Raw genomic sequence first — 58,270 nt, 5'->3', positions numbered from 1 at the left:
CTGCTACAATGGGCCCAATACACTAAGTACTAGAAATTAAAAAGGCTGACTGATTCTAGAGTAAGTTGGTGTGTCATAGGCGTAAGTCGTCACCTACTTGTTGTCAGCAATCCCGTCATTTTCGATTCTACAACCCCATCAGGTGGATGGCGGTGGCCGCATGTACGAATCCTCCGCCTCCAGCCAATTACTGGAACAAATACAGATTAATTAGCTAGAGTAAAGCATGCGCAGGAGGAGGAGGAGTGGATGCGACCACGAGAGGGAGATCGAGCTCGAGAGAGAGAGAGAGAGGAGAGGAGAGATTGAGACACACGTGATTGATCAGTCGATGACAAGCAGCGAGGCGACAGCTTGGATTGATTTGCTCGCTCCGCTCCCGTCTCGTCTCATCTCACCACGCTCACTGCCTGCCTTGCATTTGCAATGCAGCGTCAATTAATTCATTTTTTATGAGTGCTGGCACGCGAAACACTAGGACGGGACGTAACAAATCTCCTGTCGGCGGGTGAGTACCGCGAGCGTGGATTCATGAAACTCCCGTTCAGAGATTCGGCCAGGGGCTGAACACGCTGATCTCCTTAGACAACGCGGATGGTGAGCGCAGAGAGATTTTATCCAGGTTCAGGCCTCCTGCTTGTCGTATATTTTGTAGTTGTATATAAACCAGAGAATACATGGAGAGGGAGCTCCTGCTTGAGCTCTGCCCCTCCCCCTCTCCTGCTCCAGGTCTCCTCTTTTATCATCTAAGAGGGATCATCATATTGGGCTGTATATAGAAAATAGGTGAGGTGTCCTCCCTGAGGTGATGTGCCCTTCATGCATGGGCTTCATTCTTTCAGGTGCACGTATCTACCACTTGCTGCATGCATGTACCACCCTTCACGCGCGCTTGCATGTGGCAGAAGCCCCCCACCTTGGAACCCGTGCATCAAGTGGGCAAGAGAGAGAGGGAGGTAGCTTTTTAATGCGCATGCACCCCGGGTGCATGGTGCATGCACACCCCGAGGTGCATGGTGCATTCCCACCCCCGGGGTGCATGGTGCCCAGGGTGCATGGTGCATGCACACCTCGGGATGCTTGCTCCATTGATATTGGCCGGTGGTCCTTGTCTTGGGACATGCGTGCATGCAAGTCAGGATAAAGTAGCAGGTGGTAGAGTTGCATACCCTTCCATCTTTATTGTGAGAGTTGGATGGTTCTACCAGCCTGCCATGCTGCGATGCACCACCCCATTAGCCATCGGTCTGGGGTTATTTAATAATGCTTGCTCGTACAACTGTCATAGTTTTCCTTCAGAGCAAAGGAAACTATTGCCTCCCGGGGTGCCGAGCTGCACCCCGAGGTCCTCTGGGGGTGTCAAGCTGCACCCCGGGACATGGGGGTTAGGTGGGCCCATCTCGCAGGCCACTCCCTTCGTACGTCGTGGTGGTCGAGCATCTCCATAAATCGTGTGCACAGGGGACCCCCATTCCCTGTCCGTCGACAGCACCAACGACACTGCCACTGCCAGCATAGCAGAGCAGAGAGATTCCCCTCCTAACCGCCTGCTCTTGGGTCCATTAAACTCCTTGTTACTAATCATCAACCCCCATTAGCTTATCCGCCAAGAAAGCGGTCCTAATACCCCTACTTTTTTCTTAGCCAAAAGTTGAGTATACATGTGTCAATATACACACACATAAGTTGTATGGATAATTTTATCCATTCATCTATTTTAGAGTTAAGCGTATAATTAGTACACAAATTTGACAATTGTGTACTCAGCATTCTCATCCCACCCAAGGACAAGGTAACTTGTGACCTCCACGAAGCAGCGAGGGATTTGAGCCCGCCACTGACAAGGTTGATGGGGGAGGCAGTGTGCCGGGAAGCTAGGTGAAGTGCATGTGATGTGATAGGGGAGTGAACACTTGCTATGGGACTCGTGCAATAGGACAAGTGCCTTAATGGCGAGATCAAGGGCCTTCCGATGGTTGTGCTTAGAACCGTGGAGTAACTTGTGGCCTCTAGGAACTAAGACCCATGGGCTTGGTTGTTGACGCCACATTAGAAGGAGGAAGACCCAAGGTTAGGGTTTTGTTGGAGAAGGGTAGAGACCTGATGATGAGGACACGACTCGTATGGATACAAACATAATAAGAACATATTTGGGGAGAGGAGCAGCAAGGGACGTCCAACCCAAGTTAGAGTCCTAAACAATATCAAATTCGAGTCCACCTCGGATTCCAGAACCTTACTTCACCAAAACTGACGCCCTGGCCACATACGGAGTCAGATTTGGACGTTCTATATATATTTGGAACTAGAATTTCATAGAGCTTCCAATGGCATTAGTCCCACCTCAAAATACCTTCTGAGTCGACGGGAATCGTCGATATAAGTGGGCATCCAGAATCTGACAGGGTGCTTTGTCACCGTCTTTTGGGCCGTTGGCCCGTGTACCGCGTTGAAGCCCGTTAGGGTTGCATCCAGGGAACTTGCACGCCCCTAACTCTCTTTTATTTAGTAGCCATTTCCATCTTAGGGTTTGGGTTTTTCTTAGATTCATTCTGTCATCAAACAGTGTCGCCGTTCATCGGTTTGTGAGACCCCATCTCGTAATCAAGTCTGTTTGATTGCATCTCCTGTTCTTGCTTGTGTTCTTGATTGCGCTTGCAGGGATAAGCCTTCGCGGTGAGGTCATTCGCGTGACACAGGTGATAACCAACGGAGCAGTGGTGTAGTGATTGCGGGGTTCTGTTCGTTCGGAGCCTTGGATCATCAATGTCGAGTTCTCCACCAATCAAGTTTACCGTACCTCTCGGAAGATGGGGACTCAACCTCCTATCACCTAAAATGTGAGACCGCGAGTAGGAAGATGTAGGTGGAATGCTCTGACAGTGTCACAGTAGTAAGTGGTAACTTAGTCCATTGAAGCGACCGAAGAGGAAGGAAATGGAAAAGAAAGAAGACATAAGCAATTTGGTCCAAAATTTTTTAGAAACAAATTAAAGTGGTAAGTAATGGCATACCTCGAATACTTGTAAAGTTGTGACAACATGATTGCAAATAGTTGAGTAGTAATGGTATATCTCAAATCGCAATGATACGTATCAAACTAACCATATGTTACATGGGGCCAAAATATGTAGTTTTTGACATACAACACAGTCCAACACTGACCTTGAGCCCCCTCCCAGGCTAGCCCATTGATAACCCACAAGGCTAGATGGGAACTGATTCCTCTACAGTCTATAGTACTGCAGTGGGACTCGGTGCCACTGACATGCAGGCCCCACTGTGCTGGGGCCACAGGTCAGTGGGACAAGTCTCCTGCAGTAATACAGAGGAGGCTCGTCCGGCCAAATGATCTAGATGATAGTTATGAGTAGGGACGAAAGTGGATACCAAATGGTGTTTTATGGATCAACTAAATAATTATGATGACATGCCATCCTTATTTATTTCTCTCCTATATTAATTACGCACAATGCTATTCTAATTCATTTATTAAGTTTTTAGGTCAATCCAATAACCCAAAATAAATATAACTTGCATCCCTAGTTACGAGACCTCATCTATTTCCGAATTCTCCACCATTGCAGCTAAAAAAGTTACACCCTATGTTATTCTTTGTCATCTGTACTTTGACCAATAGTATCTGCATATTGTGTATATTTTGTATTCTGTAGGAGGTACGAGACCATTTTGATGGCAATAATATACTACCGATAGACTAACTAAGCAAGTCTCTTGAGACAAATTCTCATTTAGAAATGCTACTGTGTGACTAGCAACATTGCAACAACTGGATAGTACTACCTCTGTCGATGGGTGAGTACCACAAGCAGGAATTCATGGGAACCTCGTTTAGAGATTCGGTTAGGGGTGTAACACGCAGTAGGATTCTAGCCGTGGGACGATTGGGAGACAAGGTGGTTTAGACAGGTTCGGGCCACCATGAACGTAACACCCTACATTCTGTGTGGAGCTGGTTTGTAACACCCTAGTGGTGTTTAAAATCCTAAGCAAGAAAATCTAAACATAGCATTATGCGTAATAATCTAGAATCATGGAAACAATGCATCTAATTATGTATGTGCATATGCATGTGTATGAATGTGCATGTGTATGTATGTGTATATGTGAGATTTTTTCTTTTTGTGTTTATAATCATTCATGCTCCATTTTTTATGACAAATGTAGTATAAAAAAACACACACTCATATTTTTAGTGCCTTACAAGTTTTTATGGAGTCCGAGTAAATCCACAAATTTCATATGCACAGAATTTATTCCACGTGGTAGAGTACTACTAATGCCAACACAGTCAATTTGTTGTGACCCTCTTGATGAATCCTACATGGTCGTGGTATTCAGCTGAATCTGAGTTCGGGTCGATTGGATTCCTCCTTTTACATATTGCCCATGCAGGAATTGAAATGACTTATTCTCCTATCTTCAGCCTTGAACAAAGCTAATGTCTATATAAGCTGCAGAAATTAAGCAAGTTAAATGCAGTATTACATCCCTGAATGCATGATATAAAGAATGGAAGGCCAATAATGAATATGAAATACCTTGTCTTGAAATGTAACCCCACTATGACTTCTACCCTCAATCCGAGTTACACATCCACAAAATTTGTTGACATTCTCTAGAATACCATTCCATCGATGCAAAAGTGAACTCTGCCTATGATCTGATGTGAATTCCTTATTTGAGTGGTAGTAGTCATAAACTCTTGTCCAAAATAATCCTTTAATTTGATTGGTGCCTTGTACTGGATCTGTACTAATGTTCAAACATGGTGAAACAAGCAATTGATCCTCCTGCTTATTAAACTTTTTTTCGACCTTTTCTGATTTGGCCTCGCTGATGGAGTACTTCTAATTACAGACGATTGCTATTCCTCAGGCGGGCTACCGAAGTCATCCAAAGGCAGGTCATCGTTGCCCTCCACCATGTTTGTCCAATATCCTTATCCTTCCATTGTCAATCAAATTGAATGTTAAAGCCTGAAAGCCATAATGAAATAGTAAACAAGAAAACTAACTGCACCATGTAGCTATCTCATAGGATTATCTTCCGGATAGATAGTTGACTACATAGTATAGCTGCGTTACCAAAATAGTAGGGGTGGTTTTATGGTACAGCGGTGCACCTTAAAGTGCCAAGTGAATTTGCAAGTTATATCAGTTGTTTTGGTTAATGTGATAGCATGGCCCATAAGCATGCAGTTCTCATTTTCCATATCTTGTTTTTGGTGGAACAAGTAAAATAATTTGAGGTAATAGAGAATAAATTGCTTTGATAGAAAGGATAATTATTTAGTTACATCAAGGATCCAGGATCAATTTTTCTACTACAACAATATATTGTTTTGCTACTTTACAGAACCTAGGAGATAGTACTACGTATACTCATAATATATTCTCTTCTTGTGCAGTAAGTGAAATATCTATTATAGAAAAATAAAAATATCTAGTAGAGCAAAATAAAATCATTTAGTTAGTGCATATCCGAGATTAACACCAACAAGAGATGCTTGACGGATTTGTTAAAACAATAGAAGTTCATGGGATGCAAATTAAAGCAAATCAACAAAGTTCAGTACATGGGGGACCTGAAGCTCAGTACCTGGATGCAAATCGAAGCACGGGAGGCAAATCCAGCTAAGCGTCGCTGAGCGGACGGGAGCCACTGCTGTCGATGGAGTGGATTCGGTGCCGGACGAATGGGAGAGCCTTGTTGGCTGAGGGGAGCCGTTGTTGTCGATGGAGTGGATCCGACGCCGGACCGACGAGAGCCTGCGCCGTCAATTCCGGAGATCCGCAACCTGGCCGGAGGGACAGAGGGGTGCGGGAAGGTTAGACAGATGGTTGGCGGCGCTGGTATCCCAACATGGCCTGGAAAATGGGATGGAGCGTGGCGGCCGCTGAATTGGCAGGATGATGGAGAAAAATGGCGTGACTGGGAGGGAAAATGCGCGGGGAGGCGCGTAGGAAGCAAGAAATGGCTGGCATTGGTGGTGGGCATCAGCGGATATCTAGTTCTGGAGAGCATTTGTTTGGGGCGAGCCAAAAATTTGGGCAGAAGATTGGGCCACTGTTGGAGCTTTGATTTTCAGTCTTTTACCCAAAAGTTATTATTAGGAGTGTTTTTTGGGCACTTTTGAAGATGCTCTAAAGTTTAGCCCTGTAGAACCAAATGTGATCTAAGTTAGTGTCGGTTGCAAAGAGAGCGAGGAATTTGTTAGACAATCGCAATGTAAATTTCATAAACAATTTAACTCACTAAACCATTAAATGACATACCACATAGATAAAAGTAATGATATGCATAGAATTTATAAGTAGAGATTGTATAGTTAGATTTTGTTAGGATGAAATTTAATCTACACTGTTATCAAAACTTTAAAACTGGAATAAAAGCTCCCACTGAGAGCAATTCATTTTATCTCCGGCAGGCTTTGCGCCTCCGGTCCGTCCTGCAGTAATGATTCGCGGAAATTCGCGTGGTTTCGTGACGGGCGTAGCGCAGCACCAAGCCACCAACCGTCCTGCAGTAAGGTTTACTGATGATGTTACGGTAACTGTGTGTGATCACAAGATTGTTTTTTCGAAGAACCGTGATCACAAGACGGTGGTTGGCCAAGCGGCATACTGTCTCTACCGAACGATGGGCTTGGGCCAAGTACTGTGTGGCCCGCGCAACCAGCCTGCCAGTCGGCACATGCGACGCACCGCGTCCATGGCCCGTATAGCTCGGTTCGACCTCAGCGGGCCTACCAACAATTGCCGCGGCCTTCTCGCTTCTGTGGGCGTCAGGGCGTGCAACGCGAGCTCGCTCCTTTACGTCACTGGACACACACACCTGACACCTGTCCGCGCGCCCAACGCCCCGCGCTCGCACCGGCCCCGCCTCCACGCGCACGCGCCCACCACGCACGGCACGACGCCGTGCCGAATCGTCGAGCGCCGGGGTTGGCCAGTGGCTGCTGGCTGGAGGAGCCGTCTCTCCCGTTCCTTTCACAATACATACACGCCGGTTCCTCCTAACTCGCATGCTCACTTGCTCCACTGTCGAGGTAGAGAAGTTTTTATGGTGTTTGCAAATCAAGAGGTTAGAGGTAGCACTGCCAAAAAAGCATCAGCCACTGAATCTGACCTGGACGCACGCCCCCACAAGTCTGGCAAGCTGCAAGCCACGTCTATCCTTTTTTTTTCCCATCACTCGTTTAACGGAAGGAATTGAGATAGGCAATTCGTTGCAAAAGCGAGCGAGGAATCCTTGCAGCTAGCTGGAGCGTAATTTCCTTCGCGCAAAGCGCACGCAGCTTCGGCGAAAGGCATCCGAGCAGAGAAAGCTCCGGCAGGCAGGCGGCAGCAAAGGATTCCGAGGAAATTCGCGCGGGCGCCGTGACGGGCGCAGCACCAACCGCGCGCACCCGCTGAGGGGATGCGCGCTACCCGGGCCTCCGGCGACCGCCTCGCTGTCTTTCCCAAAGGCCCTGCTCGACTGCTCCCATGATTGGTCCCCGCGGGCGCTGTCGCCGTTGATTGCCGTGGCCCTCTGAATCATCGCAACGGAGCTTACGTTTCACTAACCTGAGAGCACTCGAACCGCTTGGCGGTCGGTGTCGTTCGGCTTCGTGCCTTGACGTTGCAGGATGCTCTGCCGACGGCGAGTACGTGACTGGAGCTGCACAAAAACCGCGCCGCCGACTCACCGACCGACGGGACGGGTGGACGGCCGGTGCCCGGTGGCGGTGGAGCTCGGTGAGCCACAAGGGATGACGAGGTGGCGGTGACAGCCCGCAGGCCAGATGTGAATGAACTGAGCGATAGATGAGGATGACCGCGGAAAACGAGTCCGGAGAGTGAAACTGATTGCAAGTTTTCCGGCCCTGACTCTGATAATCCGATTGGACAGTGGACACTGGTTTTCAGACGGCCAACGTTGCAACCCACTGGAAGCTGCAGCTACTGCCTACTGCTGCTAGATCAAAATTAAACTGGATTTCCAGCGTAAAAGGTCTCCCACTTGACGGGCAACGGCCCAACCACCACTCCCTGTCTTCCTCCGCGTATTCGTCAAAGTGCTGTCCGCTTCTTGATGAGCACGAGAGCTGGCCGGACAACAGGGCAGACATGGGCTGAGAATGGAGGCGCACGGCTCTCACTTCTCAGCAGCGGCCTGGAGTCCGGACCATTCAGGCATGGCCAAACGGAATGGAACAGTTGAGGAGCAGCAAGCGCCATGATTGCCTGCGCCGAATCCAGTATCCATACTCCATAATCCACTCTTATCCTTGGTCACTCTGACCTGACCGAGCGACCCTGGGCTTGCACGTTTCAGTATATCACCCCCACCGACTGCCACCAACAACCGAAGCAAACAAGCCTCTCCAGAAAAATGGAAAGCAAGGCGGGCAAAAGTTCAGAGTAATAAAATATAAGATTATGAATGGAAGGCCTAACAAAGCATACCAAAGCGCTGCATATTTTCAAGTCGAGGATCAGCCCTGGTTAAGTAAAGAATCCCCCCACAGTTGTGTCCACGTCGTTCACGCATACTTGAGTTCGGTGGAAAGAGGGAAGAAAGCTTGAGATGGTTCCAGTCAATTCCAAGACAGGGAAACAAAGCAAAAAAGAAAGATTCTTGAAAAGAAGAATTCGAAACATAAAGCAAACCAGAACTATATTATAACACACACACAAAAACAGAACCAGTGATACATGCAGCTAATCGAGTATCACCCTCACTCTGTAATCTAGCCAGTTGCAGAATCCGTATTATATATGTACAGCATCGATGGAACAAGAAGTACAAGCGCAAACATGCGTGCGTATAAATAGGATCAGCGATCAGCCAAGCACGCAAGAAAAAGCATGAGAAATCGAGCGCTACAGGAGGCGGAGAGACCGAATCACGCGTACGTGTTCATCATCAGGACAGACGAGGCCGGATGGATTCGATCATGGCCGCCACATGTCCCGGATGGTCTCGTGGAAGCTGGCAAGCACGATGAGGAGCAGGACGAGCATGGCGACGCCCCAGGGCGAGCTTCCCTCAGCGGGGGCGCTCCCGTAGCCGGGCCTCCAGCGGCGCTCGCTGGGGTAGAATCCGAAGAAGTAGCCGTCGAAGGAGTCGACGGAGGAGATCCAGCGGATGAGGAGCACGAGCGCGATGGGCACGGCCAGCAGCGCCCAGCTGAACTGCTCCGCCGCCTCCTCGATGAAGTCCTCGTAGGTGAAGAACCACGAGACGCCCAGCAGGAGCGAGACCATGAGCAGGATCAGGATCACCGGGTACGGCAGCGGAGACAGCGTGAACGCCTCCACGATCGACGACTCCGGGCGCCGGTCGCCGTAGTACGACATGGCCGCTCACGCCCGCGCTGGCTTGGTTTGGGTCTGGGGCCGGGCTCCTCCGGTGATTCTTGCTCCGGAGGGAGGTCGGGAGGGGAAAGAGAGCGGGGGGAGAACGACGCGGGGGGCGGACGTGGTGGCGGAACCGGCGATGGGGATGAGGATATAGGCGGGCGGGCGCGGGCAACCAACCAACCACGGATCGTGTCGTGTGCGCGGCGCGGAGATGGGTGCGTGTAACTGCCCAAAGGGCTCACGCTAACGTGTACTAGAGATCGTGGGAGCAGAGCAGAGGACGCCCTCGCCCTGCTGACGAACGGGTGACTTGACACTCGGGAGGGAGCTCGCACAAATAATTCGAGTCCTCGTTTGTGATTTGGGGAGGATTCGCGGCATCCCAGCGCGCGACGTCTGGCGTGGTGTACGCGTGGAGACCGGCCGCGCGGTCGTGTGCTTTGTTTCCTTGTTTGTGGTGGGGATGACCGGGAGAGCGAAGGAAATCCGCGGCTTTTGCTCGGAAAATAGCGTGATCTCGCGGAAGGTTTCCGGCGATACACTGATACGTCCTGATATGCTTGCTGCTATAGTTTTCCATTTGGCCCAAGCCCAAGGTCCGTGGGCTGGCCCATAGCCCGGCTTTTTAGCCTAGCATGGGTATGGCCGGTACGAAGTTAATCAGGCTCGGGCCGGTGCGGCACGGGGCTTGTGCCATACTTGGGCCGACTCCTCGGCACGTGGGCTAGTCCGCCACGCCATATTTAAGCCGCAATCCGATGAGGCACATGGCCCAACCCGAGTATGGGAGGTCTCCCCTTCAGCCCTTTCCTTCCCTTTCTCACGTCTACTCCTTTCTTCGCACCGCGGTCGCCTCCTCGACCGCCTGCTCCCCTCCCCTCGCGATAGCGCGGCGGCCAGCGCCACCCACTCGTCCCTGCCCGCGCCACAACTAGCGTCGCCTGCGCTGCGCTGGCAGCCAGCAGCACCCCCTCCTCCCTCCCTGCGCTGCGGCTGAAGCTGGCCTTCCTCGCTACGCGGGTGGCCAGCACTGCCCCCTCCTTCCTTCACACGCCGCGGCTAGCGCCGGCGCCGGCCCCTCCTCTCCTCCTCGCGCCGTGGCCGGTGCCGCACCCTCCTCCCCTTCGCGTGCTGAGCCGGCGGCCGGCAGTGCCCCCTTCTCCTTTCCTGCTCCGTGTCGCTGCGCGGCACCTCCTTTCCCTGCGCGGTGGTGCGATCGGCAAAAGATAGGAGAGCACCCTTCTCCTGAAGTTACGGGGTCATTTTGCCAAGTTCCTCCACCACGCCACGGCCGCCTCGTCCCCTCCCCTCGTGGCCTTGCGGCGAGCAGCGCCGCTCCCTTCTCCCTCTTCACATCGCCACGCGACGGGGCGGGCGGCTCCGCCTGCTCCTCCCCTCCGCTCTGTCACCCGTCCCTTCCACGCTAAACGGGCTGATCGGGCCTGCTGCTGCCAAACGGGCTGATCGGGCCGGCTCGGTGTGGAAAATAGGCCTTTGTGCGGTGCCTAGGCCGAGACGTCAACACGTTGGTCAGCCTGGCACGGCCCGAATAAATAACCGGGCCAATCGGGCCCGGACCCTGCTGCGCCGGGCGGCCCCAATGGCCAACTATACTTGCTGCCTTGACTCCCAGCCCCTGGTTGGAGCTGTGACCGTAGTAGAATCATTTTGAGCGTAATTCTCTGGGTTCCTGGTTTGGATTTGGAATTTTGGATTATGATCCGCGTATGTGTCATTGGGGGAAGAACATGCTGTCGGATTCATGATGGAGCTTTTCTTGTCCAGTCAAGCATCAAGAACAAGAAGCGGCACTGTCTAATAATTGGATCGCAGTTGTGATTAGGACTTGTATGGTCCTCGATTTAGGCCTGAAGGCGAGGGAAAGCTAGACGGAACCGCCGGATCTTCTGCAGACGTATCTGCGCAGCGCAGCATCGGTACTGCTCCTGCCTACTGTATTTTGTATAGGAAATTGACGGACAGTTGCTCCCCTGAATCGTGGGCAGGAAAATTTTCTAGTAAAAAAGGTACCCTAGCTACTTGTGATGTTTGGCGTCCTTTTGTCTTCAAGTTTTCGTCATAGAAATTGTATTCCCCCCCCCCCCCCCCCAGAGGAATAATAAAGGAGAAGTTTCCTACTTCCTACACAAATTCGTAGATTTTTTTGAGAGGACATAAATGATATAGTTTCTTGAGAGAACATAGAGGATTTTTTTTTAAAACGGACATCGATGATTTTTTATTTAAGAGGAGAGAGCTTATAGATAGATAATAGAATCATAGATGATGGAAGGAAATCATAAAAGCATCTTTTGTTGTCCAGCCCACTACAGCCCAGGCAGCCTCCTTTTCGTCAGCCCAGATTCAAGGGCCCATCCACCCTCCTTTCCTGTTTTGCGCGTCCAGCCTTAAAATTTCACCCAGCGGCCCTCGGGTGCCGCGGTGCCTCCCCCGCAATAGCAGCCGCGAAAAGCCTCCACCGCAAACCCTCGCCGCGCCGCAGCGACATAGCGATGGCCGGAGAGGACGCCGCCACCGCCGGCACTGCAGCGGTAAAGAAGCTCCCGAAGGAGGAGGAGGAGGAAGATGATGACGAGTTGGACAACGTTCCGCTCGCTGTTTCTAGGGCCAAAAAGGCGGGAAATGCGAGCGCCTCCAAGGTCAAGAAGGAGGACGACGACGACGACGAGGAGGACAACCTTCCAATCTCGCATTCGCGGGCGAAGAAGGTTTGTTTGCCTTCGGTTCACCCAGATCTTATTCTTCGGCCTGTTTCGGGGCGGGCGGTGCAAGCAAATCTAGATTTTGAGAGATTTGCTTGATTGTTTGGAGATAATTCGATTGTTAGATTGCCTTCAGTCATCTCCTTTTATCAACTTCGTTTGTGAATTTGAGAATTTGTGAAATGCACAGCCCAAGCTTTGCCAAGGGTTGGACATGACCCCGCAATGTTATTTAACTGGATTTTTTTGGGGGTGGGGGTAGGGTTGTTAATTGCGAACCGCGTTTTTATTTTATGCACTGTTTTCGTTTTCAGTCTGAAAGTTTGTTCCAGTGACATGATATGGACCTAGTTCACTGAACTGTCTTAATCTTTTTTATGTTTTTAGAAAGCTAATATCGTTGCATTCTGTAGGGAAATGAGAAGCAGAAAGGCACCGTGAATAGCAACACGAAGACTTCTAAAGTTAAGAAACAAGAAGTTGAGTCTGACGACGATGATTTCATGGTTGCAATTTTAACGCCCCGTTTGTTCCCATCTATGTTTTCCTTGGTTCTCATTTTGAGATTAACAATTATGCACCGTTCAGCCAACTTCACAGAAGAAAAATGCATCTGCTGGTGCCAGTAATGCCAAGGCATCCAAGGTCAAGAAACTAAAAGATGAAGATTTGGAAGATCTTAAGGTATGCTATCACCTTGGTCTATACTGTGATGTTGTTTTTTTGCTTATTAGTTTGTTTACTTGGTGCAGGAGAACAAGAAAAGGAAGAAAAGAGTGGGTGTCAAAGAAGGGGCAAAGATGTCCGTTGTCAAGGGTGAGAAGGTGAAGAAAGAGAGGAAAGTGTATGAATTGCCAGGGCAGAAGCATGATCCTCCTACAGAAGTATGACTATTCTAACCTCCTCCAATCTGGTATTTCATTTGTAAAACAAACTAATTTATTTTTGCTGCAGAGGGATCCATTGAGGATTTTCTATGAATCGCTCTACGAGCAGATACCCACTAGTGACATGGCTGCAACCTGGTGAGCTACAACATATGTATAAGCTGAAAGATTTGTGTTACAAGCGAACTAGATATAGCTATAGTAGCCCACATCTTTTCTGGGATCAATACAGACCAATCTGGTGCCTGAGAACCAATGGTATAAAATATGTGCACATGTTGGATAAAATTCTTGCCGAATCTTTCACAACTTTTGGAGAATAATTCTTCACCAAAAAGTTTTTCAAGCGGTTATGACACACTTCAGCAAGAAAATCAGTGGTAATATGTAGCATTGAGCCAACCACACTCGTAGTATTTAACTGTGAGTGTACATGCAATCTTTTTTTTCATGGTAATTTTAACTCGATAAAGTTTCTGTGCTTATCCTATCATGTAGGTGGCCTGCACATCTTTATACCTGATAGTTGGCTGCACAGTTTTGGAACTCTAAACTTTACAATATTTAAAGCTGCTTTATGAAAAGACCAATCTGAATGCCATTTTCTCAAAATGGATGATCCTTTGTTGTCTAATATATGAGCCATGCCTTCTGTACATACTCAATTTGTCCTGTGGTACTTAATATCTCGTAGTGCTGAATTTAACGTGTGGCATTATGTTTTGTTTGATGTTTAGGATATACAAAATGTGGATAGACATAACTAAGATTAGTTACATTAACACCTTTCAATTTATGCCGTACCATCCTGATGTGAATTCCTTAAAAAGAATGCAATGCACAGTGTTAAATATAAAAGCTCAAGCAATAATTCTGCCAATAGTTAAATGGTTGCATGCTAGAGGCTGGAGATCTTACTTGGTCTGACTTTTCAAAAACAGGTCACTGCAGTTTCCTATTTAGAGTTGTCTAGTACTTAGAATGAGTTACTGTCAGTCATGAATGAAAAAAAATCCTCTGGCTACAGAAAAGGCCTTAGCTGCTTTGTCATGGTTTCAGTTAGTTTCCAGCAGTTCCTGACTGGATCATTCCCTTCCCTCGGCATAATATTACACCCATCCTGAGTGTACGGATAACATGCCGGAAGGCAGCATTAACTGGTGAAGTGTCAGCTCCCAACCAGAATAAACATGCTTGTGTGAATTCAAGCATGCATCAACATTCTTGTTAGTGCGACCTAATATGTTTGATTACTCTTTGGATGTGCATAGGTTGATGGAATGGGGTTTGCTCCCGTTGGATGTGGCTAGAAAAGTTTTTGAGAAGAAGCAGGGCCAGAAGTTGAAGTCACCTGTTAAAACAACTGTTTCCAAGAGAAAGCCTACTTCTCCAACCAAGACACCAGCTTCATCTGCCATGAAGTCTGTCTCAGCTAAGAATAGTGCTCGAAAACCCACTTCTCAAAAGAAGAGGAAGGCAAGTAGCGAGTCAGACGACGCCGATGATTTCGTCATGGCTCCTAAGGCGAAAACCAAAAGGCAAAAGGTCTCTAGTTAGGTTTTAGCATCTCATTCTTTTTGGAATGAGACATGTTCTTCAGGTACCGTAATATGCTAGATCAGGATAGCCTTGGAAAAACGATGAGAGAATTGTTTCTTCCGCCAGGATCAGGCATCTGGTGTGAAGTATGTCGGTCCAGTGTCTACAAGTACCATTGTTGTTGAACTCAATGTTTTATATCCAGAACACAGCCGACATGTTGCAACCTGTTACTTTGGTACCATTTCGCAGGAGTATCTAACATCTGAATGCTTGTGCGCATAGAAACCAAACATATTCCTCTGAACTCTGCATCTTCAACAGATATAAATTTGCAAAACAGTTGCATTTCCCATCGATCAATGTGTCTGGCTTTTCTTTTTTTCTTTTTTGATAAACAATGTGTCTGGCTTTAACACCTTATTCCAGTAAACATGAATCAGGTTAACAAACCTGACGAACTGCATCGTTGCACTTCGTCAGGTTGCAACCGAGCCAGCATAACATGCTGCTTGCTTCAGTGCCTGTGATCAGACAAAAAGCAACACCACAGGCACCGCTCAAATACTGACACTCCGTTCCCTCCATATAACTGTCGTGTATATAACTTTATTTATTCACTTGGCGATGATGACACGGGCGGCGGCGAGGAGAACAGGCCGGATGAACCGAACAATGGCTCGTGCACGACGGTGTTGGTGGAGACGAAGACGGGGTTGCTGTTCAGTTGCCGCATGACGGCCCCAAGTGTATCCGTGAGCAATTTCTTGAACCTGGCTTCGTCTACCGTCTCTCCATCGTCGGCGTTCGCCGTCTTGATGGCCTCGTCCACCACAGCATCCACCTGATCCATGGTTAAAAGCATCAAGATGTGCGTTCTGACTGAAAAAACCCTCTTTTGTTGGCGCCAAATTTGAGATGTGTTGTAGGATTTGAATGTGAGGGTGCTGTGCCATCTGGAGACGTTACCTGTTTAACAGCGCCATGATGTGGCAGGCTTGCAGCATCGGCCATCTTATCAAGTGCGGCTACGAGACATTCCTTGGATGCCTTGTTCTTATGTTCTCCTGGCACGCCTCTCCAAACAGAATCCAGCAGCTGGTGCACAGAAAACAAAGATTTCACAGAAAATCAGCACTGGCATTGCCCAGCAAACTGTCTGATGTTTGAGAAAAAAAACAAGTTTGAAATACCTTGTCCAGCTCGAATTTGTTGGCCAGCAGCCTCTTGACGCCACTCCCGTCGTAGGTGTTCTCGGTGTGCGCGACGATCACAGGCTGCTCCTGGAGCCGTTCGGCGACGGCGCCCAGCAGCTTCCTGAGCTGCCGGACGAAGCCATCTCGGGAGGCCGGCTGCTCAAGCTGATTGGCAGGAAGCTGCCGCAGTGCCGGCTCCACGATGTTCTCGACAACCCAGGCGTCCGAAGCCGGCGGCACTCCGTGGTCGACGGCCAGCTGCTGAAGGGCGGCCGACAGGCACCGGCGCAGGGGCGCGCCTTCAGAGCCGATCTGCGAGAAAATGGCGGCCGCCGACGGTTCGTATCTGCTGCTGGCGACGAAGTCCCGGAGGTCCTCGCCGTCCATGCGCAGTATGACGATGGGGTCCCTCTTGAGCCCCGCCGCCATGCCGAGGAGGATGTCGGAGAGGGCCTCCCGGAACTCGGCCTTGCTCACCTCGCCCTGGGACGTCCCATGAGTCAGCTCGCTCACCACCTGCACGCCAGCCAGCAGTCAGGTTGCGTAGTCTGCAGTGTGAGAGACCAGCACCGGTCTTGACTTGTTCAGAGAGAACAAGTCAGCCTGAAAATAGTCTGAATTTCTTCATGCCAGTGGTCGGCAGCAGATGCCTCCTGCCAGAGGATCATTCCAGAGGCATCGGCCGTGCCGTGACAAAGGACGAACTGTTTATTTATCTGTCGATGACATTTTTTTTTCGTCTTCATTTGGGAGCGCTAGATTTGTTGGCACCGAAGTCGAGTGATACGCCCAAATGTCAATGGTTCAGGATAAGACGTTGAAGTTTGGATTGTGATGTTTCAGGTTCTGGTCGGTCCAATGGGATGCCCTCGGGGCTATGGCATCTTGACATGGACCCGCGGGCGAACCGCGAGCCTGCATCGCGTTTTAGAATCTGCCTTTTGCTGATTATTAGGAACTCATGATTAACATTCCTATGGTCGATAATTCAGTTAGCAGACTCGAGGTGTCAGGTGTGCGTGGCATTTGTTGACAGGCGTAGGCTAGTAGTGGAGCAGATCAGAGAGCCCAATAAATCTCAGCTGCTACTAGTACAGTATCTTCATCATCTGATCGATAAACACACGGGCAATAGTTTTTGTGTCCTTATTCTGTTGTCCTATGTCCTATGCTAAATCGCTGCCATGTGAAAATAAACTTTGATTGTTAACTTATATTTGAACACGCTATCAATTGTTACAAGAACAATAAAGATATATGACATACGAATACAAATATACAACTTTTAGACACTAAGCATTAATCGATACTCAAAACTTACAAAGTTTGACCTTTTCAAATCCTAATACGTTCCAAAAGGAGGGAGTAGATCAGTGGCAAGTGCTCAAGTCGCATACACTTAAGGTTTCAACCGCACAAATTAAATGCAAATATATTGTTCGAGACGAACATACATACACATGCGGCCTGTGAGGCTGTGATTCGTTGATCCCGAACTAAGCAACATGTAAAACCTCCAAGAAACCAGGGAACAGGGGCATAATAAACCAATTTTGTGCATTCCTGATTCAATGGAGTGGGGCATAACCGTATGATGCTTGAAGCCACCAATGATCATCTCGGTCTCATGGTAGCTTGCGGAAGTAACCACACATCACCAGCAAAACCAGCAAGCTGCGGCGGCTGCGAGCATAATTCACGGCGAGCACGTACCTCCGAGCAGATATGGTCGGCGTTTGGCGACGCCCCCTCCGCGGGCAGCCCGAGCGCGGCGCCGATGTCGGCCACGGCGGGCCGCAGCTCCCGCACGGAGAGCCTGCCGTCCCCGTTGGCGTCGAGCTGCCGGAACGTGGTGTCCACGAGAATCCCGAACGCCTCCCGGTCCTCCACCAGCTCCCGGATCTCCGACCCGTCCACAACCACCTTGTGTTGATGGTCCTCCTCCCCGCCGGCGCCCCGCCCCTCCCGCGCCTTCTTCCTCCTCCACCTGAACCAGCCGCTGCTGCTCCTCTCCATAGCGCCCGCCTCCCTCCCCGCCTTTTATATATACTCGAGGAGCACGCAGCACGACTGCACGAGGGCGCTGACCGGCCAGCAGGCCGCGTGTGGAAAAGTTGCACCGGTGAGGTGAGCTCGCTCGGGCGGTGGGCGTGCCTCTCGCGACGCCCGCTCTTTTCCCCCTTTCCCACTAGCTAGTAGGCTAGTAGCTAGCTGTACAGCAGCGGCGGCAGGGCCGATCAAGCTCGCGCGGCCGGCCGGTCGCTTTGCTCGCGTCTCGACGTCCGATTTGTCCGCGGCGCGTGGCGAATGAAAAAACAGGCAGGGGAAGGAGACGGCCGGCCGGGGAAAAAAGGTTGGCTGGGCCGGGGGGTGTCGGCGCCCGGATAAGGCGCGGGGCGGGGGACACGTGTGGGGCGGCGCCCACTTGGTCGCCCACCATGCTGCTCCGGCGCCCACCCGAGCCCCGCCCCCGCGCGACCGCACGCGAGATCTCGGCCGTCGCAGCTCGCACGACGGGATCGCGCGGCGATCGTGACGACGGCGACTCTGCAACTGGTGCTGTTTCGGTTTGCGTCTCCGGCGGGAGAAGGCATATGTCATGGTCGGCGCGGGTCGCGTCGCGATGATTGGCAGCAGCTGGGGCGGATGGCCGGGCGGAAAGCGACGGCGGGATGGCCCGGCAGGCCGTGCAATGTCGTCCTGGCACAGCTGCGGCGATTCAAGCTTTTCTTGGATGCTGTAATGAAAGGGGTTGACGAGCAACAGGCTAGGCTCAACAAGAGGAGCATGTCCTCTCTGAAGATTAAGAGAGGCATCTTGAGTTCCGTACTTATCTTTATTTTTCTCGCAAAATAAACAACAAAAAAGAGTTGAAATGTACGGCCAGCAGGAGCTGAGAATTTGTGTGAACGCGGCTGGGCAGTGAAGTATTGGTATCTGATTAGGGTTGCTTCTTTTTGACGCTGCAGCTGATGGTATCAATGACTACGGTGCAAGTAAAATGAAAACCACCCCATGAGCACGCCTCGACCAAGTTGTTCTATTCCTGGCCAATATTTCCACAGGTGATCGTTGTAGTTGTAACCCAACGAGAGTGTACGCGTGGAGGATCCTGATGCCGCTCATTAGTTTTAGAAAAATACAAGCTGCTTGACCTAATTGAGGTGATCCCGTTTTGTCCCTGCCTCATATGCTTCGCTTGCTCCAGAAGCGTCTAAGTGTAGTTGGTGTCACGCACTTTTTGTCCTTTCCTGTGTGGTGCGTTGGAGCACTGGGCCACGACACCGGCACAAAAGACACGAAAGAAATAGGGAACCCAACGAGATAGTGTGGCACTACGCCGGTTTTCAGACACTTGTGCTCTCTCCATCTGGACAATCACAGGATACGACACACAAGAGAAGAAACAGAGGAAATATCCTGATTATATATAGCCCCTTCCAATATCTACCACTACCATGTACCAATGCGGAAAATCAAGGACACAAGTATATCTGTGACAGGCAATTGTTTCTGCAAAGAAGTTTTTACGGTCCACTTATGTTGAGATTCAACGGGGTGCCTTCCAGTGACGGTAAGAAAACTCTGCAAAAACTGACTGCAACACGCATCAGGGATTCAGAAAGTACAGGTGCATGGAATGGAACCTCTATCATAGAGGGGACGCAACTGCTTCTTGCCTGCCCCAGCAGATGAAAACTGTGCTAAACGAGACATCTCAAAAGTCAGTCAGGGAATGGCCAGATTGAAATGTTATAATGTTTCAAATACAGGCATTCCTTGCCCACGCCACCAATCTATATACACATGCTGGGAGACAAAAGCACATGAAAAAACACGAAGACAGCACAGAGTAACCAGGTGAACAACAACACATCGCCACTCCACCAGGCAACGGGACAACCTAAACCTCATAAAGGACAAATACAATGTGCAAGGAGAACAATGGCTTGCAGCTAATTCCCAGCAGGATCGATGCGCCTCCTTAGCTTGGCGCGCGTCACACGTATCGTCTCCTCCATCGGCGTCTCCTCGAGCGCAGGGTCCAGTTCTTCAGTGCCCTCTTCAGCGTCACCAACGGCCTCATCGATGGCCATCTTGTCCACCTCTTCAGCTTCAGGGAGTGATTTGGCACTAGGCTCAGATTTCGGTGAATCAACACTTGTGGCTGGAGTTGGCACCGGCTCAACGGCATGTTTCACCTCGCTTTTCTTTGGGCTCCCTCCAGGTTTTTGTGTGGATGCAGCTGCAACAGGCTTTGTGGATGCCACTGAACTAGATTTCGCTGATGCTTGACGCTTGATCTTTGGGGAAGACGGAACAGGTTTGGTCTCCTGAGATTGCTGTGCCATTGCTGCTTGCCGAGCAGCGATTGATGCTGCTCTGCGCATAACAGGTGCTGCTTGTTTTTGTGGTTGCTGCTGCTGCTGCTGTAGTTGTGGTTGCTGCTGTTGTGACTGCTGTGGTTCCTGAAGGAAATCAAAGCATCATTTAAACATGGGATAACACAGTAATACTATAAGATCAGATAAAGCTGAGCACACATTTCCATGACTTTCTTAAACTGACAGCATTCGAGGATACACCAAAATTACTGCTACTAACAACCATGCATCATGCAACCTTCTTTCTTGTGCACCCCTTTGTACAGCATGCAGATGGAATGCCTAGACGGAGCAAATTTCTGAATTTATCCTGAGCATAAGGGCATATATTTGTATCCACTATCCAGGGGATCAAGATTAGAGCAGTACCTCTCTCTCAGTTTTCGAATAAAAAATAAAATAAATGGGCTACTAGTCCGGATGGTTTACACTAACTAACTACATTAGCAAGTAAAAAAAAGGGAGACCAAAATGTACACACTTATTTACCACTTACTTGGTATTGTTTTTTTTTGGAATAATGATGCTTCTGATGCCATAATTACATAAAACTTCATGTCACGGATAGAAAAAAAATGCTTCAAATAGCAGACAGAGGCTCAAAAGGAGAGTTTCATGCTAAGCCTTGAGAAAATACTCATACACCGCTTTAGGTTATGATGAATAGAAATGTTTTTCAGTACACATTCATATGTCAAATGCTATATGTTCTTGCTTACTTGGGCAATGAGCATTGTAATTGTAAGACCAACAAATAAGCACATGACTCTTGTGTGTTTTTGCAATCTTCTAAATATAAGACGTACTACTTCAAACTCACTGATACTGGTCCAAAAAGACAAGTGGTTTACAAACTTCTACAAAAAACAAAATGCTCCTAATCCACAAATGCGCTTGGGGTGGCAAAACATTTGGGAGATAGCATTGTATTACTCATGGACAAAGACTTATATTCCTATCAATTGTTAGATATGAGTTTAATGCTAGAATATTTATGGTGATACACACAAATAACTGCTGTTTTTTATCAAGCAATTTAACAGAACAAAAAGGAGAAGGCATGGTAATTCATAGAGAAGTCCCAATTTCCAAGATTGTGACAGAAACCTATAATCTAGGCTGCAGACTAGCTTACTAAACAAGACTGAAGTGGCTTTTCAGAGATTATATGCTTGCAACTTTGAGGCAGGGCTGAGATCCAGTGTAGGAAGTACGAGCTGTTGCGTCGCTATTGCAATGAATTTGGCAACCATGACCTACAACGGAATCCATAGTTTGTGTTACTTTCCAGCTCTTCTGCTGCCGTGTGGGTTTTCTGCCGATTTGCCTTGAATTTACTGTATGAGTGTATGGTTTCCATGCCCAGTTTCACTTATAAACTGGGCCGCTTCTTTTCTCCTATATTGAACAGCAGGGAACTCCTTGCTGGGTTACCCTTTTTGAAGGTTCTTCGGAAAAAAAATTATACACTTGCATATTTTTTCAGTTGATTTACGTGATAAGCATATCAATTGCATATTTTTTCAGTTGATTTACATGATAAGCATATCAAGAGTATATGGTTCAAATGTTCATGCAACGGATGTCCAGCAGCCAGGAAGATATGAGTACACGCACAAAATTTCTAAGGTGTTTCATCTTCCATGTCATCAAAATCTGGGTCATGATGTGGAGCATACATCTTACTTTAGAATTTTTCAATTATAGCAAGGTCAGATTTTTTAAGAACCTAGTACAAAGCTATTTAATATTGATTCTTTCTCTGGAAAAGTAACTAGAGATTCTGAAAATACCTCTGCATATGATACTTAAATAATATCATTTGGCAGTAGTAGTGAATGTATCTTGACACTTTTACAAAGTAGCTAAGAAACTAGTATAACAGCATTGTCAAATTTGCCTCAGAGAAGAACAGATAAAAGATCTTTAGTATCTGAGGGAACATAACAATGTTTAACATCCTTAGGCTGAGAAAACACCTATTGATTCAATGGTCAAATTTGACAGAAGAGCGTTAATAGTGCATTCAATCCACACCTGATGAGGGCGCTGCCTTGATTTCTGAGAAGGTGACTGGGACGCGACATACTTCAAAACATCAAAGAAAGTATTCTGTCCTGCAGAAGCAGCCTTCTGGAAATAAAGGACAACCGTATCGGTGGCTCGAGCTCTCAACTCAAGCAGATTGCGATCAATTTCATTCTCATGCTGAGAAATATATGGCCTAAAGAAAGTCCCATAAATGTATGTAGTTCCCTGCAATGAAAGCGTATATAAATCCTACATACAAAAAACGTGTAAGATAGAAGGTGCAAGGGACAAACTAAGTACCTTTGTCTTTGGGTACCACAAGTATACAAAGAACATCAGCTTTGCTTCTGAGTAAAATGGTAGCCTTCAACATGAGGGCAAACAATGTTAGAGACTCATCAAAGAACTGAAGAAAATCGCAACCTTAAGCAGTCTCACCATGATATTGTAAGATCTCCAAATCTTTCCAGAACAGTCAACAGGGCAACTAAAATCCTAGACAGAGGAAACAAAACTGAATTTAGCAGATTGCTCATGGAAGCTAATGTTGTGACCACAGAAATGATTGAACCACCTTACCAATACTGACACCAAAATATGAGCTGCTCAATCTCCGGTTTGTTCAGTTCAACAGTCTTGTAGCACTCATAGGCAGGATAGGCATAGCCAAAGGCCAAACTACGAGAAATTGGCATATCAAACACCAGAAGGTAAATGAAATGTTAGTACTATATTTCTTCCGAACTCCACAGAGAAAATGCTAGTTATATTTTTATCAAGTTATTTAATAATTCCAGTAAAAATACTTATTCCACCTTTTTCACCTTTATTCCACAATAAACCACAAAAGGAGCAATTGTCAATTTAACGGTGCACGGATTTAGTATCTCAATATCTCCAACAAACAAATGAACGGGATAAAATCTAAGATAGCTTTTGATGAAGCAGATAAAAGAGCACAGTATTGGACATATCTTGACTCATATAGTAGTATTCTGCTATCTTAAGCATTTCAAGAAATATGGTTACAGACAATAACCTTAAAAAAGAATGAGCCGGACCTGAAGAATAAACGAACAGAACCTTTGACCGTTGTGCAATGCATTGAAAACTTGCTCCCATGCTCCTCGAGAACGATAAAATACTTTTGAATGCGTTGCGTGCTCTCAGCCAGATTTCCCGGCGAAGAAGAAGGTGGACAAATCGACACGAAGGAGAGCATCTCCCAGTTTTTTAAAAAACAAAACAATATACTAAAGACGCCACAAACCAAGAGAAAGACTGAACTCTCCGAATGGGAATGGCCACCAACAAGTTCTCATTTCATTTCAAGAAATCAAATTTAACCTCGAACACGCATGCGTCTAAGAAAGTTTCAAACTCAAAATGCCAATCCGCCAACAACACATTTTAAGATTCGGAGCAATAGAGCGCTTACAGGAGGACCCTGGAGAGGAACCCGCCCATCATCTTCTCCGGCCTTCCTGCGTACGACCAGATCCACCAAAGCGAACACAAATCAAAACGCCATCACCGCGCCGACACATTCCGAAGGGAAACCACGGAGAACCGAGCATACCGCAAAGAAACCTTTCAGGAGAGGGATCTGGACGGGAGGCGACCGGGGCGGTGGCTGGACGGAACAGACGGAGCCCGCCAGTGAGGAGAGAGGAACGGCCAGGAGCTCCGGTTTCCCCTCTCTCCACGCTACCTCTCTCTCCTGGCCGCGGCTAAAAATACCGGTAATGCGGTGGAATGGAATGCGGAGAGGGAGAGCCGGAGGAGAGGCGAGCACGTCCGCCGTCAGCTCAAACTCAACCAACCTGACTGCCCCTCCCTCTCCTCCTGTTCAACCATGGTAGTGCAAGAGAACATTTCTTTAACCAATTATAAATGTACCTGTCCCTATCGATCGACCTTGGGCAAGGAGGAAAATACTTTATTCAACGCTTTATTTTATACTGTGGTATACGCACTCTTCCCTTATCCAACTGTAGGCGGTCAGCCATGGAAATTGCTTTGCAAACTTTTAGCACAAGTGTGTTACCACCCCCCCTTGGTTCTCCGTTACTTATGTTTTAGGATTTGTACCTCTTATACTACTGATATGTTTAAGACTAACAAAATATAGTACATAAAAGTTATATTAATACTATCCTGAACAAGAGTGTAGAATACTGCCAGCATTTTTAAATAAATGATAATAGACTAATTAGCTTTCTTAAACGTCATATATTTGAAGATGAAGGGAGTAGTTTTTTGCGCTACCCAAATATAGGAACTTTAAATAGTAATTTACTAAACATTGACAAGAAATGAACTGATGGTACAAAAGTGTTTGATTTAGTATTTACTAAAGCAGTGCCATGAATTGCACTAAAAGTATATCTGCCTAATTTGGTAGATCGGAATATTCTTTGATAAATTTGGGCATTCCTGAATAGTTGTTCTCTATATCTAGCTATAATCAATTGTGTTTTGTCCATTACAATTGCTTCTATATATGTATACTTTTATCAACATATTCAAGTAGAACTGTAAAATTAGTGATCAAATGAATGTTATACTAAACTTGGAGCCAAGAGGCAATAAATGGAGTAAGGAATCCACTTGACTCGATCCTCTTGTGCTCCACGTAGCTTAACTGGTTGGCGCAAAGGAAACCTCCAATGGTGAAAAATCATGGTCCTTCATCCATGTTTAATGATTGTCTATGAATCATTTTTGGATCTTTGGGATGTGACCCTAACATTAATCATATCCGTGTCTCTAGTTGAGATCTGAATCATCATGATATCTAGCTTTCCTTTGGGCAATCATGCTATTTTATATCACATACTTTCATGTTGAAGTTTTTCTCTTGGGTTAGAACAACTAAAAGGCTACTGTTGGTACCTCTAACTTAGGAGAGTACACACTGGCATCCATGCATATTTCCCCGGTGCTCTACGGGTGCTGGGGATCAATGCAAAACCGTGAAGCATGCTCATCAACTCGTATGCCGACGGCTGATCGAGGTGCGTTTCCTGGTCCGCGTAGCAGCTCACCACGCGATCGAAGTGGCAAAGTAGTTAAAGTGGGTAGGGTGGTGTGAGACCAGAAATGCTACCCCTAGCTTTGAGAACGCACGGCTCAGATGACAGCAGCACGGAGCAGTGAGAGTGTGATGAGACGACCGAGAGGGATCGGAGGCGCAGAGGTTGGTGGATGCAGGATGCGAGGGGACGCAGGGCAATGGACCCATGTCCGCGCTCTGATCGGATCTGGCGTTCCGGCCTTCCTTTCTCTGTCGCGCACGTAAAAACCCTCTGGCCCGGCCGGCCGGGGACGTGACCACGGACGACGTGCGTCCAAATCGCAAGGTGGCGGACCTAGCTATGTGAATGTCACTATGGCCTAGCTGCTAGCTGCTCCCCGGCCCTGTGCGCGCATGTGCACGTTTCACCAATCGCCGAGCGACGCGACGACTTGTACGTGCACCAAACCTGTACCCAAATTTGGTTTCCCAAACTGTACTCTGTAGTCTATAGACGTGTTCATGTGTGAGTGAAATCACGAAAAAATACAGTGTAGTTCTGGCTGATAGCTTGATCTGTATTCTCCAGTGATGTAGTAGCTACTAGGTAGATGATGGATGCACTAGCCTGGAAGCTAAAGCCAAGGATTTGGTGCGGATGAGCGTGCACGTGAGCGCGTCTCAGCTTTAAGATGGCTTCACATGATTGCCATGCATGGGTGGAGGGTAGATTGATTCCTTCAAAGCTAAAGCTAGCTTACCTTTGGCTCTTTTCGTCTGGGAGCCTCGGTTTATTCCCGGCAAAATCACCACCATCTCAAATTAGGACCCAAGAGAGAGAAGAGAGCTAGCAAGGGCCACTAGTATCTTAGTAATACTTTTGAGTGCTATTTTTGTTATCTTGTTACATTTGTAAATGTAGATAAGATCATAATGTTACAAAAATAGAACTTTTGGAGAAGATATATATACAAACATAGTACCTTCTCTGTTATAAATAGATGACGTTTATGACAAACTAATTAGTTCTGAAGTTTATACATCCAAAACGACAGCTATGTGCGACCCAGTAAGTATGTGTATGTCTAGTAGACAAGCACAAAAATGATTAGCTCCTAAAAATTTTCTTTTAATTATTGGTGATGAACATCCGCCCTTTTATCTGTCAGGATATGGTACCCACATGTTCTCTCCAATACCATCATGTGACATGTATCATATATGACCATAATAGTACACGTACTCCTGCCTTCCTTTTTGTCTCATGTATAATTCGCAAGTTAATTGCTACTACTACTACAAGAATCTGGTTGTAACATTCCTGACCAGACCTACAACTACTGTGTACACTCCTTTGTACGGCATTTCATTTGCCATTAGCACAAGACTAGGAATTCTGCTGTGCTCTTCGTTTGCTAGATCTCTCTCTGTTCGTTTTCCTTGTTCTCTTCCCTGCTGTCTCGACACGGTTGACGCTCATCGATCTGCCTGTTAACATGGGTCTTTGGGACCATAATTCCATGGTAGGTGAGGGGACAGGTGGTTTAGTGACCAGTCACTAACGCCATAGGAAGCATCGCAATCGTCGTGTTTCATCAGCATTTAGATGCCTGGTCTGTTCTTATGTCACATAGCAACCGAACCTACTAGCGCATCTCACATATCATAATTGCGACTGTTATAGTTCTCCATCATGCAAACAAGCAACGATACTGTACGAGCTTAATCTGCAGATAGGATTGTGTAGTATGTAATATACAACTCTGCTGTCAAGCTATGTTGAGGTCAGAGGTAGATTTTACTGAAACCTGACAATTAGAATAGCAGAGTCTACAATCAGGCCGATGAGAACTCCACCCTTATCTTTTTTCAGTCCAAAACGAATAATCTTTGTGTTATAGTATATAATTTTTGTGGGATCATCTATGTTATCATGTATGGGACCCGCTACGTACGTATTCCACGCTTTGACAAACTCGGCGACGATAGTTATACAATCTCATCTAACTGACACCATCAATCGCATTGCAATTTATGCTCTTCTTACCCACCAAAGCATCGCTAATTCCACCAAAAGATAGCCTAACTCACCAAAACACTGATCAGATGCAAGCTGATGGACATGATCCTGAATCTGAACCTTCTGAACAACTTAAAGTAGCGCCTCGATTTCGTGTTGCAGGTTAGAACGTAGAACCAAGGACCGTACCCCGTTTTCAAACAGGCCCGAAACTTGCAACTCTGAAGTGTCTCACTATCAGATCAGCCGTAAAACAAATTGCCCGTGCGTAGACCAATGCGTGTTTCACAATGTCAAAACCTGTTGCCATGCGTCATAGCTTTGGTTTTTCAGACTATTAAATCCGAGCCAGAGACCAACTCCCACTGAGGCAGAGTCTGGCCCATGCCACAAGCAACCGGTTAAAGATGATGGCCCGATGGTTGCGACTCAAGGGAGATCCTAAAAGAGACACGTTCATCAGTTTCCTTTTTGCAAAGACAAAGTCGCTGCTTGAACTTTCCTTTTGGTGCAGAAAAGACCCACATCTTACGGCTAGGGAGGGCACTTTGCTGCTGCTCATGGATGCAATCAGCCTTGCGAGATAGGGCCTCAAACCAGCCTTATGCGATGGTATACATGTCAGATCAAGCTGCAGCGTGATGGTGTCCCACCTGAATTGCTTTGTTACCTTTTTAGAACGGATAGTGATACTTTAGCCTGAATATTATTTTGAAAGCAATGGGGAGCAGCCACCTAACGATAGCAACTTAACTACAGCTTAAAGATTGAATGCTAACTGAGACGATTGTTAAGAATATGCTTAACGGTAATCTGCAGGTGATGACGTTGTAGCCAGAGATACCATGGGCTCGAGGATGTGTATGTTTATGCCGATCCGTCCAGAGGGAACGTGTTGTGGTAGATTTCATTTCCTTCCAAAAGGGATAGATTAGTAAGCGACCAAAGGTTAAAACAAAATGTACTTGAATTGGGCTTGGGATAAGGGATCCAAGGGCCCAGATAAACTGGGTGAGCCCAGATCAACGTACGATAGAAGCCAAAAGACCAAAACAGCCCAGCCAACTAAGCTTCCCTTGTCATCATCGGACGCGTTTGTAAACCCAGCCAATATAATCCAGCTTGTTTGTAAACTCCAATTCAGACAAAAAAAAATGCTTCATTTTCCAACAGAAGTTAGAAGTAGAGATGAAACAGTCGTTGAAGATCATTCGCACCCCCTCCCCCCAGTTCGAGTTCACACTTCTCCACTGCATGTGGAGAACGTGCTTCTCGAGGGTAATACCCTGAACTTTGGCGTACATATACGTGCATACCAGTTTTAGACTTTTAGTAGCTAGCTAGTTTGGAAGTTAGGCGTACATTATATCCTTCCGTGCGTGCTTGAAAGTTGCTCTCCATTTCTTGAAAAGATGAAAGGTGCAGAGACCTTCACGTTCACAAACGAAAATAAGATGAAACATCAAGCATGCATGCAAGTGATTTCAGATTCCTTTTGACAATATAGAGGGCCAAAAGAAAAGGTTGCAGGTATCAACTCTAATCCCCCATTAGGCATATTGTTAATGTTGAGATCGCATAATAAATTTTGGCAGACATGTTTAATTACGAACAACAATAACAAGAAAAAGATGAATGAAACTTATATAATATCAAGCTGAGTTCTTAGAAAACCTTTATTATCTTGGAGCATGCTGCGCTCATGTCAGGCTACCCATGGTTTGCCATTGCATATATATCCCGGATAGCGGTCGTATTGGCTGATGAATTAGTGTCGTCTTCTCTTCAACTTCTCACCTGCTGAAGAATCGAAACCTATGGTATCGCAGTCTGTTCTTCTCGGGTTGTACTACGCTAGTTGTGAATTTGTGATGCGGTGATCGATGACGCAGCCGCTGAATGAAGAACGCATCAGTCGACCAGAACCAACTTGATCATCACAATGTCAAAGCGCTGATATGTGTTGTCTGTTGAGCGAAGGGAAATCCAAAATAATTTATGTTGCTTAGAATTTCCATTCTGTTTGGATTTGTCAGTTTACATTATTAGAATTGTGAGTCAATTATGCCCTTATACATGATCATTAACCAGTGGTATCCACCTCGGTCACAACTTTATTTGCATCCGCCAGAACAGGGACGCTAGCTTTTGATAGATACTCTGAAAGTTTTGATTGATTATACAATACACATGTGCATTTCGCACTATAGAAGATCGATTGCGCATGATCGGCAGCGTTCTGACAATTGCCACTTCAACAAGCTGTGATACTGCATCTGTCCGATATGATTGCATCTTGAACAAGAAGGAAACGAAAATCCTTGATAGTAATAAGCAGAGTTCCAGTGCATATGGTGTTTGATGAGCAGACGTACAACAACACAAACATGACGATAAACAGACCAATTCCAGTTTACCTGGTGTCACGCAAACACATGAGCCAGTGTCCACATGTAGACACATGAATAATGCATATGGCCCTAATAACTGGCAGCTTATTCATATAGTAGAACTACTATTACAGGGTAAATAGCCAAGCAACGCGCACATTCAAGTTGTGCGTGCGAGCATGTGCTGCACGCGTGCTTATAGAGTGATCTTGCCTCCGAAGCATTTGATCTTGGGCTCCATGCTGGAGCGACTGTGGTGGGGATTAGGGCCGCACACGCACAGTTGTACGGACGGGTGCAGGAGGCCGAGCTCCGCGAGGGTGGAGTCGAGGAGCACCATCAAGTTGGGCAGAAAAATCATCTCGACCTTGTCCACGAGCGCTCTAGCTGCCGTCTCGAAGGCCTGAATGTTGCTGAAGCCATTAGGGCACAGAGATTGGGACGGCGCCGGCGCCGGCGCGGGTGCCTGGGCATGAGCGGAAGCCGCGGGCATGAGCATCACCATGGCGAGGAGCAGGAGCGCAGGGGTTGCTATGAATTTGGAGGCCATTGCTAGCTAGCTAGAGATAGCTTTGGATGTGTGGATGTGCTCTCGACCGTGTGTGCCTTCAGGAGGATCGATGATGGCAGGTATTTATAGGCATCTCTGCAAGCGACCTCCGCGGCCGCGGGATCCACCCGTCGTCAATGCGATCGCGAATTTTCTTGATCATTTGCTTGCGTGTTTTGATTACCACTAGTACTGTACTTGCCCACCCCGTTGACACAGATTCAGTGTAAATTTCCAATGATGGAATTGGAACAATGTGCCCTGGTGGATATTCGGAGCTGCATCTCGTCCATGCGTGCTGACTTTACACAGGACGCACAGTCCGTTTTCTTGCTCCTAGCAGTCTAGTTTGAATTATTAATTACTCGCGCATTATCCTTACGTACATCCTTGAAACTTAGTGGTCTGCATTTGAAAAGACGCAAGCAGAGCAACCCGGCCTTCAAGTCCCCCAAGGTAACGGAAAAGGGAACAATAACGACATCGTTGTGGTGGCCTGTGCAGTGCGGCCACCGCCCAATAAACGCACGCGCGACCGCGCATCTGTGCGCTGGGCGTGCGGACGACGGCACGGCGCCTTAGCGTGCGCGGATCTGCGCTGCGCCTGGCACCGCTCGGCGCCCGCCATGGGCGCGGGGCACGGGTGGGGTTATACATCACTTGATGTGATGGTTCCGCAAACAATTACCTGAAGCGGATGAGAGGTTATAGTTCCTCACAATACAATTAAGCCGGCCCATTTAATTATTTAACTATTGCGGTGCCAGCTAAATAGAAGAGAGAATTTGTGCATACATGTACAAGTAGGTAACAATGATGATGTCACCCACATGCATGCAAATCCAAAATTAAAAGGCTTTTAAATATTAAACCGAGTATCCAAATTAAATTTGCATTGCACCATAGACAAGATCTTCAAAATAAAACCACACTTGGCTATGTTTGCACGATATTTTTAAAAAATATTTTTCATACTAAATAATTAGTTTCAACTGGGAACAAATATTTTAACAATATAAATAAATAATTATTTTTATAAATAAAAAATTAAACATAACGAACAAAGGACATTTGATTGTATAGGATAAATAATGAATATCACGGACAAATAAATCAACAAAGCGAACAAATAATTTGACATTGTGAATAAATTAGTTACACACAGATAAATAATTCTACATGAAGAATAAACACATCTACATCACAAAAACTATTCTTATAAGTTACACATGCTAACAAAAAGCTTATTTTTCGCTCCTGTCTATATGATTGCATAAGTATATAAAGAAAATAAATTATTAAATAACTCTACATGATACGTCCATTTACATAAATTAGTTAAACAAAATATGATAGAAAAAATAAAAAGAAGAAAGAAAATAAAAAATTACTACGCTGGGAAAATAAGAATAAAGAAATAAAGAAAAAAAGGCCAGAATTATAACATAAAAATTAAAAGAAATAATTATAACATAAAAATAAAAAGAAAAGAAAACGAAAGAACAGAAGGAATAGAAAAGAAAATAGGAAATAAAATAGAGAAAAAGAATTAGAATGGGCTGGCTAGCAGCTAAAACGGCTAACGTCAGTTTTGCGAAGCTACCGGCGTGATCGGCCAAAAATAGTCAGAACAATCACACGTACGCTAGATCTTATTCTGTCCGCTCCGATCGGTTGGTCCCTGCGCAGACCAAAATATTATTGGGATGAATTCAGCCTCACAGCGCAACCAAAATTCGTTCAGACGATGGATCCAGAATTATTTATAGCGTATGCGACGGATAGCCGCTCCGCGCGGGGCACCTCGCCTCCTTTCTCCATCACTCCATGGCTCCATCGATCGGTTCGCGTCGCTTCGTCGGCCGTGCACGGCTCGTTACAAGCTGCTACTGGACCTACTGGACCCGCGTATTGGCCCATATGCAACAAAAAGGAGCCGCCCGCCCATAATAGGAGGGACAGGGGACAGCCTGATCACGTATTGGCGGCCCATCACGGTAACGCCCATTTCCTTCGTCCTCCGATCCCTCGCACCGCTCCAGAAAACATTTTGGGCCGGCTAAAAGTGATTCTTAGGACCGGCTATAGCAGCAACCGGTGCTAAGCTATCGGTTCTAGAAATCCACATGGAGGGGGCGAGCAGCATAAAATTTGACACTTTAGAGTCACAGGCCATGGCTCAAATTGACCTTTGTGTCAATGAGACATGTACCCGCGTAAGGGCAAGGGTAGCACAAAGGTATATACCCCTCTTCCTACTCCCCAACAAAAAAAAAATAGTTAAGAGCAGTTAGATCTGAATTTGATGGCTACGATTGTATCTTCTTCTTCGGCGGTCCTCTATCTCTTGAACGGCGCCATGCTACTATGCCATGAGATGTTCTCTCCTGATTACGCAGCTCGCTCAGGCAATTTCGGTCACCTCACCATACCACTCCGTGCATCGTTCGTCCTTGCTCAAGGCCGCCTCTATAAGTCAGGCATCCACGGAAGTCTCAAATCCTAGAGGTAAAATTTACCATTCTGACGCGATCATGTGAAGTCGACTTCAAATTTTGGAGATTTCAAGCACTAGAACCGTACGTGAACAACTAGCTAGTAATTGATTAAACTGCATGTTAGTCTTTGATTAATCAGCACATCAGGTGCATGTACAAATTACTCCCCAGCGTCGCACTTATTCGTTCTGAATGTTGCTCCATTAATTACCATGCTTGCTAGACACCGTGACACATTGAACGATATACATTCACTGCAAGCACCTCTGCATGTGTAGCTAAGCCATCGTACGTGTAGGAGCGCGCGGATCACTCGGAGCTCGGAGGTGCAGGAGGAGGGAAGCTAGCGGCACCGCTGCCATGGCCTCCTGCAAACCCTTGCCCATCCTCGCCGAAGCTGCCGCTCTGATCGACATCCGCCGCCGCCCCCTGCTGCCAGGCCGGTTCCCAGGCGGGAACGTGCCAGGCCGGCATCATCGGCGCCGGCTGCCCCATCGGAGGGTAGTAGTACGGCATCCCGGCGGCCGGGGCGCCGCCCGCCGCGCCTCCCCCGACGGCGCCGGCCCCTGCCGCCGCCGCGAACCCCAGGGCGCTGCCGGGCTCCTCCTTGGCCTCCTCGCGCGGCACGATGTCGACGAGGAAGTCGAAGACGTCGGTGCGCGCGATGGCGGCGGCGACGTCGTTGCGCTGCAGGGTGCGGCGCTTGTTCTCCTCGGCGTGCAGCCAGGAGCGGATGGTGAGCTCGAGGATGAAGAGCTCGCAGGCCTTGGCGAACAGCACCGGCGCCTCCGCGGAGATCATGCGCACGTCCTCGTCGGCCTTCATGATCTTCTTGATCCGGGCCAGCGGCAGCTGGTGGTTCTTGAAGTCCGACGCCGACGCGCGCTCCGCCTCCTGCCGCTGGTACGCCCAGAACGCCTGCAGCTGGGCCTGCTGCTGCTGGAGCAGGTGGTGGTGCGGCACCGGCGGGGGCCCGACCGTGCCAGGCACGCCGGGCACCGGGGCCCCGCCGGTTGCCGGGGGCTGGCCGGTGGAGTAGGGCAGCGGCTGGTTGTCCATGGGCTGAATTGCTTGCTACCTTTGTGACCGTACCGATGCTAGCTTCTTCTCGCCTGCTCTAGCTGCTAGCTGCATGCATGGATGTAGAAATTTTAGGTTACGCACGTGTTGCAGATGAATGATGCGAACGTCTTCCACGTATGCAACAAATGGCTAACAGTTCACAATACATGCAACGTGCAGAGACGTATTTCTGCAGAGAAACGGGCTGATCAGTTAGTGTTGCAGTCTTGTAGATTGAGGAGGAAGCATTTTTGGAAGCTTATTAGCTCTCAGCAAGTGCAACGGATCAGGAGATGAGGAGAGCGGAAGCGCTATAGGTGGTGGAGTGCCGACATGGGGCCCTACTTATCTATTTGTCCTAATTGTATCACGTGTGCATGCTGCATATATATATATTGTTCTTGGGAGGAATTTCATATCTGTTGTGAAACTAATCATAGGAATTGGTCTAACAAATACTCTTTATTTAAGCATACAGATTAACAAATACGTGTCGCTGATAATTAGGTTCAAGCTCCCACTTGTCTCCTAACTAAATTAAATCGAATACATCCATATATATCCCGTGTAAGTACTCTTTGGCCATTTTTTTCTCGGTTATAGTCTTATATAGAAGTTTATTTCAATTCTACGATAATAAGTTGGAAGTCCTCAATTTATTTTGTGTATGTATGTAGGATGCTATATATTTCTATGAGAGTTCTCGAATCACCATAGGCTCCATTTTTTTCCATGTGTGTGTGGGTGGGTGGTTTGAAAAATTCCAGATTACATGTGATATTCAGTGATTTGGATCGAGTTGGGAGAAAAACTCATGTTTCCTTTCAGAAAGGAAAACCACATGCATTGACCAACTAATGAACAAGAAATTAAGTGATGAACTTATGCTATACTGACAAAGTACAAACCTAAACAATTTGCAAAAACTAAAAGATTAAAAGAAACCTAAACGATTTTCTTTTCTTGAAACGAGGAGAAAACCAAATCTCCACGAAGGAGAGGCAAGAAAATCCCTAAATTATTTATGCAAACCGGCGTATAAGTCTCATATTTGTGAAGAAAAGTTAAAGGAAAAAATAATCTGCTGCAAAGCGAGTAACGGATCTCAGAAAAACGCACACGATCAGATAGATAATGCTTGCAGCAGAGCGGAATCGAGCTTGAGCTTCAACCTGAAGGCAAATCAGACTAACCTGCTTTGCGCCTGAACTCAAGGTAGCTACTGCCGGCTAGATATATAGCAAGCTCGCTTACAGGAGTGAGCTCCTCCGGCACAGCAACCGTGCGCCGCCCGGCCAGACTCTCTTCTTCAGCATGGAGTTCGGGAGCAGGAGCGATGACCCCGCGCTCTCCAGGCTCTCCCTGCCGCCGCTGCCAAAGCCTGAGCAGATGGCAAGCTCCACTTTCTTATGAGCAGGGGCTGCTGGGCTGGCCCCATTGAGCTGAAATAATCGTGCAGCAGACGGAGACAGTGCATATCTGAACGCCGCAGTCGCGTCATCTTCGGCTGCTTGGAACCTAGCTAAAAGTAATCTTGGTACGTTCATATGCAGTTTTGCTTCTTTACACTGTCAACCGTAAATGACATGGCTGCTGGTGCAGATGGGGAGTTAATTACCCTCAGAAATCTATAGCAAATCGTGAAATTAAGGCCGCGTTAATCCGTGGTTAAAAAGCTCCACAGGGAAAGAAGAAGGCTGCTCATCCTTCAGAAAAGAGAAACGGCGACCATGGTTATCATCGTTTTATTTGGATCCAAGTGCTAATGGATGAAAGTGCTAAAATTTAGTATTATGCTATCCAAACAGAAATGCTAATAGGGTGGGCTAAACTTTAACTAAGTCTTAAAAACTTTAGCAAAGATACGAATGCTAATAAGTGCTAAAATTTAGCATTTAACTTTAGCCCATCCAAACAGATTTTAAGCCGTATACGCGGGGTTAATTATCTCACAGGATTAGCAGGGGAGCAGTTTCTCTTTTGTACTAGCACTGACGAGCCTTGCCCACGTTAGCTGCTGTGAAAAGGGTCGCTGGTTCGGTTTTGGCTCGTACCTGCGGATAAGAAAAGACGAAGAGGAGATCGGGAGAGCGGGCGTTCGTGGCCAGGCTTGGTCTTTTCGGATATGGGTATTATCCGCTCTCGAAGTTCCGCAGCCTCTCAAATCCTGGCGCTCAATTTGGTCGATCCGAGCATCGTGGGAAAATCTAAATCTGCTCCACGGCACCGGCTGTGCAGTCTCCCGTCCCCGCGTGGGGTTCACCGATACTGTCACTGAACAGCGCTCGGAATAAATATATCAATGAAACAGGGACAGATCGATCAGAATTTCAGGATTTTTTAAATTTGAGGGCATCGGAATTTCAGAGTTTCACATATTGATGATCCACGCTTTACCCAGTGCAACTTAGCTGTGCGAAATTGCAAATGCCATTTAATTCATTTATTCCGAAAGAAAGATAGATTCCAATTATCTGATGAGGTTAAGAAATCTGTTGCTGGCGAAAGAACCTGTAGCGTAGTGGTTACAAGAGACTTAGTAGCATCTTAGATCCTGCCATCCTAGCTTTGACTTCATGTGAGAGTGGTAGCTTTTTTAGAATTTAACAGCTACAGTGGCGATGTTCCCATAACGAGGTGCTTGCGGTGACTTCATCAATTTCGAGGATTTGCCGGCTCGATCTTTGAAGATGCTTGAAGATGCTCGTAGAGGTAGAGTTTACGTACGTGTATTTATAAAGATGAATGTGCATGCGTTACGATTGTTCGCAAGTGTCTGAGTTGTACTGTGTAATTAAAAAAAAATAGTACTCATAGTGAAATTTTCTGCATTCCAAGGGCACCCCCCCCCCGGACTTCTACGAAGCAAAGCCCAGGATTGCGTTGTGCTTTACGCTTGACATTGGGCCGTTTGGCGCTCATCCGTGTGGGCCGAGACAATAGCCCATGTACACACTAAACAAAAGAAGTCTTCAGAGATTATTATGGTGGCCCATCTCGCCTCACCTGCCACCGGACTCTCTCAATTAATGCCGACCGGGCCAACACGATGTTCCGTTCCGTTCCGTCCCTGTCAAGTTTCGACACGTAAACCAACCCCGCGAGAACTCTTTTTTCTCATCCACAGCTACGACCGCACCCGAACCCACAGGCACCCTAACAATCTCCCCGGCGAAATCCACACTCTTCTCTTCGGCCGGAGGCAAACAAAATCCCAGAGACCCAGACCCCGTCCCCAATCAGCAGCGCCCAGATCCGGACTCTGGCACCCGGGCCCCACGGGTCAGAGTCCCGATCGGTGCTCGGCCCCGCCACGTCTCCGCATAATACCACATGGTCCACGCCCCCCGGCTGTCTCTACCTCCTCCCCTCGCCTTCCACCTCCTCACGACGCGAGGAACCGATCAGGCCACCGCCGCGCACGCCGGAGATCCGCTCCGCCCGCGCGAGCACGACCGATCCGAAACCCCTCGTCGGATCTCCAGGGATCTGACGGAGGATCGGCGCCTTGGCTGCTGACCGGGCGGGGCACGCGCGCACGCCGGCCATGGCGCGCGGTGGCGGGGGCGGGTGCTGCCCCTCGATGGATCTGATGCGGTCGGAGGCGATGCAGCTGGTGCAGGTCATCATACCCGCCGAGTCCGCGCACCTCACCGTCTCCTACCTTGGCGACCTCGGCCTCATCCAGTTCAAAGACGTAAGGCCGCCTGCCCCCTGCTCGTCCCTCCGATTGCGTTGTTCCGGGCTATGGTATCTAGAGGTTTTATTCATTGAGGGGGTGGGGGATCTCGTTGGTGCTCGTGCCGAATCCCCACGTTTTGATCTAAGGTGGTGGCTGGGTGATAGCACTTTGAGATCGGGGTTTCCTGGGAACTAGAGAGGGATTCCTGTCGGCATTACGAAATTGCAGAATTTGCAGCTACAACGCGCAATTTTTTTACTGTTTACTGTACTTGTACATTGGAAATTGTGGTATAATGGTTCGCATTGGCGTGATCGGTGGTAATCGGAGCTGGAAATTTAGCATAGGAGTGCTTTCTAATTGGGAGCTATCTCACATATGACGTATGCACTACTTGCAGTCGATGGAAGTAGAGTTCCTTGCAAAAAGTTTCTGTTAGCATGCAATTGAGCTTGATTAGTAGACCGTGAAGGATGTGCGATGCTTCAAAACTGCTCTAGGTGCTTTTTTTTTTTGCTTCTTGTTTTTCTGTTAACCTGGTTATTGTTTTTCCACCTCAGCTTAATGCAGAGAAGAGCCCGTTTCAGCGGACATATGCTGCCCAGGTACTTGCCTTTTTAACCTTGACATCAATTTTGTCTTAATTTTGCCTTAACGTTAACTTGAAATCTTCACCAATATGCTAGTCCCTTCTGGTCGCAGAATATCTCTTTTGCTAGTGATGAATTTGAACCCTTTTCCCATGATAAATTAGGGTGTTACCTTGACTAGATAATATAAACTTTTCATTTTCTGAAACCATGGTTGATGCATTTGTATTTGTTTACTATATAAAGTATAACTAAGATTATTTACCCATTCGTTCTATTCTTTTTCACTGTGGTTTTTGCTCGGCTTTACTTGTTGTACAGATCAAAAGGTGTAGTGAAATGGCTCGCAAGTTGAGGTTTTTGAAGGAGCAGATGTCAAAAGCTGAAATATCAACCTCTCCTACACAACTGAATGAAACTCATCTGGAATTTGATGACTTGGAGGTATTGTAGTCATTGGGATGCTCCCTGATGGTTCACAGTCTTTAGATCTTAAGTTGCTCTTTTAACACTGCCTTATAACAGATAAAGCTTGGAGAACTGGAAGCTGAGCTAACTGAAGTTAATGCAAACAATGAAAAGTTACAGCGGACCTACAATGAGCTGTTAGAGTACAGTACTGTTCTCCAAAAGGTATACTTTTTCTGAAGTATTTTATTGCATTGATTATACGTTTGATGCACACTTACTTCAAGTAAAGGAGTTAATAGTCAGGCCATTATAACTTTATTTATTTCTGTTGTTAGTTTCTTTCCTTGCTGCCAGAACATATGTTGAATAACTCTGCACAAATATCTGTCATGTCTAATATTACCTCTGGATTGAACTACTTTAATTTTGGCTACTAAGACTTGGTTCTTCATCTTATTCTTTTGCTTTATGTTTTCCAGGTAATTATTAAAAAGATACATCTACTCCCTCAGCAACCTTATTCAATAGTGATATGACAATTTAATGACAGAAGCATGCCATATATTTGCCCACTAATCAGTCCTGATTTATGCTCTAGTCATTTGATGCAACACATTGGATGCATAAATTCATGACCCGACTCTTCTGTTGTCATTTGATTGTGTGCATGTTTTAATGTCATCCTAGTAAAGAACTACTCTAAAGTGAGCCAGTTTGTTTAATTATTTTTTTTCCAGGCTGGTGAATTTTTCTATTCAACTCAAAGAAGTGCTGCAGCACAACAACGGGACATAGAGGCAAATCAATCTGGTCAAACTTCACTTGAGAGCCCCTTGTTGGAACAGGTAATATTATTCTTTTGATAAAGCAGCGTCACCCTCCTTCCTTCTTATGCTATATTTTTTATTATATGGCCCTTTTAATTAAGATATTGCCACATTCTTTTAGGAGATGTCAATGGATCCATCAAAACAAGTGAAGCTTGGCTCATTGAGTGGACTTGTGCCAAAGGAAAAGGCTATGGCTTTTGAACGAATCTTATTCCGTGCCACAAGGGGTAACATATTCCTTAGGCAGGAACCTATTGATGAGCTGGTCACAGACCCAGTTTCTAGGGAGAAGGTTGGCATATATTTTTTGAGCAATATATTTATATTGGTGATTCTTTGGAAAAAATTGTGTTACTGACCCTTTCAAAAATTTCTAATTTGATAGCGTTTCCCATTTATTTGCACAATTAATGAGAAGAAAAATCAGAATGATCACAATATAACTATTTCCTTCTACTAAAGAAAATGGTAGGCAAGTACTCTGCCAACTCTGATTGCGCTGACACTGATATTTATGATCTTTTTGATATTTAAGTGATTAATTCATGAGTGATGATTGCTACAATTGACAATGTCTCCCATTTACCAGCACATTGATTCTGTAACTGCTTACTACTCACTCTGAATACTTGTTCTATCTCGAGCATAAATTTTTTCGAGGACAATTCTGACTTTAAGCTTACTGTTTATCATTTGCTTGGACTTAGTTGCCAACCTTTTGTATGACAACGCAGGTAGCGAAAAATGCATTTGTTATATTCTATTCTGGAGAGAGAGCAAAAGCCAAAATTCTGAAGATATGTGATGCCTTTAATGCAAATCGTTACCCATTTCCAGAAGATGTTACCAAACAACTTCATGCTGTTCAGGAGGTCAGCACTTAAACACAATGTTTGCTGATATTCTTTATTTGTTTTCATTGTGGTAGATGATAACTTTTGACACTTTACATGGATTTAGAAACTCTAGTTAGAAAATTCAACATATGCATATACGTTCTTTGCATCTGATTTGGGTTTGAACCCGGTTCGGATGCTATTGGGATCATTGATACCTATTTCTATTCAAAAAATGAATCCGCCTGGGTTCTAAGATTGCGATGATATCAATTTTTAATGCTTAATTCCCTAAGTGAAGAGAACATCTAGACTTCGTTCTGCTGTTCCTCAATCATTGATGATGTTGTTGATTGCTAAAACTGATCTGCTGACTTCTTGCTTGCATTCTCGAAAGTTTGGAATTAAGGCTGAGCACTGTTATTAGAGCCTTTTCCTCTATCGGTATTTAAACATATGATATGTTCTGAATTTCTGAGGTCTTATAGGTATCTGGAAGGATCTCAGAGTTAAAGGCAACAATTGACATGGGCTTAGCTCATCGTGACAGTATACTCAAAAGTATTGCATCTGATTTTGAGCAGTGGAACCATCTGGTAAGCTTCTATTGTTTTCTCCATGCATTTGATGAAATTTTGAATCTTAAATTTTGTCCGAAAAGTTCGGTTTTGCTTTACTTCGTATTGTATTTCTCTTGTACCACAATTTCATTACTAAATTGCAAAACCAATGCTACAGGCAAAGAGGGAAAAAGCAATTTATCACACTTTAAACATGTTGAGTGTTGATGTAACGAAGAAATGCCTAGTTGCTGAGGGCTGGAGTCCTGTTTTTGCAAGTGTTCAGGTACTTAAAAATCCATGGTCTCTCGTGATATTTTCCTTGTACCTTCTTGATTCTCCTTTTCACATCTAATTCCTGCATGATTTATAATGGATCTCTGCAGATTCAAGATGCTCTTCAGCGTGCTACTGTTGATAGCAAATCCCAAGTTGGCTCAATCTTTCAAGTTCTCAACACAAAAGAATCTCCTCCAACATATTTTCAGACAAACAAGTTTACATCAGCATTCCAGGAAATTGTTGATGCGTATGGGTATGTTTTGTAAACTACCCTTGCAGCCCTTACCATATCCTCTTATGGGGAGCTAAATTCTATAGAGCAGTTAACTTTGGCTATAAAGTAGTAGCTCGATTTTATGCTCTTGATTGCCCTTATATGGACTTCAATATTATTTGTTTTGTGGGCTGCTGATATAAGATACTAAAATCAATGTCTTTGTGATGCATTCTTCAATTTCCCCTAGTTTATTTTAAGAAACCATGTTCCCTTCCTCATTCCTGTTTTCAGCCTGCTACCAATCCGTTTCCTGAGAAGCATGAACTTTCTATTTATCTTGAAGGGATTAGAAAAAATGCACTCTATTACAAAACATGTTTCAGACTATTATTGATGCTACATGTGCGCAATATTTTCATTGATCTTCTTGGATATCTTCTCTTATCCATCAAATAACCAAATCGTCCTCTTTCCATCCAACAAACTGTCGTCTCAAATACATTTCCCGTCTTTATTCTTGACACCTTTTTATTTAGACATTCATAGCGCATGTTGATCAAAAGAAGTGTCAATCGTTCAATATTTCTATCAAAACTTTTTCTACCAGCTGTTTGGGAAATTCTATAAATTACTTCCTTTGACTAAAACTAACATGAACTGCTTATTTTGGTAAATAAAGAAGTGGGATTCATGTTGTTCATGTTTATGGTTTTGCTCAATACTTTTAAGGTGGATAGGTTCTAACATTGTCTTCCATGTGGTACAGGGTAGCCAAATATCAAGAAGCAAATCCTGGAGTATTCACCATTGTCACTTTCCCTTTCTTATTTGCTGTCATGTTTGGCGATTGGGGCCATGGAATTTGCTTGTTACTTGCAACACTATATCTGATAATCCGGGAGAAGAAACTAGCTTCACAGGTTTGTCCACTGTCTCAATTGCATTTTGCCTCAATTATCTATATGATGTACGTACGATTCTACAACCTATTTGGACTTATGACAGCCTTGTTCCCCAAGACCTAGTTTTTTTCCTCAAGTATTTGTTGTTTTGTTTATATTCTGTGCTAGGCTGTGTGACATCTGATTTATGTACAGAAACTTGGAGACATAATGGAGATGATGTTTGGTGGGCGTTATGTGATTTTTATGATGGCCCTTTTTTCAATCTACACGGGATTAATATACAACGAATTTTTCTCTGTCCCATTTGAACTTTTCGGTAAATCTGCCTATGCGTGCCGTGATCCTTCTTGTAGGTAAGGAAAATGAAATAAGTAAAACCTATATTAATTTACTTTCTTATAAATTGCATAACATTTAGCTCACCTATTTCCCCACTTTGGTTATAGAGATGCTACTACTGAAGGATTAGTTAAGGTAAGAGGTACGTACCCTTTTGGTGTTGACCCTGTCTGGCATGGTAGCCGCAGCGAGCTGCCGTTTCTGAACTCATTGAAGATGAAGATGTCAATCCTTCTTGGAGTTGCACAAATGAACCTTGGAATTCTGATGAGTTACTTCAATGCAAAATTTTTCAGGAACAGTCTTAATGTGTGGTAAGTTTATATGCCTTCTGACAGACAACATGGCGTTCTATTTTGAGATGAGGATATATATAACAATTGTGTAGTAGCTGATCCTTTCGTAGTCTTTGGTATAATCACTAGATTGTTATTATTCTGATTGTATTCCTTCGATTCAGGTACCAGTTCATTCCCCAGCTGATTTTCTTGAACAGCTTATTTGGTTACCTGTCCTTGCTCATCATTATTAAGTGGTGCACGGGGTCAAAAGCAGATCTGTACCATGTTATGATCTATATGTTCCTTAGCCCAACAGACGAGCTTGGGGAGAACCAATTATTTAGTGGCCAGAAGACAGTGCAGGTATATATTCCTTATTGATAAGTCCCCTCTGTGCAGCAAACTAGTCAATTAGGCATAACAATTTGTCATCTCCTATGCAGCTTGTTTTACTTCTGCTTGCTTTGGTGTCCGTGCCTTGGATGTTGATTCCAAAGCCTATTCTATTGAAGAGGCAACATGAGCGAGTATGTTTATACAGTATCCCACATTCTTTTGCTGCCTTTTGGCTACAGTTTAATTTACATTGACTGTTTCTTTTCAATCAGAGGCATCAAGGCCACCAATATGCAATGCTTCAGGACACCGATGAATCAGTGGGAGCAGAGTTGGGGGAACATCATGATGAATCACATGACCACGAGGAGTTTGAGTTCAGCGAAGTTTTTGTTCACCAACTGATCCACACGATCGAATTTGTTCTTGGTGCAGTCTCAAACACAGCTTCGTACCTTCGTCTTTGGGCTCTGAGGTAATACTACTTTAAGCAAGTGTCTTCAAACACGGCCTCACCTACTCACCATCCCATACTTACATCATTATTCACACACGGACTGAACAAGCAATTGATATTATCCCTGCAGTCTTGCGCACTCAGAGTTGTCCACTGTATTCTACGATAAGGTTCTCCTACTAGCATGGGGGTAAGTCAGAGGAATCTGTCAAGTTCTCAAAACAGAACTACTCTAAGTTCTTAAAAAAAACTTGCTCTGAAATCTAACTGTTTGCTCTTGTAGGATGAACAATGTTATCTTCCTTATTATTGGCATCATCGTCTTTGTCTTTGCCACGATTGGTGTCTTGCTTGTTATGGAGACTCTGAGCGCATTCCTTCATGCGCTGAGGCTTCACTGGGTGGAGTTCCAGAACAAGTTCTACGAAGGTGATGGTTACAAGTTTGCTCCATTCTCGTTCACGCTGATTCGTGAGGAGGAAGATTGAGCTCGTTGGTCATTTGTATTTATTGTAGCCGATGTAAAATCTTGGGTGGCCTTTGTTCCCAGAACAATCATTTTTTCATCTGTTGTCTCGGAAGGATCATAAACCTCCAGTCCCTTGTTTAAGCGTGGGACGAAACAGCATCATTTTTCCTTCCTTAGCTACGAGCCGTGCAGAGGATTTTTGGGTCGGTCGGCAGCACATCTAAGGTGATATCACCCTTGTATGATGCTAATAAGTAGTTGCCGATTGGGCGATGTGTATGTTGGATATAAATAAGCACTGTATTGAAGATTAAACATTTCATTGTGTCCAATGCCAATAAAAAGTGCTATTTGCTTTATGATTGATCTCCTACAGTTGTGTCCCCACTTTATCTTCTGTTGGCCGTACTTAGCATCTCAATACTTGATCTGGTATCATTTATACGCTCGGTCAATTAGCTCTTATGTTTGCAAAAGCTAAACCCAAAGTACTACACTTTATAAACATGATAAATTCGTCCGACTGCTGTTGTCACATAACATCAAAGCAAAGCCTAAAAGAAATCTGACGGCAAAACTAGAGCAGTCAAGATGAGGCCAGCTTCCTTAATCGTCGATGTTGGGGACGCTGCTGGCACTGCGCCTGGCGCTGCTGAAAGGTCCTGTGACGGTCCGGCCGACGAACTTGCCGGCCTTGCTGAGTCCGCTCCCGAACGCGCCAATTCCGGAGCCCACGGCGCCGATGCCCGTGCCCACCATCCCGACGCCCGAGCCGCCGGCACTGGTGCCCGAGCCGGCCGGGGTGCCGGCCGTCGCCACGCCCGTGCCGGCCACGTTGGTGACCGTTGACGCCGTGCCGCTGGCCGCGTCCGCGGCGCCGCTGACGGCCGCCGTCTCGCTCCTCACCTTCCGCCGCTCCTCCACGGTCCGCTTCTCCAGCTCCAGGGCCTCCTGCGCCTCCGCCTTGGTGAACTGGTGGTACACCACCTGTACGAGCTTGCAAGGCAACAACGTCAGGTTAGCGGGCGTGCGCCGGCGAGCTAAACACGAACGCGGCAACAATGGCGAGGTGATCGGATCTTGCCTTGATGGTGAGCACGCCTCTGTCTTTCTTGTCCTTGACCTTGGTCGTGTCCAGCGACGACAGCAGCTGCAGGTTCACCTCCTGCACGGTCTCCATCCCCAGGTCGTTCAGGGGCAGCTTGGCGATGCCCAGCCTCTTGTCCTGCTTCATCTTGTCCTCGTCGAACACCTGCAAGCGCAGGGAGAACTCAGGCCACCTCCTCTGCTTGCTTCCTATCTGGAAGGGAACAAGTGAGGTTCGTGTGTACCTCAAGAATCAGAGCCTGCGTCTCCTTGTCTTCGGAGATCAGCTCGAACGTCTCGTTCCACTGAGGATTGAGGTTGTCGTCGATAACACTGGTCTTCTCCCTGAACATTGGGCGTATGAACAGGACCACGTAGGGGTCGGATTTGCCGATGAGCTCCTTGTTCTTGAGGGATTCCGCGCGCACCACGGTGACCGTGAGCTTCCCGTGTGGCTTCAGCTCAAGATCGCTGCACAAGAGAGCACGAGATTCTGTCTGTCATCCTAACATGTTTTTCGAGTCGACAAATCAACGAACTTCTTGTGTCGAGTTCGGTAGCAGTTTGTGTTAACCTGACGTCCACGTCGACTCCACCCAGTGGAACAACAATTCTATGTGGCCATTGGAGCATGTCAGTGATCAATGACGCCACTGTATCCTACAGAAAGATAACAGGCAAATGTGAGCCTTTTTTCTGCTCAGACTTCGTAGACGGAAATGAAACAAAGGTTAAAAAAAAAGGAATGGGAAATCCATTTCATACGTCAATCATGTCTGAAAGCCCAGGCATTGCGGTCAGGCTTCCTCCCACGGCTTTCAATACGTAGTCGATTCTCGGTTTTGGCTGCAATTGCAGGGAAACCATGCGCCTCAAAAACAAATATATTACAAAGAAACAAAGCCTGTTCCCATGTTATGGAAACAAGAAAAAAAATAAAGATTGTTCTCATATACATCTCTGGCACCAAAGGATCTTCGAAATAGCACTGAAAAGTTAAGCCTGATTAAAAAGAGGAGTTTGAGTAGTCAAAAGAAACACACCTCTGCCAGAAGAGCAACAACAACAGCAGAGATGCATGGTATCTCGTCCGACAATTGGAAGACCACACGGATGATGGTGTACACCTGAAGGTTCTTAAACTGTATAGGTACATGCAAATAAACACGATAAACTGTTAAACTAATCAGTACTAAATGTGAAAACAAAAATTGCAGTTTAAACATGAGTTCCTGTTTCTAGACAAGTGTAACATAAATTTTTGCACCGCATTCAGATAATGGTATAATTGTACCGGAGTCTAGCAAAATAAATTTGGACGATCCATGTTTTTACTTGGTCTGCTTAAGCTAGAAATATGAATATCATCCATATGGTAAAATATTGTATGTGTAGTTACTTTCATTAAAGAATACAGCACTTCTTTTGTAGAAGATGCGAGAAATTAAAGATCATATTGCTTTTGGCCAGGTTGTGTGGCAGTCTGCAAACCTGAATGGGAAGTGAAGCAACAAGTGTTTCGACTGCAAGAATGATATTTGGATCCCCACCCCACCGGAAGTCCATGTCCATTGTAATCTGCCCTTTCTTAAAACTCTGAATCCGAATACCTGAACACAGAAAAACGTCTGTCACAGTGAGATTTTGTGAGAGCACATAATTGTGAAATCGACACCATTTTGTCTCAGCAACCTTCTATTTTCGGTGGAACAGTTCCAAGGGAGAGTCTGCTGAACTTCAGTGAGGATATGCCTGGTGGTCGATATTCATCGAGTACTGGTTCCACAGAATCCCTGATGACCATGGTTGCTGCCTGTAATCGGATGCAACTGCAAATCATGACAGTTCTTGACAGCAAAATGGCCAATTAAAACGGCAAAGTGGTCAGATCTGCATGTATCTTAACATGGAACTGTCCCCTTTCCAAGGAGTTATCTTACCTCTTCAACAAAGGGCCAAAGCTTGCTCAATTGTTTGTTGAGCCATTTGACCTGAAAGCAAAACCAAAATGTGTGTCAAATTAAGCATGCAAGCAACAAATCAAGGGGTTTTAACTCTTGGAGAAGCAAGAGCACTTCTTCTTAATGAAATATGTGCTCAGGCACGTTCGCAAAAAAAAAGGAGAAGCAACTGCAAGCAATGGAGCAGTGGATGTTTCATTTTCCAGCTTTATATATCAATTACAAGAATTAAATTCGGATAACTTTGCAGTACTGACTGGGACAGGAATTGGTAGAATGTACACTGTAGTACTGTACCCGATATAACGATGGCATTTCACATGTCATGATTTGCTACATCAAAAGAGCGCCAAGTCAAGTAGCATTTCACCTGTTCATATTCTGGGAATGATATCCACTGGGGGACATTTTCTCCACATATTTTCTTCACGTCTTCACGGTTGAGAGATCCCAGTGAATTGATATCTGCAGCCTGTTTAAAAATGTATCATTGTCAAATTTATCATAAAAGTAAGACCTACAAATTTAACACCATAAACTCGGACGAAAACAAAATTACAGTGAAGAGACATCCCCTTCCAAGACACATGCTGAACACAAATCACCAATAGCGAAACAAGAGCAATGTTCTTAAGTCTGAAGCCCCAATCTATGGGCTATGTCGATTCAGTCGTATTGCTCCAAATCGAAGATATCAACCGATGCTTTCAAGTTTCAACAACCGATCGGTATTTACCAACAACCGAGGGCTTATCTCCATCGGTAAATCCAAGTTTAACTGAAGGTGAGGGGTACGAAGATAAGAACTTCTTCATAGATCAAATCGGGATGATGATGCAGTTGCGCTTGCCTTGTTGCTGCGCTTGGCGGCGCGGCGAGACATGGCGCGCGCCCAGCCGGCGATCAGGGCGACGCCGACGATCATCCCCATTACGAATCCCGATATGAACCCCATTCCGCCCTCTCCCTTCTCAATGTGCAAGGAACAGGGGAGGGAGAAAAAGATCGAGTGAAAAATTGGCAATCAAGTACGGAAATTCTTGGATCAAAATAAAACTCTAAAAAAAAATTCTTGGATCAAAATCGATGGCGATCCTCTCTCCAAATTGTTTTACTGCTAACGCTCCATCTGGGGCCGATTTTTTCGCGTGCAATTAGGAACAATAAAGAGTGTAGATAGAGAGAGGGGGTGGGAGGGAGGAGGGAGGGAGAGAGAAAGAGCGCCGACGTGCGATTGGTGAAGATTGTCACGGCGAATTTCGCATGGCTGGATCTGTGCATGCCTTTTACGCGTTAGTCCCTCCCTAGAGATGAGTGCTTGGTGACTGGTGAGCCTCCGATCCCACATTTCCACGGTCCAAAGCCGGCCAATGTACAGTCCAATTTGTCAATGTTAGCACCTGGGTCCCGGGCCATCTGGCTAAAAAAACGGATTTCAGTTGGAAGGGGGCTCCTCTGACTCTGACGATAGACCAGATCATGACGTGGTCACTAACCTGTGGGGCCCGCGGATGCGGGCCCGCATTGTCAGTGACCCATTACAGCGACTTGCCGGCTTGACGTCAGTTTGGACCAACTAGGTTAGCTGAGTTATTTTGTGGATTTTATTTCATTTTCGAATTTCGGGATTTCAAAACCTGTCAAATGTGGTTCGTGAACCGAATAATAAGCAAATATCCCAACAGCTATTCATGCGGCAACCAATTTTTTCAGTCTATTAGTACGCTCGGATCTCCATGGCGTGTTCATCTTCTTTTTTTTCTTCATAGCAACTCAAGCTATCTCTACTTTACTGGTCCACTGTTGGTACCACCCATCAGTTCCTAACAGGTTGTGCCAATAGGCTAGTGCCATTTGGGGCAAAATATTTCATGGACTCTGCTACCAGGTATAATAACATTACACTCTGAAAGGCCATGACAGGGGGCGCCGATATGCCCACAAAGGCACAAAGACAAGCTGCAAAAGCAGAAGAAGAAAAAAGTCAGGGTCCGCATAACACACTGCCAATTGCAAGTTGACCAAAAAAGAGGAAAGAAAAAGAAAAGGGTCACGAGGCTTGGACAAAAAGAACCCTCGCTTTCATTGACCCTTTACACTTTGCTGGAAAAAGGAGTAAAGGGCAGGGCTTAGACTGAGATATTCAGGAATCAGGAGAGAACAAATTGTCACTAGTCCTACTACGAGGTTGCTCCATGCCCAACCAGAAAGGGAAGGCTATCTGCAAAGTGTCCTCATCACAGTACTGTATTATATTCCTGCCCTGGCCCTGGCTGATAATATGACATCATATTGTTCCACGGCACCCTAGCCTGCATGCAAAGCAATATGCTAGCTTAGAAGGTTCATTTTTTAAAGGACCCTAATTTAGAAGACTCAGCTTGTTCTTCCTCCTTTATCCGGGATTTTTTTTTGAAAAACCAGCAGGAGCACCTCTACAGTATTTCCTATGTGAATACCATCTTATTTGTAGCAGTTGATTTTTTCTTATAATTTTGACCACTCATCTTATTCAAAAAATTATGTAAATACCATCTATTTTGTTTGTGATATGCTTTACTATTATAGGTATTTTAAGCATGATTTAACTTTTTATATATTAGCAATAAATTTTTGAATAAGACGAATAGTCAAAGTTGTAAGAAAAAAAATCAATGGTGACAAATATTTTAATACGGAAGGGGGTCATTTGTTTGGTGCCTTTAGTTCATTCATCCAAAAGCATCCATTAAACTTCCTGTCGCGAAGTTGCCTCTAAGAAGATTAATTCAAGGTAATTGGGTGGAAGTCACGTTTCTCTCGAATCTCGGATGCAGGAATTCCACGGGCCTGTATAGAAAAAAGATATGCTTTGCACATGACACTCTCAGAATAATAGTATTTCGCATACATATAAAGCTCACGAATTGGATTCACGACTTCTGGAAGCTCGAATGTGCGTGTACCTCGTGGCCGATCTCGATTTGATTGATGTAGGGTATGCCGGATTGCGGATATACACTCTCCTCCCCATGCTAAACCCTAGGGCCACTAGCCATAACCACAACACTCCAAGCAGATCGCGGTGGCTCCTTGACCGCACACGCTACGCCCGGGCCGAATCTGCGTTGACCAATTTTGACCTCCGGCCCCACATTCCCTTCATTAAACCCGCTCTTAATTGCCCCTCCGCGACCCGATCCTACATTCCCACCTACACACGCGCCAGCTGGCTCCGCCTCCAACCATCTCTTTCTCCCCTCCCCTCCCTCTCTATGATCTATCCACGCGAACAGGTCACACCCTCGACGCTGAGCAGATCCGGCGGCCTCCCACCCTCCCACTGACCGTGGGACAGGAAATCCGTCGGGCCCACTGGACAGTGTCCCGCATAGGATCCTCTCGCCCGCCCTCGAAGTCTCGAACCCGTAGCCGCGATGGAGTGAAGCGCGCACGCATCTGGGGAGGAGATGGTGGAAAGCCAACACACTTTTCGCTCGCCTGAGTCCGCTGCCTCGCTTTGCGGTGCTCCACCCCGCTTGTCTTGTCCCCGCCTCCGCCTCCGTCTGCCCGGCCCGCTAGGCCGCGACTGGCCTCTAAACCTACCTCCCCCCCCCACCCCCCCCCCCCAACACCCGGCGATGCCCTCGCGGCAGCCCCCGCCGCCGGCCCCGTCGCCGACCCCGGCCGTGGCGGCGGCGGTCGTCGCCGCGGACCTTCGATCCCGCGGGGGGCGCCACCGCCGCCGCGCATCAGCTGCCCCCGCAGCCACCGCGGGGGCCTCGGCCGCGGCGGCGCTGATCTTAGCGGTCGCCGTCGCGCTGCTACTGTTGTGGCGGAGGCGGAGGCGGCGGAAGCTGGCCGCGGCGGCGGGGGCGCAGCCGGCGGCCGAGCTGCGGAGACTGTCGTACCAGCATCTGCGGCGCGCGACGGGCGGCTTCGCGGCGGGGAGCAAGCTGGGTCAGGGCGGGTTCGGCCCGGTCTTCCGCGGCGCGCTGCCCCGGTCGGGCCAGCCCGTGGCCGTCAAGGTCATGGACGCCGCGGGGTCCCTCCAGGGCGAGCGCGAGTTCCACAACGAGGTCTCCCTGGCCTCCCACCTCCTCGGCTGCGCCGCCCCGGGGGCGCCGCCGTCCATCCTCCTCCCGTTCGCCTACTCGCTCTCCGCGCAGCCGCGCCGGCGGAGGATGATGCTCGTGTACGAGCTCATGCCCAATGGCTCGCTGCAGGACGCGCTGCTCGGGAAGAGGTGCCCGGAGATGGTGGCCGAGTGGCCGCGCCGCCTCGCCGTCGCCCGGGACGTCGCTGCCGCGCTCCACTACCTGCATTCCGTCGTGCAGCCGCCCGTGATCCACGGGGATGTCAAGCCCAGCAACGTGTTGCTGGATGCGGACCTCCGCGCTCGCCTCTCAGATTTCGGCCTCGCGCGGATCAGGTCTGAAGAGGAGGATGAGCTAGAGAGCGGTGGGATTGGGGCCGATGCGGATGGGAATGGCAATCCCGGCGGTGGATGTGACGAGGATGTGTCAGTGGCCGGCGAGAGCATGACTGCTGCCGCGGTCAATGGGGAAGACAATGCTGCCAAGTCACCAGAGGATGATGAGGCGTTCACCACGGCGTCTCCTGCAGAGGCTGCATCCACTTCTGGATGTGACAAGACTAGTGTTGGTAGCGGACTGAATGCCCGAAGCTGCAATGGTGGAGGAGCTGCAGGATCAGGATCTGGGAGTGACTGGTGGTGGCGTCAGGACAATGGTGGCGGTGGCGGTGGTGTTAAGGACTATGTCATGGAATGGATCAGGTCTGAGATCAAGAAGGAGCGGCCGAAGAATGATTGGATTGCGGGATCATCTGCAATTGCCCCTGTGACTTCAACGGAGAGGAAGAAGCCAAAGCGTCGCGCGCGGGAGTGGTGGCGTGAGGAGTATGCAGAGGAGCTCACTAAGAAGCAGAAACGGCGGGCGCTCGCCAAGTCGAAGAGTGACGCTGGTGCCATGTCTGGTATGCAGTGGTGGGAGAGGGATTGTGATTTAGAGGAGAAGGGGCATTCAAGGTGGAGGATGATGAAAAAAAGCTGGAGCCGGAGGAGCAGCAATGGCAATGTCAGCATCGGTTGGTGGGTGGACGGTGTGAGAAGGAGCAGCAGGGATTGGGCCAGTGGGGAATTTGTGCCCAAAAGTGGTGGCGCAGTGAGCAGCACACCAAGCATGAGAGGCACAGTCTGCTATGTGGCTCCCGAGTATGGTGGTGGAGGACCTCTATCAGAGAAATGTGACATTTACAGCTTTGGAGTGTTGTTGTTAGTTCTTATATCTGGACGCCGCCCACTCCAAATGACCACCTCACCAATGTCAGAGTTTGAGAAGGCGAGTCTCATCTCATGGGCGAGGCATCTTGCTCAGGTTGGCCGTTTGCTTGATCTTGTGGACCCTGCACTGCAGGACGTTGATCGAGACCAAGCGCTTCTATGCATTACCGTTGCGCTCCTTTGCATCCAGCGGTCACCAGCTCGCCGCCCCTCAAGCGCAGAGGTGCTTGATATGCTCGCTGGTGAGGGTGAGCCACCAACTCTTCCGTTAGAATTCTCGCCTTCACCTCCTGGCGGGTTCCCTTTCAAGTCCCGAAGGAAAGCCCGGTGAGTTTAGTTTATTGGTTAGATGAAAAAGGTAGTGTTAGTCTTTTATCCTTATGCTTGTTTCTTCTTGTACAATGCTCCTAATTTATCTGCTTAATTTATTGATATGTAAAGATCTTGATGGGACAAAACGGTGGTCAATTGGGTTCAGATTTGACAAGAACTGTTGCGCCCCATTAATCAATTGGATAGTCATAGTTTGGTTATTCTTTGTGCAAACTCCTTTCTATCCAGTCAATTGATTGATTGGAAACAAGTATGAATTTCAGTTCAAATTGACAAGATTTGTGCTCTATCAACCACATGCTTAATAGTTGTTTTGTTAACAGGAGTGCAAAGCTTGAACAGTTGATTTTGCAGAGAGACAGAGAGAGAGAGAGAGAGAGAGAGAAGCATGCTGCTTTTGGACATGCCTTTTCTTTTTTTTGGAGTAGTGCCCTGCCAGGCCCTCTGACTGCAGTGTGTCCTCCCCCTTTTGACAACCATTTGCTTCTAAACAAGCACACCCAGTTGTGTGATGGTTTGAACTTTCAAGCTTTCCTTGTTGCGCAGTTCCCTTTCACTTTTTTCGTTCCACTGAGATTGACTTTCCCTTAGCACTCTCACTTTCTCCAGCAAGTATATTCTACCTAGTTGCTGGCTTGCTTCGAACAGCTTGAAAAATAATCTTCAAGTAGGCCACTGTCGTGCATACTATCTGAAAAGGCCTTTTGTCAATCCTGCTAGTGTGGGCATATATACCTCTAATTGAGATTCGCTCTCTATACTTGAACGGCTTAACCTGGAATAAAATTCTGGGTCATGTTTTAAAGCAGTTACAGAAAAGTCCAAGCTTGTATAGACCTCCTACCCATTCTTTGTGCATTATATGAAAAATGTTCTCGCAGTGAGTTCTAAGACTTGTAAGTTATTTATCTGTTGAAACTACATCAGCCGGCATATAAATCAAACTACATCACCCCTTGCTAATTTGACACCAGCTTGTGCTATTCTTTCATTTTGTTATGCATTTATTTTGTCTTTGTTTGTTGTCAGTTCCTTCAACAGAAAATAAATGTCAACTCTAAACCATTCACATGGACTATGATGTGAAGGATAAAACTTCCTGCGCGTGAAGAACAAGGATAATCAGATAAATGTTGCCCATTTACTGAGAACCACTTGGCACTAACAACTGATCAAATCTTGGTCCATTCAGCTATATGATACTTGTAGCCAATGAAAGGTAATCTGATCCGTGTTTTTCAAAGTCAGATGTTGTCATGAATTTGAAGTAAGTGATTAACTTTTCATATGAATGGTATAGAAACATCTGGTCTGATGATGTCACAGAACAGTACATGTGGAAGGTGTTGTGATGGGCATATGTACTTCTTTGGGCTAACTGATGATTAGGAAGATGAAATTTATTCTCTGTCCCTTGGTTATGTAACGATGTAAGTAGATTTGTTGGACTGCTGGCAACTGATGATCTTTGCACATCGATACAAGGAAGCCTAGCAGGTGGAAACTTCGAGCTTGTTATTTCTGGCCGGCCATTTTACTGTTCAGTTTATGCTGCTCTTGGGGCAACTACAATTGAGATGATAAACAAATGAGGGAAATTACCTTGAGGCAAGTAGCAGGTGTTATGTGAATGTTTTCCTATATCGACCTTCAACCTTGTTTAGTCGATTAACGCTTATTTTAGCATGGTACTTCAATTGCAAAACGTGATTACACTGTTGCAAAGTTCATATAGTTTCGATGATATCATTTGTTATCAAAAAACCCTTTGTGTTTCTTTCAAAAAAATAACCCTTTCTGTTCGAAGTTTTAATGTCACGCAGTAGTTTGTTCATTCGATCAACGCGGTACTCCCACAACAATAGCGAATGACACGGCGTGCTTTGATGATCTGACGCGTTGAGTTGTCAAAAATACATGCATTGATTGCAACCTTGACACTTATCACCATCCATTATCGTTCCATTATGAGCTGCCCTGGAAGGTCATCAATCCATCGCGCAAATAAAACTTCAGCATTAGCATTATAAAATGCATATAAATAGCATTTCCTGGATGGCTCTGTTAACCCGATGCAGGAGCAAAAAGAGTGAGCAGGACGTTGAGTGTGTGTGTGTGTGTGTGTGGTGGTGGGGGTGGTTGGGGGTGTGGGGGGGTGGGGGGCGCGGCCGACAGATGCTTCTTGCTGAGTATCTTGAGTTGCCAATACAGTCAACGATTCCGTATGATGGAAGGGGAAAAAAAGAATGATCTATTTTGTTGCACTGAGGAATAAACGAATCCGTTACACTGTTGTATCCTGCATTTCCGAAACAAATCTACGGTATCCAGATGGCTGTTATGATAGAAGGGCATAACACTATGGCCATATACAGGTGGGGTAATTTGTCTGTTCACTTGTGTTCCTGCCGAAGGACGAGGTAGTTACGGCCGTTGTTCTTAAACATGTGAGAGATTTTCTTCACAATGTTAAGAAATGCTCTTTTGTCCTGCAGAAAGAGAGAATAAAAGGCAATCAAGATCTTGGACATCTAGTGGAGGGGATGGGTATTAAAAAATTACTGCAATGAAACTTAAAATGCAGTAGAATGCATCAAGAAAAAAAATGCGTCATAAAAAAGCTGAAGCTACCTCTTGAGTTACTAAACGAGGCCTGAACCTCAACACCAGATCTTGAGATGTGACTGGTGCAAGTGCACGAAGTACTGTCCTGACTTCCTCCTCTGTGATGGGTGATAATTCTGCCGTACTTGCTGGAAGAGATGCTTCTGAAGTTGGTTCCAAAGAAGACGGAATTTCATCCTTGACAGACAACATTCTGGTTACCTATACCAACAACATGTCAATTTTATTGCAAAGAATTTGGTGCAGTGTATGATAGATCGTTGAAACTTTCACGTGTAGAGTGCAAAAGTAAGAAATTACATACAGGTTCTGTCTTTATCTTTTTGGAGGCTGCAGCATTAGAAGTATTTGCACCACCACCCCCTGATCTCCTCTTTTGAGTGGCTTTGGATGGAGGTGTAGGGTCCTGAGCGTGCGCTGATGGTGTTGGTTTAGCAAGGTTGCTATCCACTTGTTCATTTTTGGGTACAACCAGTTGTTTTGGAGCACATTCTGGCGATGATGGTTCATCTTCCTGTTGGATGAAACATCTACAAATATGAATTCTATTCCACAAGATTGCTTGTGCTAATGCAAAAGCATATGCAAGTTCTAAGAATTCTTATCAATACATCTGTGTTTTTGTCGTCGGTGTCAGACTCATTTTCCCCAGCAGCTCGGCGGAGTAGCTTTTTTAGCTCCTGACCGGACTTGCTCAAGTTGTCGCTGCTGCCTAATTCATTCTCGTTGTCATCCTGTAAGTGTTACGATAGAAATCAGATATGGCATCTATCAATGTAGCTCTGGTTAAGGTGGGAGCATCTGCAGATCTAGTAAATAGCTTACTAGCAGTATATTGCAGCAGGCACATCATATCTCTGTTTACCTGCTTAATTTCAGGAGGAGCAGCCTCAGGATCTGCTAAATCAGGTCTTTCCTCTATATCAATGTCCAGAGTCTCATCATCATCAGTGAAGGTTTCTTCGTGCTCCCAATCATCACCTGATAAACAAAGGTTCCAGAATCAAGCTAACATGCATACTGGATTGGCTGAGAGCTTGGGTATGGAAAATGGTATATGATCTTTTTATTTCTATTATGAAACTGTGAATACTTCTGAAGAATAACAATAAAACAGGAGCTTATACTATATAAATGCAAGCAGAACCTCAGGTATCTCAGAATTAACAAAAAGTAGTATTTGACATGTATACCTTTCTCAATTTCATCATCCAAATCGAAGTCTCTGTCCTTCCCGCTTTCCTCGCCGTCCTCATCGATGCCTTTAGTAGTAAGCCCAACCCTGTTTCTCCTTTCAGCTTCCCCTTCTTCGTCCTCCTCAACTTTGACAGATTGATTTCCATTCCCATTCATATCTTCTTTCTTGGGGTGAACCCCATTTGTTACCCCTCCATTTACATCGTCAAGCCTCTTCACATCCGAACTAAAGGCAGCAGCTCCATTTGTAGCTGCCTTCATCAGCCACCGTTCATATCCAAATGCACTATTTCTCCTTCTATTCATCTTCTCTTCAGCTTCTTCCAAGGTCAGCTGTTTATACTGTGCAACTTTACTGAAGTTGTACCTGAGAAGACATAAAGAAACTGTTAAGGATGCTCTAACAAAATTACAAGTACTTGTCTCAGAAAATTATATTAGACGCTTTCTAGCACTTATTAGTAATGTCAGTACTTGAGGAAACCAATCTACTGGCACTTGAATCTTGCTGGTATAGTGTTCAGATGACTGATGATAACAGTTTGTTTAAAGACAGACACACACACAGAGAGAGAGAGAGAGAGAGAGAGAGAGAGGGAAGCAGAGCTCTACCAGGAACCAACTGGAACAGCAGTGATCTCCTTGCCTTTCAACGTTAGTGAATAGTATGTAGCCGGTGAGTCTTCAATTTGGCCTTGATACTGATGTTCACATATCTCATCCTCCAAAAACCAAGGCCGCCTGCTGTAGTACTTCTCCTATTTTTTCAAATGTGTGCTTATTAACAGGGGAAACATCAACTTATTGTCCTTAAGTTGCCACGCCCAGAACAAATTACCGCATAAGGATCTTCTAGCATCTGCATTTGCCAACTGCATAGTGCTAATGTTCTACTGGTACCAGATTTGTGAGGCAGCAGAACTACTTAATAGCACCTACAGTGTTATCTGAGTTCCATTGTGATTAGTTCACTACATTAATCAAATTAGGATACGCACTATTTTATAGGGATGAATGAAGCATATTATTAATTGAATAAGAATATCAGCATTATCAGGTTGTACCAAACAAAACCATGGTGATCATGATCATCCACGATCAAAAAAACCCAGTACCCGCATGTTCCCGGTAAGCTGCCGTCCTTGCGGGACATCCTTGCGGAGAGACCACCTGTTCCCCGCGCTCCTCTTCTTCGACAAGGGCGGCAAGCCGGTGGTGAACCTGCCGATGAAGTGGGCCTTCTCCGCGGAGGTATCCACCCGGACATCGTACTCCTGCGCAGCGCGCCACGGGGATTTACAGCAATCCCCGGTGGGGGGGATGAACGAACACCCAGGTGAGCCGCATTGCTCGCGCGAGCGGAAATCAGCATTCACGAGACGGCGCGCGGGGCGGTTACCCGGATGAGCCTGGTGACGGGGGCGGCACAGACGGCGCAGCGCCCGCGGGCGCGCGCCACGGCCCTGCCGCAGCCGGTGCAGAGGGTGGTGTGCCGGCACGACGTGCCGTAGAGGTCCGACGCGGCGCCGCAGCGCTCGCACGCCGCCTTCAGGACCAGGTCGGCGGGCGCGCCGACCCCCGTCCCCGTGCCCATGCCGCCGCGCGCCGCTCCCGGTGTTGTGCTCGGTACGTAGGGTTTGGTGTCGGTTTGGTTTGCGTGTTCGTCTGGGCCGTGGGAAGGGGACGTGGCGGATTTAAAGGGCTGAGATCGAAAACGGCAGGGAGGGCCCGGGCTCCCGTTTTCGGCTGGCTAGTTTCGGCCTCGCGCCTGGCGGCCGCGTGGTGTGGCCCCTGCTGGTGGGGACGGAACGAGCCGAAGCTGCAACGCGTTCGCGCGGGCGGGCCTGGCAAATTGCAAGCCGCGGAAGGTGTGCCGTCAGGGGGGCCCGTGCCCGTGCGCTGATTGGCTCGGCCTCGTAGC

The 58,270-nt window shown here is 46.7% G+C and overlaps 9 protein-coding genes across 13 annotated transcripts; 3 read left to right on the top strand and 6 right to left on the bottom strand.

The window, feature by feature from the left end:
* Positions 1-8,659: 8,659 nt before the first annotated feature.
* Positions 8,660-9,607, bottom strand: LOC112878258. The gene has a single exon (XM_025942702.1). The coding sequence runs from the start codon at positions 9,366-9,368 to the stop codon at positions 8,964-8,966; it is 405 nt and encodes a 134-aa protein (XP_025798487.1). The 5' UTR covers positions 9,369-9,607; the 3' UTR covers positions 8,660-8,963.
* Positions 9,608-11,799: 2,192 nt separating this feature from the next.
* Positions 11,800-14,733, top strand: LOC112875425 (ABC transporter F family member 4). The gene is made up of 6 exons (XM_025939275.1): positions 11,800-12,100; positions 12,508-12,600; positions 12,683-12,778; positions 12,847-12,978; positions 13,049-13,119; positions 14,253-14,733. The coding sequence occupies exons 1-6, from the start codon at positions 11,885-11,887 to the stop codon at positions 14,536-14,538; spliced, it is 894 nt and encodes a 297-aa protein (XP_025795060.1). The 5' UTR covers positions 11,800-11,884; the 3' UTR covers positions 14,539-14,733.
* Positions 14,734-14,868: 135 nt separating this feature from the next.
* LOC112875424 lies at positions 14,869-18,027 on the bottom strand. The gene is made up of 4 exons (XM_025939274.1): positions 17,430-18,027; positions 15,714-16,232; positions 15,490-15,618; positions 14,869-15,364 (listed from the first exon to the last, which is right to left on the bottom strand). The coding sequence occupies exons 1-4, from the start codon at positions 17,730-17,732 to the stop codon at positions 15,134-15,136; spliced, it is 1,182 nt and encodes a 393-aa protein (XP_025795059.1). The 5' UTR covers positions 17,733-18,027; the 3' UTR covers positions 14,869-15,133.
* Positions 18,028-19,434: 1,407 nt separating this feature from the next.
* LOC112873747 (putative HVA22-like protein g) lies at positions 19,435-23,966 on the bottom strand. The gene is made up of 7 exons (XM_025936794.1): positions 23,712-23,966; positions 23,571-23,616; positions 22,712-22,810; positions 22,571-22,627; positions 22,433-22,496; positions 22,139-22,357; positions 19,435-20,185 (listed from the first exon to the last, which is right to left on the bottom strand). Exons 2-7 carry the CDS (start codon positions 23,600-23,602, stop codon positions 19,673-19,675), a joined length of 984 nt encoding a protein of 327 aa, XP_025792579.1. The 5' UTR covers positions 23,603-23,616; positions 23,712-23,966; the 3' UTR covers positions 19,435-19,672.
* An 8,726-nt stretch (positions 23,967-32,692) lies between these two features.
* LOC112876188 (nuclear transcription factor Y subunit C-2-like) lies at positions 32,693-35,109 on the bottom strand. The gene is made up of 2 exons (XM_025940243.1): positions 34,862-35,109; positions 32,693-33,734 (listed from the first exon to the last, which is right to left on the bottom strand). Exon 2 carries the CDS (start codon positions 33,663-33,665, stop codon positions 32,916-32,918), a length of 750 nt encoding a protein of 249 aa, XP_025796028.1. The 5' UTR covers positions 33,666-33,734; positions 34,862-35,109; the 3' UTR covers positions 32,693-32,915.
* A 1,770-nt stretch (positions 35,110-36,879) lies between these two features.
* LOC112874747 (V-type proton ATPase subunit a3-like) lies at positions 36,880-44,222 on the top strand. The gene is made up of 18 exons (XM_025938255.1): positions 36,880-37,365; positions 37,911-37,955; positions 38,262-38,384; positions 38,466-38,573; positions 39,089-39,196; positions 39,300-39,473; positions 39,916-40,053; positions 40,506-40,613; positions 40,756-40,863; positions 40,964-41,112; positions 41,843-41,996; positions 42,174-42,334; positions 42,428-42,634; positions 42,781-42,964; positions 43,045-43,128; positions 43,210-43,412; positions 43,525-43,584; positions 43,678-44,222. The coding sequence occupies exons 1-18, from the start codon at positions 37,216-37,218 to the stop codon at positions 43,880-43,882; spliced, it is 2,469 nt and encodes an 822-aa protein (XP_025794040.1). The 5' UTR covers positions 36,880-37,215; the 3' UTR covers positions 43,883-44,222.
* Positions 44,223-44,350: 128 nt separating this feature from the next.
* On the bottom strand, positions 44,351-48,089 carry LOC112874748 (synaptotagmin-5-like). The gene is made up of 11 exons (XM_025938256.1): positions 47,761-48,089; positions 47,281-47,382; positions 46,890-46,940; positions 46,642-46,762; positions 46,441-46,559; positions 45,993-46,091; positions 45,715-45,795; positions 45,524-45,609; positions 45,195-45,420; positions 44,948-45,115; positions 44,351-44,850 (listed from the first exon to the last, which is right to left on the bottom strand). The coding sequence occupies exons 1-11, from the start codon at positions 47,863-47,865 to the stop codon at positions 44,470-44,472; spliced, it is 1,539 nt and encodes a 512-aa protein (XP_025794041.1). The 5' UTR covers positions 47,866-48,089; the 3' UTR covers positions 44,351-44,469.
* Positions 48,090-50,344: 2,255 nt separating this feature from the next.
* On the top strand, positions 50,345-56,125 carry LOC112876571 (receptor-like serine/threonine-protein kinase At2g45590). 5 transcript variants are annotated; one of them, XR_003225337.1, is made up of 3 exons: positions 50,347-52,521; positions 53,616-53,746; positions 53,828-54,168. XR_003225337.1 is itself a non-coding variant. In XM_025940706.1 (2 exons), exons 1-2 carry the CDS (start codon positions 50,360-50,362, stop codon positions 53,116-53,118), a joined length of 2,430 nt encoding a protein of 809 aa, XP_025796491.1. In that variant the 5' UTR covers positions 50,345-50,359; the 3' UTR covers positions 53,119-53,537. The 5 variants fall into 5 exon arrangements, 4 of the variants coding, with proteins under 4 accessions (XP_025796491.1, XP_025796493.1, XP_025796492.1 ...); XM_025940706.1 differs by lacking the exons at positions 53,616-53,746; positions 53,828-54,168 and adding an exon at positions 52,851-53,537 and having other exon boundaries at positions 50,345-52,521; XM_025940708.1 differs by lacking the exons at positions 53,616-53,746; positions 53,828-54,168 and adding an exon at positions 56,032-56,125.
* Positions 54,758-58,001, bottom strand: LOC112876572 (transcription initiation factor IIF subunit alpha-like). The gene is made up of 9 exons (XM_025940711.1): positions 57,749-58,001; positions 57,465-57,623; positions 56,962-57,107; positions 56,346-56,716; positions 56,018-56,133; positions 55,764-55,886; positions 55,457-55,666; positions 55,159-55,353; positions 54,758-55,016 (listed from the first exon to the last, which is right to left on the bottom strand). Exons 1-9 carry the CDS (start codon positions 57,941-57,943, stop codon positions 54,921-54,923), a joined length of 1,611 nt encoding a protein of 536 aa, XP_025796496.1. The 5' UTR covers positions 57,944-58,001; the 3' UTR covers positions 54,758-54,920.
* Between the last annotated feature and the right edge of the window lie 269 nt (positions 58,002-58,270).

Source organism: Panicum hallii, chromosome 9 (assembly GCF_002211085.1).
Source record: "Panicum hallii strain FIL2 chromosome 9, PHallii_v3.1, whole genome shotgun sequence".
Classification (NCBI taxonomy): Eukaryota; Viridiplantae; Streptophyta; class Magnoliopsida; order Poales; family Poaceae; genus Panicum; species Panicum hallii.
Note: the sequence above shows the minus strand (reverse complement) of the source record. Positions and strands in the feature narration are given on the sequence as shown.

Excerpts from the sequence above, each read along its gene's own strand:
- LOC112874747 (XM_025938255.1), top strand. The coding sequence starts at position 37,216 with ATGGCGCGCGGTGGCGGGGGCGGGTGCTGCCCCTCGATGGATCTGATG. Across the intron at positions 41,113-41,842 it reads GAAATTGTTGATGCGTATGG|GGTAGCCAAATATCAAGAAG; the intron begins GTATGTTTTGTA and ends CATGTGGTACAG. Across the intron at positions 42,965-43,044 it reads GTGGCCAGAAGACAGTGCAG|CTTGTTTTACTTCTGCTTGC; the intron begins GTATATATTCCT and ends TCTCCTATGCAG.
- LOC112876572 (XM_025940711.1), bottom strand. The coding sequence starts at position 57,943 with ATGGGCACGGGGACGGGGGTCGGCGCGCCCGCCGACCTGGTCCTGAAG. Across the intron at positions 55,887-56,017 it reads CTCCTCCTGAAATTAAGCAG|GATGACAACGAGAATGAATT; the intron begins GTAAACAGAGAT and ends TAACACTTACAG. Across the intron at positions 55,354-55,456 it reads AAAAGATAAAGACAGAACCT|GTAACCAGAATGTTGTCTGT; the intron begins GTATGTAATTTC and ends TTGTTGGTATAG.
- LOC112878258 (XM_025942702.1), bottom strand. The coding sequence starts at position 9,368 with ATGTCGTACTACGGCGACCGGCGCCCGGAGTCGTCGATCGTGGAGGCG.
- LOC112876188 (XM_025940243.1), bottom strand. The coding sequence starts at position 33,665 with ATGGACAACCAGCCGCTGCCCTACTCCACCGGCCAGCCCCCGGCAACC.
- LOC112874748 (XM_025938256.1), bottom strand. The coding sequence starts at position 47,865 with ATGGGGTTCATATCGGGATTCGTAATGGGGATGATCGTCGGCGTCGCC. Across the intron at positions 46,092-46,440 it reads TTGCTTCACTTCCCATTCAG|TTTAAGAACCTTCAGGTGTA; the intron begins GTTTGCAGACTG and ends GTACCTATACAG. Across the intron at positions 45,116-45,194 it reads CGCAGGCTCTGATTCTTGAG|GTGTTCGACGAGGACAAGAT; the intron begins GTACACACGAAC and ends CTGCGCTTGCAG.
- LOC112876571 (XM_025940706.1), top strand. The coding sequence starts at position 50,360 with ATGGTGGAAAGCCAACACACTTTTCGCTCGCCTGAGTCCGCTGCCTCG. Across the intron at positions 52,522-52,850 it reads AAGTCCCGAAGGAAAGCCCG|GAGTGCAAAGCTTGAACAGT; the intron begins GTGAGTTTAGTT and ends TTTTGTTAACAG.
- LOC112873747 (XM_025936794.1), bottom strand. The coding sequence starts at position 23,602 with ATGATGGGCGGGTTCCTCTCCAGGGTCCTCCT. Across the intron at positions 22,811-23,570 it reads TTCCTCTCCAGGGTCCTCCT|TTTGGCCTTTGGCTATGCCT; the intron begins GTAAGCGCTCTA and ends AATTTCTCGTAG. Across the intron at positions 20,186-22,138 it reads CAAGGCAGCGCCCTCATCAG|GAACCACAGCAGTCACAACA; the intron begins GTGTGGATTGAA and ends GATTTCCTTCAG.
- LOC112875424 (XM_025939274.1), bottom strand. The coding sequence starts at position 17,732 with ATGGAGAGGAGCAGCAGCGGCTGGTTCAGGTGGAGGAGGAAGAAGGCG. Across the intron at positions 16,233-17,429 it reads CCGACCATATCTGCTCGGAG|GTGGTGAGCGAGCTGACTCA; the intron begins GTACGTGCTCGC and ends GCTGGCGTGCAG. Across the intron at positions 15,619-15,713 it reads ACAAATTCGAGCTGGACAAG|CTGCTGGATTCTGTTTGGAG; the intron begins GTATTTCAAACT and ends TCTGTGCACCAG.
- LOC112875425 (XM_025939275.1), top strand. The coding sequence starts at position 11,885 with ATGGCCGGAGAGGACGCCGCCACCGCCGGCACTGCAGCGGTAAAGAAG. Across the intron at positions 12,101-12,507 it reads CGCATTCGCGGGCGAAGAAG|GGAAATGAGAAGCAGAAAGG; the intron begins GTTTGTTTGCCT and ends TGCATTCTGTAG. Across the intron at positions 13,120-14,252 it reads AGTGACATGGCTGCAACCTG|GTTGATGGAATGGGGTTTGC; the intron begins GTGAGCTACAAC and ends GGATGTGCATAG.